The following is a 72,089-nucleotide window of genomic DNA, read 5'->3' as shown; positions in this document are numbered from 1 at the left end:
CCCACCCTCCAGACCCCCCCGAGACCTGATAACAATGTCAGTCAGTGGAGTGGGCGTTCATGAGCGGTCCGGGAGCGATGTATTGGCGTTGGTCCGTCAGCTGCGAGCACTGAAACGGGTTCCGACGGCCCTTTGCCTTTACTATGTCAGTGGGGTGGAGCAATGGCAGAGGTAGGTCCTCTGACATAGTAAGGTCAAAGGTCCACCAGCTGCCAGTCCTGAAAATGGCACCGAGGGGTCCTCGCCCTTACTATGTCACATGGGCTACTGCTGCCATTGGTGTCCCCGAGTGGCATAGTAAGGGAAAGGGCCGTCGGCGCCATGTTGATTGCTGGCAGCCGACGGCCGTAGTGCAGGAGATGTGTCCCGGACCGGTCCTGGCCCCCCCCGCTGGAGCCTCCCGGACTTCTGTCAGGTTTTGTGTGTGTTGTGAGGGCCTGGGAAGTTAATACATTTGGCATGTGTGTGGGGGGTGTGAGGAGGGTGGTTTTGTGTGTGTTGGGAGGCTGTGGGAAGTAAAACAATTTGGCATGTGTGTGGGGGGTGTGAGGAGCGTGGTGGGTGTATTTTATCTGTAAAGGAAATAGTTATCTTCCGGCTAAAAAAGTGCATGAATGTGTTAAAATGGAAGTGAAATGTGGACCTGGACTGGCGAAATGATTAGTGTAGCGTGTGCTAGTGTAAGGTGCAACAGATAGCGCTTACGTCCAGCAGATGTCGCTGTTTTCTCAAAAAAATTTTTTAACCTATTTTACCTGTCACAGGTGTGACATATCTGTAATGTAAGTACAGAAGAACCTTCTTGTATGCGAAATGAAGGTTGTGTCCAAATTTGAAAGCAATCTGTTCAGTGGTTTCTGAGATTAGCGATTTTGTCCAAACTATTTAACATTTTTATTTATATAGATAAAATCACAAAACACTTAATGGGACACAGCCAGCATGGATTTACCCAAGGGAAGTCTTGCCTCACAAATCTCCTACTTTTTTTGAAGGGCATGAATAAACATGTGGACAAAGGTGAACCAGTAGATGTGGTGTATTTGGATTTTCAGAAGGTGTTCGACAAAGTCCCACATGAGAGACTTCTAAGAAAACTAAAAAGTCATGGGATAGGAAGCAATGTCCTTTTGTGGATTGCAAGCTGGTTAAAAGACAGGAAACAGAAAGTAGGATTAAATGGTCTGTTTTCACAGCTCATAAAATGTAAACATTGGAGTTCCTCAGGGATCTATATTTGGACCAGTGCTTTTTAATATATTTATAAATGATCTGGAAAGGGGTATGACAAGTGAGGTGTTGCGACCGTCGGTCTTCAACAGCTTCGCCCGGCCTACCTCTCACTACTTGCGGCTCCTCCCGCTCACCTCAGACTACTGGCTACCGTGGCGTCTGTTTGCCGTCCTCTCCAGCGTCCCCGGACCGGCTTTGGTGCTGTCTCCTGCCATGCTCCTCCAAGGTACCTTAGGGCACGCGTGTGCACACCGCCCTCATCTTTATTTCTACGTTGGCACAAACCTCAGGGGCGTCCCCCTGATATGAAGTCATGCTGCCCGGATATTTAAGCCTACAGTATTTGCTAGCTCATCGAGTTAGCAACAGTAACACTACAGATGGGATTTGCTATTTGTACTAAAGCTGCTCTGCCATTCCAGCGCTATCTGGAACTCTTACACCCTTCGGGGTTGCTAACAGGGTACCTGATCCTTGGGGGTTTCTTCTGCTTCTTTCAGGTGCTATCAGGAAACCGGTACTTGCTCCTCGAGGGCCCATGTTCCCTGAGTCGCTGCCTGCATCTTCAAACCTTTCTACTTGGAGGACACACTAACAGTTTCCATCTGTGAGTACAACTACCATCTATTCCTCAGTACTGCTTCACTGGAACCAGGTACTCGCTCCTCGAGGGCCTGCCCTCTAGGGGTGTGCATTTATTTGAAATGGACGGCTGGCGCCATTTTGTGCTCCTACCATGTGACAGGGGCCGACCAATGGCACCGGTAGCTCCTGTGACATAGTAAGGGCAAAGGCTATCAGCACCATTTTGAATACCGGCAGCTGACAGCCCGAGTGCAGGAGATCACTCCAGGACCCCCGCTGGACCACCAGGGACTTTTGGCAAGTCTTGGGGGGGGGGGGAGTCAGGAGGGTGGGGGGGTTGTAGTTAATTAAATTTAAAGGGTTGGGATGGGGTTTTTTTGGGAAACAAATACATTTGTAACTCATGAACAGATCGGGGTCCCCCGAGAACGGATGCAACGGATTTGGGTGCCGACGAATACAAATACCGAATTGGATGAATCTGTCCTTGCTGCACATCCCTACTGCCCTCTTTTCCGGTGCCAGACCTCTCGTCTAGTGGAATCTCTGTTACTGCTATGTGAGTACAATACAACTCCCTGCTCTAAGGGATCAGGTACTCGCTCCTCAAGGGCCTGCTCTCCCTGTCTCGGAACCTCACCTAATTCAACCTGGGACTCTGAATGCTCTTTCCACTACAGCACAGCCTAGCAGAGGACTCGCTGTTCCAGCGTTCTGTTGGAGACCTGCCCAGCCGGGCTCAACATCCACTACTAACTACTGCCACCTCTGGTGGCTTCCAAAACTGTTTAATAAAAGATTTGAATCTGTGTTTGTGTGTCCAGAGAGTCTAGCCTGACACTGTGGTCCCTCACAGGACTGCCCCCGTGGGTGTGGTCAGCTGCCACAGTGTCCAAGGATCCACCCAATCATCAATAACCATAACATGAGGTGATCAAATTTGCAGATGACACAAAATTATGCAGAGTAGTTAAACCTCAAGCAGATTGTGATAAATTGCAGGAGGATTTTACAAGACTGGAAGATTGGGCTTCCAAATCGCAGATGAAATTTAACATGGACAAGTGCAGTTATTCATATACGGAAACTTAACCCTTGCTGTAGTTACATAATATTAGGTTCTATCTTAGGAGTTACCACCCAGGAAATATATCTAGGCATCATAATGGATATAATACGTTGAAATTGTCTGATCAGTGTGCTGGGCTAATCAAAAAAGAAAACAGAATGTTAGGAATTATTAAGAAGGGATTGGCAAATAAAACAATGATTGTCATAATGCCTCTGTATCGTGAGACTGCATCTTGAATACTGTGCACAATTCTGGTCACCATATCTAAAAAAAAAATATAGTTGCACTAGAGAAAATGCAGAGAAGGGTGACCAAAATGATAAGTGGCAAGGAATGGCTGCCCTATGAGGAAAGGCTAAAGAGCTTAGCGCTGTTCATTTTTGAGAAGAGACGACTGAGGGGGATATGAAACAAAATCATGAAAGGACTTGAAAAAGTTAATGTAAATTAGTTATTTACTCTCTCAGAAAATAAAAGGACTAAGGGGCACTACATGAAGTTAGTAAGTACTTATTTAAAACAAATTGAAGAAAATTCTTTTTCACTCAGCACATAGTTATGCTTTGGAATTCATTGCCTAAGGATATGGTTACAGCAGTTTGTTTAACTGGGTTTAGAAAAGGTTTGGAGAAGTTCCTAGAGGAAAAAAAAATCCATAAATTGCTATTAATTAATAAGGAGTAGTAGCTTGGGATTTATATAATGTTTGGGTACTTGCCAGGTACTTGTGACATTGATTGACCACTGTTCAAACAGTATACTGGACTTGATGGACCCTTGGTCTGACCCAGTATTGCAATTATTATGTTCTTATGCACTTACCAGTGCTGTAGTCACATGCAGGTGCAGCTAGCTAAGGTAGAAAGGAATATCATGCATTTCATCAATCATATCTGGACCAGTATGAATGGTATGCATGCTTACTCTTCATAATGGTACACTGGTGGCAGCTGGCTGAGGCAGGGGATGGCAGCAGCTCTAGCAGTGATAGAGCATCAGGGTGCAAGTGGGCTGTGCTGCATATCCAGTTGATGCATAGCCCCCATACCTTATTCAATATTCTATTAGCCAATAAGAAAGATGTTGGCGGGATGGCAGTTAGACTAGAGAGGCAGGATCATTCAGGCAGGTGTCTTTGTACAGGCTGAGGTACAAATATGGTAAATTGAACAGAAGATTCTGTTGATTTGTACACTTGCTGCACTAGCATTGAGGAATGCCCTTGGGCTAGGGACCAGCTGTGATGGTAATCCATTCCTGAAGGTCCTGATAAAGGTGCATTGAAATAGCAGGTCATTTCCATAGAAGCGTGAATGCAGTGCAACTTCTCCATGAGAAGAGGGAAGAATTCATGGTGTCTCACAAGCATCTGATGAAAGATGTTGGAACCTGCTGGAATTCCACATGTATGTTACTGCAGAGGTTAGTGGAGACGCAGACACCCTTTCATGATCTGTCTGATTGTGTAGTGATGAGGCAGCTGATATAAATCCTGAAGCTCTTCAAGGATTCATGGAGTATCTGAGTTCCAGATGCACCATTCTGGTTGAGGTCATCTGTAGAGTAAATATTCTACGGGAAAAGTTAGAGGGTTTCTATGATAAAGAGGGAACGGAAGCAGAGGTGTTGCAGTTTCTGTACTCCTTCCTTGCTTGCTACCCTTTGTGATCCATAGGTAAAAGGGAGATGCTGGCAAGTAACTAGGATCTGTGTAGAGGAGTAGCAGAAGAAGAGGCGCAGTGGGAATGCAGCACAGGAAAGAGTGGCCACCTCAAAGGGTAGTGCAAGCAGCAGCACCCAGTCAGTTACCACTTTCTCCCCCACCTTAATACAACAAAGGCACATTTCCTGCAAACAAGAAATTTCTACTGACACAGGTTTCTTTCCCATGAATTTCAGTTTGTGGAACGTTTTTTTCGTTTCATTCATGTAAAAATAATAAAATTAAATCAAACATTAAAAATAAGCAAAAAATGGACAAAAAAAGGGAAACTCAGCCTCCCATCCACCTGTAAAAATAGGGCCATGATCCCCCTGGACCATACTTACCAGTCTGGTGGGGATCCACAAGTGAGGCCTAGGTCCAGGCCGAAGCCTCATCCTGTATAGGCTGAGGCTGCGGTAGGTCACCCCAACCTTGGCCTATGCAAGGCCGAGGTTTCAGCTGAGGCTTAGGCTGGCGCACAGGCCCGGCATTGCTGTACAATCGCTGTACATCAAAATGGACCATCTGCTGGGGAGAATGCACTAGATTTAATTAAATCCAGTGTGATCCCAGTTCATGGCCCCAGAAAAAGAGGAAAGAAGATGAAAAATATGGTGACAGAGATGCGGTGAGGCCTGGGCTCCAGGCTTGGGCCTAACTGTAGGCTGAGGTCCAGGTATTGGGACCTGGCCTTCAGGCCAGGCCTTGGCGTCAGGTCTGGATCCAGGTTGAGGCCCCGGCATTGGGAACTGGTCTATGGGCCAGGCCACAGTGTTGACCCTAGGCCTGGACTCTGACCTAGGCCAAGGCCCAGGTGTCAGGACCCAGCCTGGCCATTGGATATCCAACAGATCAGGTAAGTACTTATTCGAGGGTTCAGGTCTTGGCCAAGGCCAAGGTTTGTTTCATTCAGGTGGCCCCCATATTAATTTGTGGCCTCCTGAATGAAACAAATTGCCCTTATTTGTCATGTTTTGAAATTTGTTTGAAATAAATACACATCCCTAATAGCTAAAGAAGCTGGCAAGAGAGTCTCTTGGTCCACCCCAGCAAAAGACCTCCCAGAAAAATTTCTGTGTGCACTCTCTCACAAACCCTATTGAGGACATGGACACAGATGCGTTGGCTTATGAGACATAGAAATTTGTAGTCTGGCCAGAACTAGCCAATGTGGCTCAGAATTATCTTTCCTGCTCACCAACCAGCATGCCTTGTGAGCATGTCTTCTCAATAGCAGGGGATATTGTAAGCCCTCATCATTCAAGAATGGTGCCAGAGTTGATGGAAAAGCTGGTCTTTTTGGAAATCAATTTACCTTGACTTGAGTTTCCAGAATTTCCATGCAAGTGACAAGATGACTGAAAGCACCTTGAAGGCTTTGCTGCCATTTTTCTTACCTGCCATGCCCTTAGAAGCAGGAAGACCTTAGATTCTTTCTGCTACCATTCTGCCTACCTGCCCTGCCCTTATATATCATTTAGGAGTCTTATCTCTAATCTGCCTACCTGTCATGCCCCTGATACACTACCTTAGGGATGTTACTGCCACATGCCTATCTGCCGTGCCCCAGATGTACCACCTTAGGCGTCTTAATGCTACTACTCTGCCTACCTTCCATGCCCCTGATAGGAAAATCTTAGGAGTCTTTCTGCCACTATGCTTACTTGCCGTGCCTCAGAAGACCTTTTGGGTCTTGCTGCTTTCACTCTACCTATGTGCTATGCTACTTATATACCACCTTAGGGATCTTGCTGCTACCACTCTGCCTATCTGTCATGCCTCAAATGTACTACCTTATGGGTTTTGCTGTCATATGCCTACCTGCCATGCCCCAGATGTATCATCTTATGGTTCTTGCTGCTACTTCTCTACCTACCTGTCTTTCCCTTCATATACCACCTGGGGGGGGGGGGGGTCTTGCTATTAATATGCCTACCCACCATGCTGATTATGTACCAGCATGGGAGATTTGTTCCCTCCATGTTCTTTGCTGTTTGTTTCTCAAACCATTTTTCCTACCTTGTTTGTTTCTTTGTTGGCTATACTAAGGTGAAAGAAAATAAACTATAAGTTTCTCCTACCACCCCATCTCTTTCACGGTTGTCTACCTTACTGTTGTGTGTACATCTCTATAATACCAGCCTAGTTCTCCCACCCTTTTCTTTCTTGGTTATATTGTTTTCTTCAGAAAATCCCCAATCAGAAGGAAGAAATGCTTGCAAAACATTAAAAATGTATAAGAGAGACCTTTTACATGTTCTGAATTGGGAAAGGTGTTAGTAAGAAGAGAGAACTAATGCAAGCAAAGAAAATCAACAAAGGGAAGGGATTGTGTTCAGCTATAGAATATGTGAAAAGCTTTCTTAATAAAGCAAACTTCACAAATTAACAGGAAAGCCACACTTATGAAAGAACATTTCACAAGAAACCCAAAATTCCACATGCAGCAAGATCAGTTTCAATTGAGGAATGTAATAAAAGCTTATGTCACAAAAATTATACTGATGACAGATCATTCTCTTGTACTAAATCTGACAAGTAGCAAGTGTTTTAACAGGAAGACAGACATATTCTATGCCACTCTGTCTTACTGCTATACCCCTTATCCTACAACTTAGGTGTTCTTCTTCCACTCAGCAATGCTGCCATACACAAGACTTTGCAGCTTGAGGGTTTTACTATCACACTGCCTTGCTATCCATACCCCAGACTCTATACCTTGGGGATGTTCATGCTACTTTGGGGACTTCTTTGTTCTCCTTTTATGGTGCCTTAGGATGTTGATGCCTCACTTGGTGCCACTTTGCCTCTTGTGCTATCTTCAAGGGTTCATGCCACGGTTGTTGGTGTCCTCTTTTGAAGCCTTGGGGTATTCTTTCCACTCGTCCTGCTTCTTTGATCCTTTCACAGTGGTTTGGAGAGCTTCTCCCTCTGCTAGTACCCCTTTGTTCCTTTATCGTGCCTTAGGCTATTCATGCAACTTTTGTTGCCACTTTGCCACAATCTAGGTACCTTGGAGATCTTTCCCTCATTTGATAATGTTTTCCCCAAAGTTTCATTAGAATTGATGAGAAAACCCCAATTTTGGATCCCAAAGTAGGTTGCAGTGCTTCTCTCTTTGACTTTAAAGGTAAACAAATGAAGAAATAAACAAATGAAAAATTGTTTGTTGGAAACCAATGAATGTAATGGATGTGTATTATGAAACGAATGAAAAAAACAAAACAAAAATGTTTCCTTTGCACATCCCTATTACAAGTGTTTAGTGGATTAGGAGGCTGGAGTGAGGTGTTAGCTGAGACCCTATGGCCTTGATGCTCCAAGCCTTAGATCTTTGGCCCAGGAGGGGCGGGGGGGGGGGGGGGTGGAGGGAGATTGTAGCAGATTCTCTTTAGCTAAGGGGTTCCTAGACAGAGGATCTCTGGCCTGAGAGTTCAAAGGCAGAGGCCCTCTGGCCTCAGGAGTGTTGGTTCTAGAACTCCCAGACCTTAGAACTCATTAACCAAGACATTCAGGCCTAGAAGTGCTAGAATGAATACCTCTGGGCAATGAACTGAACTGAAAATCAAGTCATTCCATATTTTCTTTTCCTTTTGTACTACATAAATATGCATTACCAATTTTATATATATAACCCCACCAAAATATAACTCCATTAAGGTTTTACGTTTGTCTGTCTAAAATGAAAATAAAAAAGGATGATTGATGTCAAGTAGCAACTAACTGTAAAATAAATTATCAGACCATTCCTGTCTGTAGCAAAATGGTATGCAAACTGTCTCCATCATTGGGAAGGCAATAATGGAAGTCAATTCAGTAGTTAAAATGCTGTTTTACTCCAGAAATGGGCTGTTTGATTATTGTCCACTTTCTGCACAGGTAAAACTACATGCCTACCTAAAGAGCAAGTGAACTTTTCGCCATGTATTTCTAAAGGCATTTCCAGAGCCATGTTGGAAGAGGTAACTATGCACGTGTTTTTGAATAATGAAAACTATACACATTTTTTTCCTTTAAAATATTCATGTACAAAAAGCAGATGCAAATTTGTGCAAAAGGGGCAACAATGAAAGTAAAACAACCCACATAGTTTTGCTTTGATTATTGCAGGAAACCTCATGGGTAAAAACTAAATAAAGGGTACAAATAGGCAGAGGGCACAAAATCACTACCTCTAATAGTCCCACCACCTCCACTGCCATCCCCTGGTCCGACCACCGACTCATCCAGACCACCCTCCACCTCTCAAATCTCCATCCCTCTGCAAACAACTCCAAAAAATACATCAGCTTCCAGAAGCCTTACCCCAGCGACATCATTGCCGAAGACCTCTCTAATGCTCTTACTACACTGGAACTCAGAGACCCAAACACGGCCATCAACTCCTGGATTGACATCAACTCTAAACTTGCCAAATCAAAATGCCCAACCATCACCAAAGCAATTCCCAGCAGCTACTCCCACTCCACCCCATGGTACACCCCCGATCTCAAAAACACCAAAAGACTACTACGTCAAGCCGAAAAATCATGGAGAAAACTACCCACCTCCTCACACCTTGATAGATACAGGACACTCCTATACATCTACAGAACCGACACCAACAATGCCAAAAGTGAATTCTATGGAAAAAATACATCAACATCAACATAACCCAAGAACCCTCTTCAACTTCGTCTCCAAATTGACGCAACCTCCCCCCCTCGCCACTTCCACCAACAACAACACAAAGACCTGTGAAGACCTGGCCCATTTCTTCTCTGACAAAGTCAACAATCTCATAAATCCCAATCTTTACTCATCAGAAGAAACGCCTTCTCCTAACAACAAAACACTATCTACCTGGTCCAACTTTGATCTCATCGCATCTACTGAAGTAAAAAAGACCATTCAGAAAATCAACCCAGCCATTCACCCCATCGACTCCATTCCAGTCAAATCACTCAAACTCATCCCAGACACCATCGCCAAACCCATTGCGGATATAATAAACACTTCACTTGAACAAGGCATCTTCCCAGAAGCCCTGAAATGTGCCATCATCAAACCCATCCTCAAAAAAACACATCTCGACCCCTCGGATCTCTCCAACTACAGACCGATCTCAAATCTCTCATTCATATCCAAGATCATAGAAAAATACGTCAATCTCCAACTCTCAGACCACCTTGAAACTCATGACATCCTATACCCCACCCAACACGGCTTCAGAAAATCCCTCAGCACCGAAACACTGCTTCTTACACTCACTGATACTGTCTTAAGAGGCTTTGATGCCGGTCAATCCTTCCTTCTCATCCTACTGGACATCTCTGCAGCCTTCAATACCGTAAATCACAACATTCTCATCACCCGCCTGATGGAGATTGGCCTCTCTGAAACAACACTCAATTGGTTTCCGATCTTACCTATCCAACAGATCCTTTAAAGTTCACTTCAATAACAGCGAATCTGAACAATTCCCCCTCCCCCACGGAATACCCCAAGGCTCCTCCCTCTCATCTACCCTATTCAACATATACATGCTCGCACTCTGTAAACTCCTCACCAGTATGGACCTCACCTTCTTCATCTACGCAGACAACGTCCAGATTCTCCTCCCAGTCAAAGAAAGCATAGCCAACACCATCTCCCTCTGGACCTCACTCTCCCTCCAAATAACAAACCTCCTTACGCAGATATCACTCACCCTCAACCACAAAAAAACCAAAATCCTCTTCTTCATGTTTAAATAACTTTTATTAACAGTTTTTTAGGTAGACAGAGCATAAAAATCATACATGACCTGATGAAAAACACCGTATGATAGGGTCAAAAATCAAATTGAAGAAACAATAACATCTGGTATACTAGTACAGCATTGACTCTGTAAGTGAACCATGAGTAAGAGAAAGAAACTTAGCAGAGGATAGAAGGGAATAGTAAGAAGAGAAAAGGAATAGAAGAGAAAGAGAAAGAGTGACATTCCATAAAAGCATTAGTAAAGGAAGCTGATGTAATGCCCAGCAGAAAAATGTAAAATTGCTAAAGGACTGTTAGGAACCCACATCATTTTTATGTGCCGCTAAATATTCATCTAACGGCTTCCAAACTTGGGACCAAGAGGACAGTCTGTGAAACTTAATTGCCATGGCCTTTTCGTATTTGGTGTACAAGCAAACAGAGTTCCACCATAGATGTTTGGAAAGCATATCACTTCTCTTCCAATTGACCATGATGTTATGAAGGGCCACAAGGATTAAGAAATCCAATAATTTCTGAGCGGAGTTAGGGAGGATGGTAAAGGAGGGATCTGAGCCTCTTAAGATAATAAAAGAATATGCAATAGGGATCGAGATATTGAGTATAGCGGAAATTACCTCCCATATTTGATCCCAGAAACGGGACACATAGGGGCAGTGGAAGAGAGCGTGAGATAAGGTGCCCTTTTCCGCGTTGCAGGACCAACAGTTATGGGTTTGAAGTAGTCCTGCACGATACATGGTCCAAGGAGTCCAGACTGCTCTATGTGAAATAAAGAAAGCGGTCTGAGTGAGACTGGAAGAAAGTGATATGCGAATCGAGGTTTTCCATACTCTGGTCCAATGGAGAGGTGAGAGTGTCAGCCCAATATCTCGGGCCCACAGGGTTTGGAGGGAGAGAACGGACTTGGAGGGACGAGATGTTTTAAAAAATTTATAGAGACGTGATGCCAAATGTCCCAATAGACCATACGTCTGAAAGAACGTGAGAGCATAAGGGTGTTCAGGAGAGTGTAATTCTGGTAAATTAGCAGTAGATAAGAAGTGACGAAGTTGCAGCCAGGCATAGAACTGAGTCGCAGGAAGGCTGTATTGAGCCTGCAGGTGATCGAAAGGGAGAAGTCTATTATTATGTAATACATTAGAAAGAAACCAAATCCCTGACTTCTTCCAAGGATACCAATGGAGAGATCGACCAGCTATTTGGATCTGAGGGTTGTCCCATAGTGGAGCCATACTGGATTTCATCCAAGTTGGGATATGTTGGGGACGATAGGTATCTAATATTTTCATTGCCTTGTGCATAGTAGCAATAATGGGATTGGACGCTATAGATTGAGGAAGAAGCGCACCCGGAAAGTACACCAAGGGGATAGGGGCAATCAGTCCTTTCTCGATTGGTAACCAGCGAGGGGAATCTAAGATAGTGGATTCCGGGTCTAAGTAATAACGCCCATGTTGCAATAGAAATGCTAGGTGGTAGAGGAAGAAGTCAGGGAAATTTACTCCGCCCATTTGATTGGGACATTTTAACTTGTGTAAGGCTATGCGCGGGGCCTTATTGCGCCATAGGAATCTAGTGAGCAAATTCTCAATTAGCTTATAGAAGTCTGTTGAGAAGAACACCGGAGTCATAGCTAATAAATACGTTATTTTGGGCGTCAATACCATTTTGATAGTATCAAGTCTCCCCCACCATGAAAGATGCAATGGAGACCATTTATAGGTCGTGTCTCTGATCATCTGCAATATGGATGATTCACAATAGCCCATAGTTGTGGGGATATCCAGGTAAAATCTAATACCTAAGTACTTGAGGCCATTGGTGACTTTTTGTATGGAGTACTGGGATAGGTTGGTCACAGTACCCGTAATATTGAGAGGGAGCAGCTCAGTTTTATGCCAGTTTATTTTATAGCCTGACGCAGAGGAGTAGGAGGAAATGAGATGTAATAAAGCTGGGAGAGATTGATCTGGATCAGTAAGAAACAGGAGGACATCATCTGCATAAGCAGATAGTTTGTATGTCTCTTCGCCTATAGAGAGCCCTGCGATGTTCTCCGATTGCCTTATTGCTAACAGTAAGGGTTCCAGAGCGATATTGAAAAGAAGGGGGGAAAGAGGACATCCCTGGCGTGTGCCTCTGTGCAGAGAGAAAGGTGCGGAGGAACGGTTATTAATGAAAAGGAAGGCTGAGGGAGATAGATAAAGGCTGTTGACCCATGAGAGGAAAGTAGGACCGATCCCAAACCAGCGAAGAGCGGCCAGTAGAAAAGGCCACTCGACTCTGTCGAAAGCCTTTTCGGCGTCTAATGATACGGCTACTGCAGGGGTTGTAAGAGAAGGAGCATGATGTAAAATATGGAAGAAAAGGCGGGTATTATTGGCAATTAATCTACCTTTGACAAAACCAGACTGATCTGGGTGTATGACTGAGCAAAGGACCTGTGACAGTCGGTTTGCTAGTACTTTAGTAAAGATTTTATAGTCAGCATTTAAGAGTGAGATAGGACGATAGTTGGAGATTGAGGTAGGATCCCTGCCTGGCTTCGGTAAAACTACTATACATGCCTCAGTAAAAGTGGAGAGGTTTGCAGTATGCGAGGTAAAAGAAGTAAAGTAGTCATGCAACCTAGACACAATATCATTTTTAAATGCAAGATAAAAGTCTGAGTTAAAGCCGTCAGGGCCTGGTGCTTTCCCCGCCGGAAGAGATGTTATCGCCAATGCTATTTCCAATTCGGTTATGGGATGATCCAAAAGAGCAGCCTGATCCGTTGTAAGAGTGGGATGTTGGATTGATTCCAAAAAATGGTGTATGCAATCCATATGTCGATGAATATCAACTTCCGAGTGATATAACTGTTCATAAAAAGAGCGGAAAGCTGTGAGAATATCAGAGTCCGATGTTAATGGCTGGTCCCGTGAGGACATTATCTTGGTGATCCTTTGTTTTTCCTGACGTTTTTTAAGATATGTAGCCAGTAGATGACCGCACTTATTATGTTCAGCATAATACAACGCCTTAGAGTGATGCAGACCCAGTACAACTTTAGCACTTAAAATTTGATTATACTGATACCGCGCTTTTAGCAAGGAAGTTAGCGAAGCTGGAGTAGGAGACGACATGTGCCGTTGTTCCAAATCAGTAACTTGTTGTTCCAATTGCACGAGAGTTGCCTTCTGTGATCTCCGAGATGCGATGGTGTAACTAATTATTTCGCCACGAATAGTGGCTTTGAAGGCATTCCAGATGGTGGAGGGAGAAACGTCCGATGAAGAGTTATGGGTAAAGTAGTCTTGAATTTTATGTTGGATAGTTTCAGTGAATGATGATTCAGATAATAGAGAAGAGTTGAAGCGCCAGCGGCGATCAGTTTGGAGGGGTAAAGGCAGGCGCAGGTTCAGTAGTACCGCAGCGTGATCCGATAGTAGGATGGGGGCAATAGTGGCTGATTGAATGAAAGGGACCATGGAACGTGATGTTAAAAAATAGTCTATACGGGAGTATGAGGTATGAGGCGCTGAGTAGAAAGTATAGTCCTTCGTTGTAGGATGGAGTAAGCGCCATGGATCAGTGAGGCCAAAGGAGTCCATAAGATGATTAAGCGCTATGCCAGCTCTGGGTTTCTGAGGACGGAGGGTGGTAGATTTGTCCAGAAATGGATCTAGAGGTTGATTGAAGTCACCTCCTACTATAATTGGACTGTCGCCTTGAGATAGCAATGTAGCGAAAGCAGAGTGAAAGAATTCTGGATCGTCCGAGTTAGGCGCATAGATGTTGAGAAGAGAGTAGGACTGACCTGCGATCTTTATCTGAGCAAGTATCCATCTGCCATCCGTGTCTGCAGTTTGAGAGAGAATTTCAGCATCCAATTTTTTATGGAGAAGGATAACGACCCCTCTCTTTTTATGTACAGCTGGGCTAAATAAAACTGAGCCGACCCATTGTTGCTTAAGCTTCAGCGATTCTGAGGGGGTGAGATGCGTTTCCTGTAGTAGTGCTATGTCCGTGTTTAGGGATTGCAGGTAGGTCAGAATTTTTTTTCGTTTAATTTGATTTGTGAAGCCGTTGACGTTGAGAGAAATAATGTTGATACTAGTAATGGTAGACGCCATTAAACGGCCGTGGAGAAGTGATGTGGAAGATGTGGGTGTCGGGTATGGCAAAAGCCGTTGCAGTGGTATAGGCAATCAAGTAGAGTATCTTTGCATAAAAGGAGATGTCACAGTTCAGAGAAGAAAAAAGGCAGGAGACGAGAGAACAAAACAGGCCATACGGCCAACATGTGAAGAATTGAAAAGCCATACGGCTGCTTGTAACAAAGTGGGCCTCCGAGAGCGCCAGAGGTCGCGGCAGGCCAGGTGCGCCCACCGGGTCATCATAAAAAAAGGTGAAAATCTTGAGGAACGTTAATGGGCTAAAACAATAAAGGCAGGCACTTTGCAAGCGAGCACCCGGTAAAAAGTAAATATTCAAGTGCCTGAATGAAAAGTAAGTCGCTGCTCAAGCGAGGTATCGCAGTCTACCTCTTAGTGAGCCATTGAGTAGAGAGATATAGTGCTACTTGTGCCTCGGCTGCTCAGGTGACCATATCAGTCGCAGGTTGCGATTTCAGGAATTCGTCCAGTGCCGCCGGGGTCTGAAAAATTCTGGTGCGGTTATGTAAAGTAATCCTCATTTGGGACGGATATAGCAATCCGTATTGTGCCCCAAGGGAACGCAGTTGTGGCCGCAGTGCCAAAAATTGTTTGCGCCGTGCCGCTGTAGCTTTAGCAAAGTCCTGAACAATTATGATGTTGTTCCCTTGGTATACTAGTGGAGCAGCGCTCTTGGCCGCCGCCAGAATTAGAAGAGCTTGAGGGTGGCGAAGAACCTTAAATATTATAGGTCGCGGGTATTTAGAGCCCTTAAGCAGCCTAGCGGGAATCCGGTGGGCCCTTTCCACTTCAAATGGCTGGTTGAACTTAATTTTGAGGAGGGATGGAATAAAGGTAGATATAAAGGATACAGAGTCCGTACCTTCTGCCCCCTCCGGTATTCCCAGCACTCTAAGATTGTTTCTTCTATTGTGGTTCGATAGGTCCTCTATATCCTTCTGTAGTTGTTCGACTTCCGAACTCAGGCAAGGGAGGGCCGCGGTAGTAACAAGCAGGGACGAGGCCTGTGCTTCGACATCGTCTAGACGAATCTGAAAAGTCGCTATTTGTTTGGTCACCGCCTGCAATTCTCCCCGGATAGCAGTTGTAGCGTCTATATTTACTTGCAGCATGTCCTTGAGTTGTTTAAGTTCCGAGAGAACTTGATCCGCGGACGCCATATTTTTGGAGGCCGCCGTTTTTTCCGGCGTGGGGGGATCCTGTTTCGCTCTCTTAGAGCCGGAAACCGCCGCAAAAGCTGCCTCAATCTTTCCAGACTTGGCAGTTGCCATTCCGTACAATAATGTGGATCAAGGAGCAGCGAAATTGAGCAAGTAGACTGGAATAAGCCCAAAAATTAGTATGAGACCCGGTGGAGCTTCAAGGCTAGGCAGCCATCTTGGTCGCTCGCTCAAGAGCGCCCCCCAAAATCCTCTTCTTAACAAACAAAAACACAGTCATCTCTAGCAAAGACTGCCCCCCCCAACCAGCCACCCTCCATTCTTTCCAACGAAGTCAGAGACCTAGGCTTCCACCTCGACTCATCCCTCAACTTGAAGAAACACATCAACCTTACAATCAAAGAAGGCTTCTACAAACTAAAAATCCTCAAGAAGCTCAAACCACTCCTATTCCACCACGACTACCGCACAGTACTCCAATCCCTCATACTATCGAAGCTTGACTACTGCAATTCACTCTTCCTCGGTCTTCCCACCTCCACCACTAAACCACTTCAGCTACTCCAAAACGCCACAGCCAGATCCCTCACAAACACCAACCGAACATCTCACATCACCCCTACTCTAAAAGCCTTACACTGGCTCCCCATATCACACAGATCTCAATACAAAACCCTCACTATATTACACAAAACCATCAACAACCAAAAAACCAAATGGACAAAAAACCCTCCACAACTAAATCATAGCCAGAAATGCCTACGTTCCCAAAACACAGGTCTCCTGGTCATTCCACGCACAAAACTTGCTCACCTGACCTCCACTAGACAACGCTCCTTCTCAGTAGCCAGTCCAACCCTTTGGAACCAACTACCCTCTCACCTCAGATTGGAACCCTCTCTCCAAACTTTCAAAAAACATCTGAAAACTTGGCTGTTGCAAAAAGCATACCAACTAGCGACCTAACACCTCTCCCCCCTCCCCTCCCCCCATAAACCTCGTAATTAAAGTCCTTTTCTCAAATTACCTATTAAAGGTTGCGATGTATATAACCAGGCACAATAAGCCACTATATATAAGTTCCTCTCAATTAACTCCTATTTACTATGTATTATCTCTGTCTCTGTGTTCCCCTGTATTCACTAATAAACTGTTCCTATGCATGTAATTATGTTACCACACATTAACGTTCTAATGTTCTAATGTTTCTATGTTCTTAATGTTACAATGTAAAAATAGCTTGACCCCATCTTGCTATTATCCTGTTATAATGTGAACCGATGTGATGTACCCCAACGAATGTTGGTATACAAAAGCAAATAAATAAATAAATAAATAAATAAATAAATAATCCCAGGGTTTCTTTCTCCACCACTGTAGTGATTACAAATGAGAGGCAAAAATATTGTGTCTGTACAGAATTATTATATGGATGGAAAAGCACTATGGAAGAACAAAGTAGCACCGTGGAAAAGCAAAACAATGACATGACAGGGATAAGAATTCATGGACATGCTGCACAGGAGAAGAATACATGTCACATGCAGCCAAGAAAAAAAAGATGGATTAGCGGTAGGAGAAGAGAGATCAGAAAAGGTTTTAAAATGTTACACAATGGTCCCACTACAATGAAAAATGGAGTTATTTTACTAGACAATTAACATAGTAAATGACAGCAAAGACAATTGACCCATCCATTAAAATAAAATAGTGGTTGAACTTAGAATAGTAAGTGACAGGAAAATGACAATGAAATATTTATTTTAGTAACTGCCTTCTGGACCGACTCAGTTCAGTTTATGTCTTATTGAAGATGCAGTCTACAGAACTGAACACAGTACTCCAAATGAAGTATTAACAAAGACCTGAACAGATGCAATATCACTTCTTCTTTACTGCTGGCTGTTCCTCTACCCATACATCCAGGCATCCTCTTGGCTTTTGCTATTCCCTTATTCATCTGTTTGACCACTTTAAGATTAACAGATATGATAACCCCCAGATCCCACTTCAGTTCTGTGCAGAGAAAAAACTTCACCTGCTATACCATACTGTTACCTTTGTTTATTTTTATTTTTTGTAAACCCAAATGCATAGTCCTGCATTTGCATTTTAGCATTAAATATTTGCTGACAGACTCTAGACCAGTCCTTAATTCCATTACATCCCTTTTCATGTTTACCACACCTTTCTGGGATGTCTACCCTGTGGCAGATTTTGGTATCATCTGCAAAATAGGCAAACCGTACACTGTAGTACACTGCTTATAAAAATGTTAAAAAGAACTAGACTGAGGATTGATCCCTGCTGCATACCAGTGGTAACCCTTCTTTCCTCAAAGTGAACTTCATTTACTACTACCCTTTGTCACTTCTAGCCTCAAACAGTTTCTAATGCAGTCAGTCAATCACTTTAGGGGCCCATATTTAGGGGTGCTCAGTTTATTTACATCTCATCTATGTGGAATCATGTAAAAGCCTTGCTGAAAGCCAAGTTAACAATATCTAGTGCTCTACCTTACTGATCACCCAGTCAAAGAAATTGGTTAAATTCATCTGACAAGACCTACCTCTGGTAAAAACCATGCTGCTCACATCCTGTAATCCACTGGACTGCAGAAACTGCACTATCCTTTGTTTTAGCAACAATTCCATTAATTTACCACTGAGGTCAGACTATCTGGCCTGCAGTTCCCAGTCTCCTGCTCACTTCCACTTGTGTGAAAAGGAATCACCTCTGCCTGTCCAGTCCTATTGAACCATTCCTGACTCTAAAGATTCATTGAACAGATTAGACAAGAGAGCTGCCAGAGCTTCCTAAATTCCCTTAACACATTCAGATGTCTGTCATAAGACCATATTGCTAAATCTACTTTTAGTTTTGCCTACGCTTCATGAACAAAGTTTTTGAAAAGTTTCAGCTTGAACACATTTCCATTCCTGTTTGTGGCAGTTTTCTACGGCCTATTCCAAGCCCTTCTTTAATAAACTTTGAACAGAAATATTAAGCAAATCTGCTTTTTCCTTTTCAGCCTCAATAAATTCCCTCCTTCTCCTTTGTATCTTAAAATCCCGGCATTTATGAACTTACTCTTGTCACTAACATATCTAAAAAAAATGTTTCACTCGTTGCCACACACATCCAGCATAAACAAAATGTTTGTGTTGCACCAGAGACTGACTTTGCCTCTAAAAGTTTGGTGATACTGAGATTTTGCCTCAGGAGTTTTTCCTTTTATATGCGTTTTTCACCTTTCCTCATTCTAAATGCTGAAGCTACCATTTTTGGACTCTACTGTTTCCTTTCCATTTGTATACTAGTCACACAGAGCTGAACCTGCTCTCACTGTCTGTCTCTCTGTCTCATAGATTACTGCTTTTGACTAAGCATTTTCTCACCACACTTACATTTACTTCATCAGAAAGTTCTCACAGGACTTTTCTATAAATGTTTAACTCTTACTCTGCCTTTACTCACAATCCCCTCTCCCAGTACTCTTCTTATTTTAGATTACATGGTTGTCTTCCTCAATTTTTTTTTACCTTTCTCTTGAGCTATCTACTCCCCTGTCTTCTCAAAGTGTTCTAACAGTATTTATTTATTTATTTGTACAGTTTTTATATACCGTTGCACAGAAACTAGTTCTTTCTCTCTAAGGTTTACATAAATCACATTTTAAGAACATTATAAAAGGAAGAAAATTAAAAATACAATATCAATTAAAAGCATTAAAATAGAAACAAAAATTAACATTAAAAAGGATAAGAACAGGTTAGAAACACAAACATTATCATATAAAAGGCATGGATGAAACTTCATTGACCATTTCAAAGGCTTGTCTAAAAAGTCATGTTTTAAGATCTTTTTTAAACCTCTTCAAATTTTCTTGTAACCAAAACTCTGAGGGTAATTTGTTCCAAAGAGTCGGCCCAGCAATAGAGATAGCCCGTGCTCTGACTTCGCTTAAATGTGCAGACCTGACTTGGGATTGACAGAAGTGCTTTATTTGTCGACCTTAGGTTGCGTTGAGGGACATGTAATTTTAGTGTAGAGTTTAACCAAGCACTCATGACACTATATAACATTTTGTGAATAATACATAAAGCTTTGTAAATTATCCTGCTTTCAACCAGTAACCAGTGTAAATCCTTTAAAACTGGCTTAATATGATCCATTTTTCTAGTGTTCAAAAGGATGCGAGCAGCCGTATTTTGAAGGATCTGTAAAGGACGGAGTGTTGCTTTTGGGAGTCCTAACAGGGTGGAATTACAATAATCAAGACTGGTCAATACTAAAGCTTGGAGTATTGTTCTAAAGTTTTCCTTAGAAAGATAAGGTTTCAACCGTTTTAGCATCATCAATTTGCTAAAACCTTCTTTAACTTTCTTCAAAATATGAGCCTTAAAATTCAATTCGTAATCTATGATTATTCCTAGATTCCTAGTCTTATCTACTAATTTATAACTGAAACTATCATTAAGTGTCACAGTTTTCCTTTCTGCGTTCACGTTTTTTCGGTCTAAAACCAAAAAAACAGTTTTCTCTAAATTTAAAACCAATTTCATTTGTGTTAAGTGCTGTTTAATAATATTAAGATACATGTCTGTCTACTAGTCTAAAAGTGGACTCTATCCCATTTTCAATAGGAAATAAAATTTGAATGTCGTCTGCATAGATAATATTTAGGCTAAGACCAGTTAAAAGATGGCACAATGGGAGTAAATAAATATTAAAAAGTGTTGCTGAGCGCAGATCCTTGAGGCACTCCTGTTTTTAACTCAATTTTCTCAGAAACAACATCTTTAATTTTTACTGTAAATGACCGAGTTTCTAAAAAGGAGGTGAAATATTTCAAAGTGGTGTCAGTTATCCCTATATCTTGTAGTCTATCAAGGAGAATTTGGTGATCCAGTGGTTCCAGTTTCTCTGTGAGACCCGTATTAGAGATGTGCAGGGGGAAACAAAATTTGTTTCATTTCAAAATGCTTTTTGTGGGCACCTTAATTCATTTCTTTCATTGCAAAATGAAAAAAATATATATATTTTTCATTTGATTCATTTTTCATTTGCCACTAGTCAATATGGGCAGCATTATATCCTATATTGGGCTTCAGAATTGGGGATTTCTAATCAATTGTCTTAGAATTGTGAGAAAAATCATCAAAAGTGGAAAAAAACTTTAATGTACCTAGAAAGACTGTTGAAAATGGCACCAAAAGGAGCATGAATATCCCAAGGCTCTGTAAAGGGGCAAAAGGGTACCAACATTGACAGAGCTCTCCAAATCTCTGTGAGAGGAGCAAAAAAGCAGCAAAAGTGGGAAAACACCCAAGGCTCTAAAAAAAGGGCCCCAACACTCTGCCCCTGAAGACTGGCAAGAACAATTCAAGGTGTAACGTCTGGGGTACAACATCAAAGCACAGTGGCAAAAAGAACTCCAGGGTGCTGGAAGAAATTTTGATTTCCTTGTAAACTGGGCATTCTAAATGAAATTATTACATTCAGAACATGCAAATAGTTTTACAAATGAGTGTGGTTACCTTGTATGGTTACCTTGTATAGTAAGATGTGAGGGTTGTTTATTTTTTAAGAAACTTTTTACCATATTCTGTAGATGAATTCTAACTCTTCCATTTCCTGATTTTCTGGTTTTGCATGAGTTCTCTCTTACTACTATGTTAGTATTTTCAGTAAATGGTTTCTTTTGAGCATCTTTTGACTTGTGCTAATATTTCTTTCCTCTGAATGAGAGCTTTTTTGGATAAACCACCCCAGTGTAATCAACCATTAAATAGTATGGAAGAACCTGGCTGAGATTGTGGAGAGTTTGGAGAAAAGGAAGAATATAGAACAGGTGCCATGGCTTGGTAGTGAAACTTGAGCCTTTTTTTCAATGTTTTGTTCTGGGAACAAAGCACCCCAATATAACAAATCAAGAAGAAAGTAAGCATGGAAAGAATACCACAAAGCTCCAAAAGAGGGTGCTAGCAACATTATGCAGTTTGGCAAATTGCAGCAAGTTCCCTATGGTGGTAGGGCAGATGGGCTGGTAAGTATGAGGAAGCAAGACCATGGAAGGTGAAACTTGCTTCTTTTGTCTTTTTTTCATATTTTTCTTATGTGGTCAAAACACTCCAGTGGAACCAACAAACAAACAGGGTGGGAGAACCAGGCTGGGATCATTGTAGCGGAGTTAAAACAAAACAAAGAACAACAAAATAGGGTGAAAGAGAGGACAAATATTATTTTTATTTTTTACTTTTTTTTTTCTTGGAAAAACAAACACCCCAAGTACAACCAAAGAATAAGCAACAGTAAACAACATGGAAGCATCAAAACTCCCATGCACATAATTAGACAACGACATAGCAGGTAGGTAGAACAGTAGCAATGGTGGTATTAGAGATATGGCAGGTAGGTATGTACCAGCAAGTCCCTAATTGTGCTTTTAGAATCATAGCAGATAAGCATGTGCCAGCAAGTCTCTTATGGTGGTACTAGTGTTGCGTGGGGATGCGTGGGGACGCGTGATGTTGCACCCTTTGGGCCTCAGCAAACCGGGCGGAGCTCCATGGAAGCACTGAGGCTAGTGAAACATGCCCCTTCTGGGCAGGCTGGAGGACTCCAGAGGCCCTGATCCACCGCCGGACCTGCATGCCTCTGGAGGCCACCAACACAATGGTGGTCTCTGAGTGGTCCTCTGACCACTCCAAGCCCCTTCGGACCTGCCGCTGGGTAATGGCAAAGGCGGCAGGCCAGACAGAGGTTGAGGGTGGATGAAGGCCAAAAGCACTGGAGCTTGGATTGTAGAACCCCAACAAGACAAGGAAGTAGAACTTGGAGTAGACAAGACAAAGCCTTGGAATCCGGAACCAGGAGAGAAGAGGCCTTGGAATCTGGAGCTCAGGAGCAGGGAAGAATCCTGGCAGTGCTGAATGACAGTCCTGCCGGAAGAAGGCTCCAGCCACCATGGGAATGGATACCGAATGGAATGGCTTTACTCCAGGAGCTAGTCAGCTGGAGCTGCGGTCCGGGGCGAGCGAGCTGAACCATTGAGAGGATGGACGGTACCTCAGGAACAGGAGAAGATGAAAGACCTCAAGCTGCTTCTTGGAACCCCAAGCCTGGAACATGGAACCTTAGGACTAGAATGGAACATCACGATTGGAACAGAACATCTGGAACAGAGACCAGGAGCATACAAGAAGGGATCCCATGACGAAGAGCAGAGATGCCGGGCAGGAGCTGGAGACAAGGAGTCCTAGGGAGGACTAGCCCCTTGCCTAGGCAAGGCCTGAATGAGCGAGAAGGCATTTTATAGGCCTGACGAAGGAGGCTCCTAGGTGAGTCATCAGGCAGAGCCAGGAGAACCACACCTATGCTGTCCCTTTAAAAGGGGAAGAGAGGCGTGGCCTCACCCCTTAGGAGACGGGGCAGAACCTTGGACAGCAGCGTCCCCGCTGCTGAGGAGCGCAGGAGGAAGCTGGGCCACAGGCAGGCCCCGACGTTGGAGGCGGCCTCCCTGCTGCTGAAGAGGAACAAGCCAATGTCTTCTGCCGCAGTGAAGAGGAGACAGGCACGGCCTCAGCCAGCCACAGGAGCGGCCAAGATGGTGGCCTCCAGGCCGCGAACAAAGAAGGCTGGCTTGCGGCAGCTAGGGATGTGCAGAGCAAAATTTTATGTTCATATTTTTTATGTCCGAAAGGGGGTCCCACTTGCGGCCAATATGGACATAAAAAAAATCCAATGAGTTGGGTATATGTATATATGTGCAAAAAAAAATTTAAACCCCCTCACCCTCCTTAATCCCCCCCCCAGACTTACCACAACTCCCTGGTGATCGAGCGAGGAGTGAGGACGTCATTTCTGCAATCCTTGGCGAGAAGCATGTGACGTCGGTGGCACGTCGAGTGACGCGGCGTCACGTGATTCCCGGCTCGTTCGCGCCGGACGGCTCGTTCGGCCCAAAAAGAACTTTTGGCCAGCTTGGGGGGGGCCTCCTGACCCCCCCAAGCTGGCCAAAAGTTCTTTTTGGGCCGAACGAGCCGTCCGGCGCGAACTTGCCGGGAATCACGTGACGCCGCGTCTGAGTGACGCGGCGCCACGTGATTCCCGGCTCGTTCGCGCCGGACGGCTCGTTCGGCCCAAAAAGAACTTTTGGCCAGCTTGGGGGGGTCAGGAGGCCCCCCCAAGCTGGCCAAAAGTTCTTTTTGGGCCGAACGAGCCGTCCGGCGCGAACGAGCCGGGAATCACGTGACGCCAGCGTCACTCGACGTGCCGCCGACGTCACATGCTTCTCGCCAAGGATTGCAGAAATGGCGTCCTCACTCCTCGCTCCATCACCAGGGAGTTGTGGTAAGTCGGGGGGGGGGATTAAGGAGGGTGAGGGGGTTTATATTTTTATTTTGGCTCAACAATCGCGATTTCCCACATATCGAACATATCTATGTTCGATATGTGGGAAATCCGATCGTTTATGTCGAATCAATTTTTTAAGTAAAAAAAAAATATGAGTTGCGTTTTACTAATGCGGTCAATCCGAATGCACACCCCTAGCGGCAGCTCCTGCTATGTTGGAAGGTCCGAGGGTGGCTCCAGGCTGCGGGAAAGGCCCCGGCTTCTGTGGCCTCCAGGCCACACACATGAAAACAGCAGTGGCACCTGCCACTTGAAGATGGCGATGAGGGCTGGCTGGAAGGTAAGAGGCCTCCCGTGGCTCCGGCCGCGGGAGGAATCTCAACAACTAGGGGCATGGCAGATGGGAATGTGCCAGCAAGTCCCATATTGTGGAATTAGGGTCATGACTGTTTTTATGCATTTGCTTATATTTATTTGTATTCCACTTAGAACAGAAGTCTGGTAATTAAGCAGAATATAAATTGTCAACTAAATAAATAAATAAGATTAATGGCATGATTTTGTGTATCATTTTCTGTACTGAGTTTAATTATAGAGAGTTGATATCACGCAAAAGAGTGCATGTGACTTGGATTTGAAGTATTAGTCGCACAGAGAAAAAGGTTGAGTGGTCCTGGAACTCTAGAGAAAACTATCTTTTTAAAATAAAGTTACTAGGTACTGCAATGTTGGGCACCAGGGTGAAATTAATATCCATGAATGTTATTGAGCTGAATGACTCTATTAAGAAAATGAAAATTCTTAATTATCTAATCTAGACATCACATTACTTTATGATACACAGCTATCTTTTATTGAATTCCTTATATTGAATGGCAGTTGTTTGAAGGCGTGTGCTTTTTCTCTGATATTTGGGAAGGAATAGAATGGCAATTCTGATCAAAAAAAATCAATGGAGTTTAAATTGGTTTCTCAGAAATCTGACAATGAAGGTCACTGGGTGCAGGTTATGATTAAAGTAAAAAATGATATGTTAAGAGAGAGTAATTTTTATGAGCTAACAGTGGACTGTGACCTGAGTTTTTCCACTCTGTAACAGAGAAAGCTGATGCAGTAGGGGATATGACAGATATTATTGGCAAAGACTTCAATCAAATGCTAGATATATTATTATGAACAGGAGCTCACAGGTTGAAGGCAAGCTATCTGAAGCTGATCAAGTCATAAAATGTATGTCTGATTTGGGATTAGCTGATCCCAGGAGATTATGTCATCCCGCTTTTTTTTTTTCTCTCCCCATTAAAGATTCTCAATGATCAACTATTTTTAGATTTCTAAATCACTTTTCCCTAAAGTAAATTGCGTTAAGATCCGTAACATATTCGTTTCAGATCGTGCAGCAAATGAATTGTTTTTATAATGGAGGGATTTTGAGTCTAAAAGCACAATTTGGCTCTTCAATTCAGGGCTATTAGAGGAGAAGGAAGTCAAAGATTTAATCATGGCAAACATGTTTTGATTACACGAAGGAGTAAGAAACGTCTATAGATATTAGGTGGGGTGAAATGAAAGCAACTCTATATGGTGAGATTATAAATTACTCAGTAAGAAGGAGTAAAGTTAGATGGTAGGAATGTGACAGCTTGGAAAGGGAAATTTGCCAGTTGGAAAAGCAGCATATTAGAGAAAGGAATAATGCCCTGCTGTTAATGTTGCAGGAATTGATGTGTGATTATAAATCAGTTCTCTTAGTAGAGATGCTGATAGTTCTATTTTTGCTCAGAAGTCATGTTACTATGCAGAAAATAATACAAGTGGGAGATTATTAACACAATACTTAAGGGTAAAAAGAATAAAAATAGACTAGATTTGATTAGAGATTAACAGGGGAATTTATTTTACTCTAATAAGGATATTTTTAAGCAATTTAAAGAATTCTCAGTACTATATAAATCTGAGGTGAAATATGATGAAAAGGCTGTTCAGGGCTTTTTGAGGAAACTAAAACATTATGAGTTGTCCCTGGAAGTTAAGCACAAGTTAGACAGGGATATCACACAGGATAAAATTGTAACTGCCGTGTAATCAAAAAATGCAAGGGAGTAGACAGGTTTGAAGAATTTTTTTTTTTCAGGTATACAAAGATCTGTGGGCACCCTCATTGATGCAGATTTTGCAGGGGTCCTTGAGTGCTGGTAGGGCAGAGGGTGCATTTTTGAAGGTCATGATTATTGCTCTTGAAAAGCCCCAGAAAGATCTTTTTTCCCCCAAAAAAACTGTAGAGCCAACTCCTTAATATGAACTACTGGAGCTTGCAGCAAGACTTCAAAGTTGTTTAGGTACAATTAAATATACAGGTCAAATGAGATTCATGAAAGGGCATTTTTCTGCAGACAGTACTATAATACTATGTAACCTGAAAGCACAAGGTAAACACATGGATCGGCCAGTGATTGCTTTCTCACTCAATGCCAAAAAGACCTTTGATAAAGTGGAATGGGATTATTTATTCACAGTTCTTAAATGAATGGGATTCAGGTAAAAATTCATTGTCAGATTAAATTATTGTATTAGCCCCCAAAGCATGATTATGGCTCAATAATTACTAGTAGGATGCTTTTATTTTAGGAAGGTACACTAGGCAAGGGTGTTGCTATCATCTCTGTTATTCAACATCACATTATAGCCTTTAGCCTGTTCCATTCATCAATTTAAACAGGTAAAGGGGATATGGTGGGTGACAGGTCATGCCAAGTGGATTATTTACTTATCTACCTATCAGATGTGAAAGCTTCTCTGACATCTTTTTCAATTTATTTGACACTTTTAGGGGGGGAAATTGTCATTCTTTCCATAAATACACATTGTTGGAAAGAACAATTGAGTTCTTTGCCATTGCAATAGGAAATATCATCCAAGAAATACCCGGCTATTCTTCTGAGTAATGACTTAGAAGACACACAGAAAAGATTTATGGAGATTACTGTTCAAAAAGTAAAACTGTTGAGTTTAGTGGTTGCCACTTTCCCTTTCTCAGAGGGGTAGACTAGAAGCCATTAATACTTACATAGTATCTGTGTTCACATGTTTTGGGTATGTACCTGGTTATTTTTTTGCTCAGTTTTTATAAACCTTTAGAAAGGCTGCTGACAACCCCACTCTGCCTAAATGTGAAGAGTGGGGAGTGATACATTTTCCTAATCTTAAAAGTAGGAACCTTTGTTTTCAATTTTTTATTTTATATTCCCTGGGAATTTATCAATGTTTATTACAACAAACAAAAGAAGAAAAATCAGTGCTCAAAATAAGTCATATTTTCCACTGATTTTTATTATGCTTATTTTATAATAAATGAAACACTGATTAATTCCCATGAAAAATAAAATAAAATTGGAAAATTAAGGTGCTTACATATAGAGGTTGTTGCGATCCTGCTCATGGCAGGACGGTGAGCAGGCTCTCACCTTTTCTTCGGCCAGTCTAGCCCAACCTCCGATGTTGTCATCGGGATGGCAGGAGCCGCACCGGGGCACTTCCTCGCGGCTGGAGCCACGCTGCGACTTCCTGCATGGCTCGGAGGCCGCCGAAGCCCTCTATCAGCGGCAGGAGCCACTGTCAGCATATCCTGTGGCCAGGAGGTTGCCGACACTTCCCCTGAGTGGCTGAAGCCGCGCTATTGTTCCCATGTGGCTTGGAGGCCACCAACCCTACCTTGGGGCCTCAGTAGAAGAGGGCCTCCAGCCCCAGTGTCTTCTCGTGGCTGGAGCCTCCCTCAGTCCTCCTTGCACAGCAGGGAAGCCGCCGTCCACCTTGGGGCCTGCCCAGAGGCCTAGTTCCTGCTCCAGTAACTCCCCTGCCTCAGCATCTTAGTTCCTCAGCAGGGCTCCTGTCCAGGGTCCTGCTGCTACTCTTGCTTTCTTTCCTTAGGCGTGGGACTGCGCCTTCTTCCTGGATTTCAAGGGCCAGTGTGGGAGTGGCCCTCCTGGCTCTACCTGCTGATGTCATCTGGGAGTCTTCCCTTCTGCCCTACAAAAGGGCTTCACCGTCATTCCACCTGTGCCTTTGCAAGGAGTAAGTCCTCCTTAGGACTCCATGTCTGCTTCTCCTCCTAGGCCCTCTGTTCCATGTGGGATCCTGTGTCTTCGTCATTGTTCCATGTTCCAGTCTCTGCTCCGTTGATTCAATGTTCCAAGATGTCCTTGATGTTTCCTTGATGTTCCATGATGTCCAGTTGTCCACCTGTTCCTGATGCCCATCTGTTTCCTGATGTCCTGATGCCCATCTGTTTCCTTATGTCTTCAGCTCCACTGACCCATCCCTCGTTGTCTGCGATCAGCCTGGATGGGTTGAGTAGGGCACATAGTGGCCCAGTGGTCCACGACCAGTCCGGCTGGACTGTGTAGGGCGCGGTGGGTTATTCCATCTGACGGTTCCATGGAGTCTTCTCACCTCTTGTCTGGCCTGCCTTGTTCTTGAATTTATCTTGATGTCCATAAGGCTAATGTCTGCCTTGCCTTGATGTTCTTGCCTGATGTCTTCCTTCCCTGGACAGGTCCTATCCTTCTGTGTGGTCCACGACCAGTCTGGCTGGACTGTGTAGGGCACCTGAGGGTTTTGGCCGCCTGCCTGTTCCTATCCTTGGATTTCTGTGGCTCTGAGGCCCTACTCAGCCCAGCTGGGCTGAGTAGGGTGCCAGTATGGACATTGTTTGCCTGGAGGTTCCGGACTTTTAACCATTGATTTTAGTCTTGCCTTGCCCTGCCTTGCCTTGCCTGTCTGTACTTTGCCATGCCTTGAGTCTTCGTCTATCCTGCAATGCACAATGTCTTCATCTGCCTTGTCACGCCTGATGTCTTCGCCTGCCTTGCCACATCTGATGTCTTCATCTGCCTTATCACGTCTTGTTCCATGTTTCCATCTGGCCTTGTCTTCTGTCTGGCCTGCTGCTTTCCGCCGCTCCCTAGTGGCAGTCCAAAAGGGCTTGCAACGGTCGGAGGACCATTCAGAGACCACTTTTGCATTTGTGGTCTCAAGGAAGCATGCAGGTCCAGTTGAGGCTCAGGGCAAGGACGTTTCACCGCAAGGGCACACATCTCTCCCGCGCTGGAGAGCACCCCCTGACGCTCCCTTCCATCAGCAGCGCAACAGAGGGGCTCATGTAATAAGGTGTGCTGAAGCTGCCGCAGGTTTGTGCACACATGTACGCATGTCTGTATGTGTGTTTTCCTGAGCAAAGCCCTATACAGTGAGGTAATAAGGGTTTGAGGTGCAGGAAAAAAGCACGTACAAACATGCTTACAGACCCGCATTGTTTCTTGCACGAATGCATGCTAACGGTATGCAAAGGAGATGATTAGCTAATCATAGGCAATGCAGGGAGCCGTGCTAATGCCGGTGAGGGTTTTCTAATGTGGGTTTTTTACTGCCACTGTCAGGACACGAGTTAAGTGTCAGTGCCGACTCAGGGACCTATTTTGGCATCTGAGCATCCTGAAAACCACTTAGCTGAGTGCCTATCTCTGCTTCTGAGTGGCCAGTAGGGATGTGAATCGTTTTTTGACGATTTAAAATATCGTCCGATATATTTTAAATCGTCAAAAATCGTTAGGGCCACGATACAATACCAATTCCCCCGATTTATCGTCAAAAAATCGTAAATCTGGGGAAGGGGGAGGGCAGGAAAACCGGCACACTAAAACCCCCTAAAACCCACCCCCGACCATTTAAATTAAATCTCCCACCCTCCCGAACCCCCCCCCAAATGCATTAAATTACCTGGGAGTCCTCCGTAGCGGCGGTCCGTGGCTAAATCGGGGGAAGGGGGAGAGCACGAAAACCGGCACACTAGATCGTGAGGTCTTCAGCCGGCGCCATTTTTCAAAATGGCCACCGCAAAATGGCGGCGGCCATAGACGAAAACGATTCGACGCAAGAGGTCGTTCCGGACCCCCGCTGGACTTTTGGCAAGTCTTGTGGGGGTCAGGAGGCCCCCCCAAGCTGGCCAAAAGTTCCTGGGGGTCCAGCAGGGGTCAAGGAGCGATTTCCTGCCGCAAATCGTTTTCCGTACGGAAAATGGCGCCGGCAGGAGATCGACTGCAGGAGGTCGTTCAGCGAGGTCCGGAACCCTCGCGAGATTTCCGGACCTCGCTGAACGACCTCCTGCAGTCGATCTCCTGCCGGCGCCATTTTCCGTACGGAAAACGATTCGCGGCAGGAAATCGCTCCTTGACCCCCTCTGGACCCCCAGGAACTTTTGGCCAGCTTGGGGGGGCCTCCTGACCCCCACAAGACTTGCCAAAAGTCCAGCGGGGGTCCGGAATGACCTCTTGCGTCGAATCGTTTTCGTCAATGGCCGCCGCCATTTTGCGGCGGCCATTTTGAAAAATGGCGCCGGCTGAAGACCTCACGATCTAGTGTGCCGGTTTTCGTGCTCTCCCCCTTCCCCCGATTTAGCCATGGACCGCCGCTACGGAGGACTCCCAGGTAATTTAATGCATTTGGGGTGGGGGATTTAATTTAAAGGGTCGGGGGTGGGTTTTAGGGGGTTTTAGTGTGCCGCTGGACCACCAGGTAATTTAAGGCATTTGGGGGGGGGGGTTCGGGAGGGGGGGGGATTTCATTTAAAGGGTCGGGGGTGGGTTTTAGGGGGGTTTTAGTGTGCCGGCTCACGATTTTAACGATTATGATGATACTTTACACACACAAACGGCAACAATACGATTCCCTCCCCCTCCCAGCCAAAATCGATCGTTAAAATGATCGAGGACACGATTCACATCTCTAGTGGCCAGCTTAGCTAGGTGCTTTTCTGGGCATCAGAACAGCCAGCTTAGGTAGGTGCTTCCCTAGGCGCTGAGCTGAGCACCTAGCTCAGTGCCTGAGTGGCCAGATACATGGCCAGAAGAGCACCTGAGCAGCAAGATTAGCTAGGCACCTTTCTGGGCACCCAATGGTATATATATTTATTTAATGTTTTTATATACCGTTTTACCAACATTAAATGCTGACCAAAGCGGTTTACAATGTACTTCAAATTAAAAGAAAAAGATTAAGTTCAAATAAAATAAAATCTAAATAGATTTTTCTGCCATGAACAGAGCACAAGCAGCCTGATAAGTGCCTAGCTCTGCTCCCAAATGGCAAGATTAGCTAGGCACCTTTCTGAGTACCCGATCATGCAGATTTTTCTGCCACAAATAGAAGAGCATGAGTGGCCTGATAAGTGCCTGGCTGAGTGCTTATCTTGGCTTCAGAGTGGCCATCTTAGCAAAGCGCTTTTCATGGCATCCAAGGTAGGCACTTCCCTGGGCAGACAGATACACGGCCAGAAGAGAGGCAACATTGTTGTGAATTAACATCCATGAAAATATTTGCTATGTTTTCTGCAGCACAGTTTCTGGAAATATTAAAAATACTTTCCAGAGTCATACTTTCACTTAACAGGGAGAACCATTCGCTCGCTCACTCACTTTTATGCACGGATTATCGGCTCGGGTTTTCAGCATGGATGCGGCCGCTTATTTCATAGGCCCTGTACCATGCTTAGCTAAGTGCATTTTTCCGTACGTGCGTGCAAATCATTTGCAATTTATTTTTTTTGTACATACTGCAGAAGCGACAGCTTCATCCATGCATGGTGATCAAAACCTGTGCATATAACAAGCGCCTGTTTTGCCGTGGGTCTTATTACATCGATCCCAGAGTATTCTCAGGACTATCTATTAAGGCAGGGTAGTTTATAGGTTGGTCATGATTTTGACAAGAAGAAGATCCTAGTTATTTAAGGTTACAGAAGGAAATTACAACTTCTTGTCCACTATCTTTGCTACCTGAAGTATATCCAACAATAATTATTAGAGAAGTTTGACAGTTGGGTCTACTTTTAAAGAGCCTGTAAGGATGCCCATTTGGTAAGTCCTCTCAAAAAATAGAGAGTTTCTATATCATTGTTACTATGGCAGAGGAAAGGGGTTTGAGAAAAGATCATATTGTTCATGGAAACAAATTCATAACCTTCGCGGATCTGCAGGGCAGACTACTTTTGGCATTCCATCTTTTCAACTTTTTAATAGGTACAGTTGAATAATTGTACTTCCAATAGCAGGATTCAATTAGAAAATCTTGTAGTGCAACCTGAGGGCAGATTTTAAAAGCCCTGTGTGCCGGGGCGTCTATGTTGTAGGGATGTGAATCGTTTTAGGACGATTAAAATTATCGTCCGATAATTTTAATATCGTCTTAAACCGTTATGGAACACAATACAATAGAGATTCTAACGATTTATCGTTATAAATCGTTAGAATCGTGAGCCGGCACACTAAAACCCGCTAAAACCCACCCCCGACCCTTTAAATTAAATCCCCCACCCTCCCGAACCCCCCCCAAATAACTTAAACATTTCCTTGCCAAATCCTACCTCCTTCAATCCCCCACCCTCCCGAACCCCCCCTCAAATGACTTAAATTACCTGGGGGTCCGGAACGGCAGCGGTCCGGAACGGGCTCCTGCTACTGAATCTTGTTGTCTTCGGCCGGCGCCATTTTCCAAAATGGCGCTGAAAAATTGCGGCGGCCATAGACCAACAGGATTCGACGGCAGGAGGTCCTTCCGGACCCCCGCTGGACTTTTGGCAAGTCTTGTGGGGGTCAGAAGGCCCCCCCCCAAGCTGGCCAAAAGTTCCTGGAGGTCCAGCGGGGGTCAGGGAGCGATTTCCCGCCGCAAATCGTTTTCCGTACGGAAAATGGCGCCGGCAGGAGATCGACAGGCGCCTCGCTGAACAACCTCCTGCAGTCGATCTCCTGCCGGCGCCATTTTCCATACGGAAAACGATTCGCGGCGGGAAATCGCTCCCTGACCCCCGCTGGACCTCCAGGAACTTTTGCCCAGCTTGGGGGGTCCTTCTGACCCCCACAAGACTTGCCAAAAGTCCAGCGGGGGTCCGGAAGGACCTCCTGCCGTCGAATCCTGTTGGTCTATGGCCGCCGCCATTTTTCGGCGCCATTTTGGAAAATGGCGCCGGCCGAAGACAAGATTCAGTAGCAGGAGCCCGTTCCGGACCGCTGCCGTTCCGGACCGCCGCTGGACCACCAGGTAATTTAAGTCATTTGGTGGGGGATTTAATTTAAAGGGTTGGGGGTGGGTTTTAGCGGGTTTTAACGATTTTAACGATATATCACGATATTTTACCCCCCCAAACGGCAACAATACGATTCCCTCCCCCTCCCAGCCGAAATCGATCGTTAAGACGATCGAGGACACGATTCACATCTCTACTATGTTGCATAATAAGTCCAGGGGCTTTGCTTGGGGGGCGTGTCGGGGTCACGGCATTCCGGGGGTGGAGCCGTGGGTGTGGTGCCAGCTGGGGGCATTCCGGGGGTGTGGCCGAGGCCTCTGAACCAGGCCCCGGGAATTTCACGCCGGCAGCCAGCCGGTGTGCGCAAGTTATGCCTGCCTTTCTGAACAAAGGTAGGGGGGGATTTTGTTAGGGTTGGGGGTGGGTTAGGTAGGGGAAGGGAGGGAAAGGTGGGGGGGCCAGGAAAAAAGTTCCCTCCGAGGCCACTCCAATTTCGGAGCGGCCTCGGAGGGAACGGAGGAAGGCTGCTCAGCTCGGCGCTTGCAGGTTGCACAATTGTGCAGCCCCCTGCGTGTGCCGACCCTGGATTTTATAACATGCGCGCGGCAGCGCACGCATGTTATAAATTGGGCATAGATTTGTTCGCGCTGGTTTGCGCAAACAAATCTACGCCCGCACATAACTTTAAAAATCTACCCTGAGTGTTTAGGAATGTTTAAAGTGATCCGAGTTGGAAGAAAAAAATAGTATCAATATTTTTTAAATGTATTAGTACAAGAGGCTGAGTTGAGCTAAAAGGCCATCAGAAGGTGTGGGCTATCATCTACAAGAAGAATTCTGGATATTGTGTTAGCCTTAATCCATGCAGGTATGATTCACAGCATCCCTCAGGCAGTCATTCTTTCTTGTAGCTCTCCCAGCAGTGTAGATCCCATCAAAGCTGCAAAAGTTAAAAACATATAAGTAATAATTACTGGTTCTGTAATGGATATCTGGGGCTGTATTATTGTCCTAATCTCCAGTGGTATTGGACTATAATGTGGAGGAAAATATCATCTATTGTTGAGTTGGAAGGCCCTATCTCTTTTGAATTGGTTGATTGGTATTTGTTGGGAGGGGCAGAACAAGATGGCTACCACACTGGAATTGTGCTTCTAGTTTCTTTACATTTCCTCTAAATATTTTCTGGTTATGGGCTATGGAAGGGTAAAGCACACTCCTTTGCCTCTGAATCACATCCTCCTTACCTACTGTAGCAATGGACCAATTTGTTGTGAGGGGAGAGACGACTTCTGTTTCCTCTGTGAATAAGCTGCTATTGGAGGCCATGGCAGTGGAAGAGGGTTTGCTGGCTTCCCGTTCAGTAGAAACATCTTTGAGTCTGGAGGAAAGAAGGATGTTCCTGATGTGGCTAAAGCCACACAAATGAAGAGAATGCAATTTCCTTACAAAGTCTGATTAATTATGTGAAATATACATTTTTTTGAGCAAGCACAATTGTCTTTTTTCCTAAGCGATAAGATTGCTCTTAGATCTGATGTAGCATTTACTCCAGGAGTGAGAATTTTTTAGGGCATTTTGCTTCTTTGGTATTGTTTTCTCTAGGGTTTCTCAGCTTTTTACCTTTATTTATGTATTTTTTTGTATATTTCTTTCTCTGCTAGTGATTTCTCCCTCTATTATGGTGGACTTCTGTAATGGGAGATTTTTTAACAAGATGTATTTCTTGGTCATGTTATTATAAAATTGCATTAAAAAATGTTGGAAGCTACTATGTACATTCTTGCAATCAGATGATAAATGATCTCTTGATTTTCTAGTGTAGTATTTGTTATTTAATTTGTGGTTTGTTGATTGACCTTTTATGTTTTTTGGGGGGTATACAATTTTGTATTCTTGTATGAGGACAGTAAACAATAATTTATTTTTTGTATTTTGTTAATGCAAATGAAAAATTGAAAAAAGAAGGAAAAATATAGTACTGAGGGGTATTGTTCAGTAGGGTGGGCAGTCCCCAATTTAGCTGGTGATATTCTAGCTGGACAATTTTGGACTATCTTTGCTAGGTTGTGGCTGAAAATTATTCCAAACATCCAGGGTCACTTATCAACTCACGTTATGGTGTTTTTGCATGCAAAAAATGCCTTAACGTATGTGAAAAGTACCAAGTGCATGGTGCGATGCTAATTTTTTTAAAGGGGTGGAGTTGGAGGTGGGCATTTTGTAAATATGGGATGGCTTTGCAAAGTGTGAAGCCATAATGCATGATATTGCTGAAAATATTTACACCTTTTTCATTAGTGTTAAGCTGTGCAATGTGCCCATAATACAAAGTGTGATCTTTTTGCAAATTTTGTTTTAGACATGTTTAGGCTAGGGAAAGGCCTGAGATGTGAGGGGAGAGGTAAGAGAAGGAAGGAGAGAGGGAGAGAGTGCCTCTGGGGGTCAGCACCATACTAAGTAACATCTAGCAGTTAGCTATTTATGCTATTATAAGTGGCCCACCAAGTAACTCGAGGTGAGGTTTAGGTAGTAGTAGTGTAGGGGTTAGGGGCCACGTTTACATGCAGAGTAAGACATACAAACAGAACAGTACACTCTTGTGATGATTTGATGTCCTTTGAAGTGAGGAAACTCACACAAAGATGAGATTTGTACAATGTACTTTCAGCCTAGCTTGATGGACGTTCTACCTGGGCACATCAAGCTAGGTTGAGAGACATTGTACAAATCTTATCTTTGTATGAGTTTCCTCACTCCAAAGGACATCAAATTTTCACAAGAGTGTACTGTTCTGTTCATACGTCTCACTCTGCATGTAAATGTGGCCCATAACCCCCTACATTACTACCTAAACCTCACCTCGAGTTACTAGTTGGGCCACCTATAATAGCATAAATAGCTAACTACTACACATGCATCATAGATTATCTCTCTCTAGTATGGCTAGTACCATAAAACACACCTTTTTTTAATTTACTGCTTTTTGATAAATCTAAGCCATTGCCAGCTAAGTTTAAGCTGGGTTTTTCCCCCTCCCTAGGCTAGAACCCAAACTCACATAGCAAACACTGAAACCATGATCTTATGTAACAAGCCTATCCCCCCAACAGCTGAACTCAACGTATTTTTTCCATTCCATGAATTGTTGACTCATGACAGTTGAAAACCAAACCGTTTGTGGCTCTTATTTTCCAAAGATATTGTTCCATACATATTGAAGGCTAAATTTTCAAAGACTTGCACAGACGTGAATATTTCTAAAATCTACACTTAGATGGTTAACAATATAGACTTAGATGGTTAATAATACAGACCAGCTCCCCCTGCTTAAGTATCCTTTCACCTCCGGAGGCAAGAAGAGGTATGCTTACCTTCTCCCTGTTCTAGCACTGAGGTCTGAATGCTACTGTAGGAGGAAGTGCCTGTGTGTGTGTGTGTCCTACTGGTGGCATTCATAACTTGGTGCTATAGCTGGGAGATGGTAAGCATAATTCTTCCTTCTACTTTGGATGGGAAGATGCACTGTGAGAAATCTAGTTAGATAATTCTGAAAATTGTCATCATAGTCTATATTATTAACCATCTAAGTGTAGATTTTAGAAATATTCACATCTGTGCAAGTCTTTGAAAATTTAGCCTTCAATATGTATTGAACAATATCTTTGGAAAATAGGACCCACAAACGGTTTGGTTTTCGTCATGAGTCAACAAATCTTGGAATGGAAAAAATATGTTGAGTTTTCAACAGGATTATAATGAGCTTTTTGAACTGTAGCACTGAAAACTGTCTTTTTCTTACCACTGCCAACAAAATGTCCTTTCAGTTGTGTTTCTGCAGAACATCCAGATGTCAGTTAGTTAAAAATCACAGTCATGAATACTTAGGGGATCCTGTGGGTTTGCTTCTATTTAAATGGTACAGCAGGTGGTTATCGGAATTCAGGTCAGGAGTTTAACTGCTGAAAAACTTTCATATATCTTTCTATCTGATGAGGCTTGCTTCAGGGCTAAAATTTATCAGAGCTCCTAAAATTTTCCTGTAGACTTTTCACTTTATAACTGTATCTTTATTTGCATTAACAATACATTCACAGACAGGGCAACACTCTTAATACTGTAGGCAGTTTAAAAAAAAAAATCATAGCATAATTCTCAGCTCTTTACTGCTTACCTTTGAGACTAAAAGTTTTTGTGGACTAAAAATGCTGTTCAATTTTCATTTTCTCACTGGTAAAAAAAAAAAATGAAACTATTCTCTTGCATTTTAATAGGCAATTTTAGCATTCTGAAGGATTTTTAAGCTAGATGTTCAAGGTTACTCCAATTTAAAGGCCAAAAAGAAGTGTGCTGCATGACTAAAAAAGTCTTCTTTTCAAATTTAAAAATATATACTTAAGTGTGACGAGACAGGAAAAGCAATTACTTTTCTCTTTATCTCATGGTGCCCTATACAGAAAGGGCACAATTTGTGCTATCAGAACAATTTTACAACATAGAAAGGGAGCAAACATTTCAGGAGTCAATCAGATTTTGTTCCATGCGAGGTAGATGGTAATTCTGTTCCAAACTAGGCTAATTCCAGGGACGGACAGCAGAGTATACTTATAGGATTTCAAAACTATGTAACAGTAACATTTCTAATTGATTTAGGAAAAGATGTATTGCTTACCATGTTTTCTTTTAAAACCTTTCACAGCACACAGCTGGACACCTCCTGTAAGTCTTTTTTTTTCATCAAATTTAGTGGAGAATTAAGTTTAAGTTAAGGTTCCGGCCTCTGAGGTCTGGATTTTTTAATTGAAAGGGAGGGGTAGGAGGTTGGGGTGTGGCACCAATTTAATATATTTATTTTTTGACAATGTGCTGCTTCAAGGGGCAGTGGGGGGGGGGGGGGGCAGGGGGGTTTATATGAACCAGGGTCTGTGGTTTTTGGCTACTTTAAAGGAGGGCTTGTTTTTTCCATCAGCTCCTTCAAGCAATGGTGGACCACAATCCCGGGGCAGCCACCATGCATTGTTTGGGATATTACTGCTGCAATATTTTTCCCATCTTATTTAACTGCAAGGAAAACTACCACAGGACTCACAAAGCTGTAGGCCAATTTCCACAGTTTTGTGACGTCTGTGGCATTTTTCACTCTTCTGTCAGAGGCATCCAGAGCAACCTGTGATAGAGGAGTGCTAGAAGTGCCAGGAGTGGGGAAACTGGAACCTAAAGGAGTACCTTGCTCCCAGCATGGGTATCTATGTGGGTCCAGGGTGGTCCAGAGGGGTCTGGGGACTGCAGGTGGATCTGTAGTTGGGTGGGGGTTAAGCCAAATTGGTATTTAAATGAACAAGGGGGGGGTCAAAACTGAGCCATGGGACATTTTTTAGGCATTTGTGTGGGTGGGGGATTGGGGGTGCAGAATGCTTGGCCTGATGGGTACAAGTGAAATGTTGTCAAGAAAGTTGGGGATCAGGCCACAAACCCAGTTGTAAACCTCCTTGTTCATTGTAACTACTATTTCTGCACCAGTTTAGTAGCTCGAGTTCTCTGTTCAATGCACGACTTGTTAAATGTAAACCGACTTGATGCGACCTCTGGTCGTGAAAATCGGTATAGAAAATAATAAAATAAAATAAATAAATACATTTATTTATTTTATAAAGCAGTGCTACTTACCCAGATATCTAGGTAAGTAACAAGTTATCCAGCCACTTAAGGTTAGATAACTTTAGGCCTGCTCTGAAGCGCACACATTTAAAAAAATGGACGTGTTTAGACAAATTTTGCAATTAATAGGTGGGCCCAGGCGGGATCGCCGAGCCCACGACAATAACGGACGCGCCACCCTGTGTCGGGCGGCGGTCCGGAGGAGCTGGGGGGCGGGTCAAGGGGAGAAATAATAGGGCGTCATCATCGGGCGCCCACGGCGCCAGATGATGACGCAACGACCGACTTAAAAGGGGATCGTGGAACGGCGATCACCCCTTTTCAGAAGAGAGCCGAGAGACGGGAGAAAGCCTTTCAGGGGAGAGTTGGGAGACAAGAATAAAGCGATCTCAGTGCACTAAGCACCGGGCAGCAGGCGTTAGCGAGACAGCAGGTGGTAGAGAAACAACGGTAAGCCAGATACGGACAAAAAAAAAAAAAAAGGGGGACCCACAGCGATAAGGCCACAAAACGGCGGAGTTCACCCCTCGGCCTCGAGCTCAGCTGCATGGGACTCCGGCTCACCTCCTCCTCTAAAAATCCCACCTCCGTTAGCCCGACAGCCGCCGTTTCCTCCGAGGCTAGTCCCTTCCCAGCCCAGCCGTATGCACACGCCCGAGCGCCTCGCCGGCGTCCGCCATACGCCCCTATCCTGCTTCCTCATATCCTGGCCCCCCCTTTCCGGCCTACTACCCCCTTACCTGTTCCAGTCCGTGTTTTACACTCGCGGCTGCTAGGCCGCTCCGGGCCCATGTGGCCGCCGAATACCCTGCCGGCCCATGCCGGTCCCAAGCATGGCAAACCGGCTCTGCCGCACCGAATAGCCAACATGGCGGCGGCCCGCATGCGCTCTGCCCTGCCGCCTCGTCGCCGTGGTCGAGTACCCGCCCCAGCTCGCCCCGTGCCGGCCGTGCACGGGGCGCGCAACCGCAGGGTTACAACCACCCCCCCCCCCCCCCGGGCCCAGCCGGCAGCAGGGCGGGCGTGCAGATCGCCCCCCCCCTCGCGTCGATCCGCCTTGCACTGCTCACACAGCGACGGCCTCCCCGTCCCAAAAAAATAAAAAAATAAGATTATTGCCTCCGCACGCCTCACAGGCTGTGCTCGGCCTAATCCCCCCCCCCCCACCTACCCAGCAGAGCTCCTGGGGATTCCCGGTGGGATATTCCACACAAGGGGCGACGGGCAGCAGGACCATGCGGGGGCAAGGGTGGGGCAAGGGGGGCTGGGCCCATGATATCGGGCCCACCCCCCCCCCCCCCCACACGCGCCTTAATAACAATAATAATAATATTTACGATGAGGGGGGGGGGTTTCTGGAAAATTGAGCAGACTTGCAGTAGAAAAGAAGAAGAGATAATCTGCTAATAAACGGATTAATTGTGTGTGAATTGTGTGTGAATATACATATAACTTTGCGAGGTCCCCGCATTGCATCGGATGCGAGACCCTGCCTGTCATGGCATTCCGTGGTGCCACATCACCCCCCCCCCCCCAAACCAGACGGAGGAGGATGACACGAGTGATGAGGGGAGGGGTGAAGGTAAGTGTTGCATGTGTGCAAAAAAAAAAAAAAAGGGAGGCTGGGAGACCAGGGGGCCCACAGTGTAGGAGTAGAGTAGGGCAGAGTGCGGCAAAGGATTCAAGAGAGCAAAAGAGTCAGCATTTAGGCCCAAAGGGTAACAGGGAGTGCTCCCAGAATACAGATGTCAGGAATACAGTGATCAGGTGGACAGGAACGCAACAGAAGTGCAATGAAGGACTCCGCAAAGGGGTGGATGCGACACGTAAGGGTCTTTAAACACGGGAGGGGCAAGAAGGAGTGCAGATCACCCTGGCAGTAGAGCGGAGGACAATGGAGGGGGGGTAGGAGGGGGGATTGTAATACATCAAGGAGAGCCGGGCGCAGGCATGAAGGGTTGCTAGATCAATACTAACACTGAGTAATTTCTTACAGCATTCATAGACAAAGAATGTCACCCCGCAAAATTACAGGTCGGCCATCGAGGCCTAAGAACGTGGAGCAGCCTCAAAGAGTGACGAGATCCAAGGCGGCAAATAAGGGAGACAACGCAGGAGGAACAAAGACCCCCCAGCCACCAAGGACACAAAAGACCCGGGGCAGGAAGAGAGCAAGAGGCGGGCGCGGAAGGAGCGGAAGAAGGGACGGCAGAGATCCAATCATTGAGACACCCCCAACGGGGGAACCAGATATAGACGTTAATACCGAAGAAGTACCCGTAGAGGCAGCGGGGAAAGAATAAGTAAACGACAAGGAGCAGGACGCGGCAAGACAGCCAGACATCACTCAACCACGTCATGGAGACCAATCTCCAAACTACGACGGTAGGACAGATGAAAACTGGCAGAATACCCGTTCCCCGAACTACAACAGATGGATTGGTGAAGACTGGCAGAGTACCACGCCACGGTATAACCAGTACCGGGAACGCGAGTCCCACAACCAACGCGCGTACAACTATCAGGAAGTTTATCCCCAGATGTTTCGAGGCAACGCAAGAGAGATCCACGGAGGAGCGTCAAATTGGAACGAAGGAGGAGGTTGGCGAACTGAAACAAATCAAATGAGCTACCCAAGTAGGAACCACACCACGAGACCTACCTACCAACACATTCCTGGAAACACCTACGAACAACAAGGTCACCACGACGAGTGGGATCGGGCACAAACACCCCGACGTTTACAACAGCATCAGGACTCAGAATGGGGCTGAAGCACATCGTGGCAGCGCACTCGACCTACTCCCCAGGACATGCGATCAGGCCCAAATACGTACAACACGGCACAGGAAGAGTCCGACAGGATCCAGAGGATCGTGACTCTCGCCAAAAGAAGAGGTACAACGTCATAAGGCGAACAAGGAGGATCCCACGGCAGTGAACGTGACCAGGAAGAACACCCATCCACAAGTCGAGCAAGGCAAGGAGCGGAGGGTGAGTGTTTGAGTAAAGATGGGGATATGGGGCTCAATGCTCCGCTGGACGGGGCAGAGCGTGCAGGGTCACGAAATAGCTCCAGTTCAGGGAAAAAGAGCCATAAAGTAAAGCGCAAGCGCAGGGACAGCACCAGCTCAAGCAACTCATCCAGCTCTTCTAGCTCCCTTAGTTCATCATCCTCCGAGTCTAGCAACGACCAGCAGGAACACAAGAAAGGGAGCAACAAAGACTCAAGAGGTCCTCCCGCTCTAACGACATTATCGGAACTATGGGAGGACGTGCCCAGGCGATTAAGAAAGAAGATACAGAAGAAGAAATACATCGATATATTTAGCATACTGTTAGGGAGAAGGAAAGCCGAGGGACGCAAAAAGTCGAAGACAGCGCACAACAAAGAAAAGGAGAGGAGAATACCGAAGACCATAGTTAACTGGATCACATCATTCCTATACATGGCCAGCGTAGTTGGTAAGAGAAAGAAAACCTAGATGATGAAGAAAGAGTACTGCTAATTCTATTTCACAGACCATGCCATGTAATCGCCTCCCTGATGTTGCCCAGGAATGCAGGAATTTGTTTCTGAATGACTGTTTGTCAAGCTTAGCTGCTACACCAGATTCACAGTTTTTTGGTTTTAAATAAAAAAGGTGATTTGTGAAATGAAGATGTGCAGAAAGGGGAGCACATCCGCATCATACATTTACTTCTTATTAATTTAATCAAAATTTACAAAATGTGAACACTTTGTACAGAAACCAAGAAACAAAATTATATGGAATTACACAGTTACTACTGTTCTAAAGAAAAATAATATTATAATACTTGACCCCAAATACTTCAGCAGGGGGCTTAACACTAGAAATACGAGGAGATAATCACATCTAGAAATTAAGAAAGAAGAATAAGCTTAGCATTGATAATTATTCTCTATGTAATGACTCATCAATAGTGCGTTCCTGGATTATGGGAATAGGGGTTAATCTATTTCTATTTTCAAGAAAAACCTTCAATTGTTCAGGTACAAAGAAAACATAAGTAACATTTTAATATACACCGACAGGGGTACCTGAGCATAAATGTGGCCTCTATAGAGCGGGCTTCCTGACTCATTGCCAGGAACCCCCTCCTCCTTTCATGGGTTGCCTTGGCCAAATCTGGGAAAACCTGCACAATTTTACCCATAAATTCTGCTCTCATATTTTGAAAATAACTCCTCATAGCAAGACTAAGATCCTGTGAGTAAATAAAGGAAACTAAGAGAGTTGACCTCTCAATTATCTCAGAAGTAGAAGTCTCTAAGAAGGCTGTTAAATTTGCCAAATCAATCACAGGAGCCACTTCTTCTTCTCTAGATCTTATATATGGCAGAAAAAACTAGGGATGTGCAGCAGGGACAGATTCATCCCATTCGGAATTTGTATTCGAGGGGAGCTAAATCCATTGCATCCTTCTCGGGGACCCCGATCCATTCATTAGTTATGTATATATTTGTTTCCCAAAAAAAAACCCCATCACAACCCTTTAAATTTAATTAACTACAACCCCCACCCTCCTGACTCCCCCAAGACTTACCAAAAGTCCCTGGTGGTCCAGCGGGGGTCCTGGCACGATCTCCTGCACATGGGCTGTCGGCTGCCAGTATTCAAAATGGCGCCAATAGCCTTTGCCCTCACTATGTCACAGGGGCTACTGGTGCCATTGGTCGGCCCCTGTCACATGGTAGGAGCAATGGACGGCCGGCACCATCTTGTGCTCCTACCACGTGACAGGGGCCGATCAATGGCACTGGTAGCCCCTGTGACATAGTGAGGGCAAAAGCTACCGGCGCATTTTGACTGGCAGCCGACAGCCCGAGTGCAGGAGATCGCTCCAGGACCCCCGCTGGACTACCAGGGACTTTTGGTAAGCCTTGGGGGGGGGGGTCAGGAGGGTGAGGGGTTTATTTGTTAGATACATTGTATTCGTGGGGGTTCGCCATACGTTTCGTGACCCCACGAATACAAGAAATAGGGACATATATGTTGCGGATTACCAATACGCCAAAAACAAATGCACACCCCTAGAAAATACACCTTATTCAAGGTGGGAATATTTTCTGGTGTTATCTTTAATATTTCCAACATGTATTTTCTCAGCGTTGTCCTTGGTTGCTCTCCCATAACCTTAGGAATATTTATGAATGTAAGGTTTAAGTATCTGGACTTATTTTCCAGTTGTTCCAATTTTCTATTGAGAGCAATACGATCCTGCACCAAAACTGCTTGAACATCTTGGGACTTCCTTTCTTGTTCCTCTAACTTCTGGATCTTTTGCTGATGTTCTTGATATTTAGCATTCAATGCATGGGTAAAAGTTTCAATTTTTAAAGAAACATTTCCTTGCCGTTGAGAATATTTATGTAGTGCAATCCCCACTTTGGTCATCAGCTCCCAAAGAGTGTCCATAGTAACTACTACAGGTTTGGGGAATAAAGCATTCCCTGCTTCAGGCTCAAAATTGAAGATATCTTCGCCATTTAAGGCTTTCAGAAAGGTAACAGAGTTCTGCTGTGAATTTGCTGTTAGCAGTCCTGCCATCCCTTCCCCTGCCCCTTCCAGGTCTTGTATATTACTCCCACTTCCCACGGAGGCTCTCGCATCTGCACTGCATAGCCTTATCAGGGCCAGCTCTGCACTCACTGGGCTCAAGAAGATTTGGGGAATCGGCCCTGGAGGAGTCCTTGAGTGCGGAGGGCTCAGACTGGTATCTCCAGGGTTGAGCATGGCTCCTACTGTGTTCACCTCCATGGAGCTCGGCTCCTCCATTCTGGAATAGTTGGCTGCCAACTCCATGATAGTTCGCTGTCCTGGTGGAAGGGATGGCGCTGCGGGATACACGCGAACCCATCCTTTTTTTTCGGGGGCATAATGAAAAAAGAAACAGACACAGTTCCTGATGAACATGGAAGCAAACGGAGCTGTGCAGCTAAACCACCGCCATCTTGGCTCCGACCCCTGAGTGTGGCCATTTCTGTGTCGGGAGGTAGACAGATGGTGGTTGTTACTGAGGAGGGGTAGGAAAAAGACAGGGTACTATTTCTGGGCAGGAAGGTGAAGCAAAGGAAGCTGTTGCTGAGCAGGGGATAGGGAAAGAGAGGAACTGTTTCTGGGCAGGGAATGGGGGAGAGGGAAGAGGGGTGCTTCTGCGCAGAAGACACAGAAAAAAGTGGCATTGCAGGGCAAGGGAGGGGAGATGTATCTTGGCAGGAGAGAGAGAGAAAGGGTGCTGGTTCTAAACAGGATAGTGTTGCGCTCTCTGGCCGTGGCAGGCCCGTGGCCGGGCTCACTCACCCCTGACGCTGGGTCCCCAGAGCTGGCCCAATCTCTGGCGGCAGTAGGAAGCCGCCTACGTGCTCACGTTCCTTCCATGTTCCCAGGACCCTCCTGTGCCACTGCTGCCTCCTCTGGGGCTGCCTGGACCTCCCCACGTGTGCCGCGGACAGACACTGCCACTTCCTCTTCCCTGGCCCATCAGCCTTAGGCGTGTGCCTCTCTGGACTTTAAAGGGGCCGCGGAGGGAAAGCCTCCCACGGCCCTGGATAATGCTGTCAATTAGTTCCACTACATAAGGCAGGCTCAGACTTCAGAGCCTGCCTTGGCAACAGGTCTCCATGCTTTCCTGTTGTGCGCTTTCTTGCTACTTCTGTTACAGTTCCTGTTCCAGTTCCTGATCCAGTACATGTTCCAGCTCCAGTTCCTGTTCCAGCTCCCGTCCTTGTTCCTGATTACCTTCTGACGGACCTCCTTGGCTTTGACCCTTTACTCGGACTTGACCTCACCTCCAGCTGCCTGCCACGACCCTCTGCTCAGACCTGATCTTGTCTCTAGCCGCCTGCCTCAACTCTCTGCTTGGACCTGTCCTTATCTCTTGCCACTTGCCCTGGCTCTCATCTGCACCCGATCTCAGGTCTTGTTTCTTCCTTCTGGAACCCACTGTCTCTGCTTCCACCTGGCACTCTGTCTCAGGACATCTTCTCCAGGATCAACCATGCAGAGGCCCACCTAAGTCCAGCCAATCCCGGTAGCCAAGGGCTCAACCTGCGAGGAATGAGGGCTGGTATTGGCAAAGTTCCAGGTGGCCTTCACTTCCCGCTTGGCCTCACCTCCGAACACCATCTCGGGCCAGGGGTCCACCTCCGCAACAGGTTGACAAGGCCATGGACCCAGCAAAGCCATCCGCTCTCTAGGCCATTCCGGGCCTGGCTATGAAGATCCAGGAACAGCAGCGGTTCCTTGTGGTGTTGGCTATATCCATCGAGCGCTTCAGTGCTCGTCTGGATTCTCATCCAGGCTCAGCGGCTTCCATGCCTGTCTCATCCAGTTCTCTGGCAACGGCCACTTCGCTTAGGGCTTTACTCTCCCTGCCTGCTGCGCCCCATTTTAATGGGGTCCCAAAGCTTTGTAGGAGCTTCATAAACCAGTGTTATATGCAGTTTGCCTTGCAACCATCCATCACGAAGGTGACATTCATCCTCTCTCGCCTACAAGGCAAGGCGCTGGCTTGGGCTTCTCCCATATGGGAGTGAGCAGACTTTCTTTTTCAAGAGTTACCATGTTTTGTCACCACCTTCCATCAGATGTTTGATGATCCAGGAAGGCACCTACACCTACGACAAGGCCATCGAGCACTCAACGAGTATACTATTGAATTTCGTACCCCAGCAACTGAGCTGGGCTGGCAAGAAGATTGCCTCTGATCCATTTACCTAGATGGCCTGTCACCGCAGCTCAAGGATGAGCTTGCAGCCTGTGAACTACCGACCTCTCTCAAGGGCCTCATCAACCTCACTGGTCGCATAGATCATCGCCTCCATGAGCGCCACCGGGAAGTCCAAGCCCCTTGTCACCCAACTATGGAACATTATCGTTCTCCTCCTGCTGAAGGTCTCACTGCCAGCGAAGCTTCATCTTCTAACAAGCTTGAGGAGCCCATGCAGCTAGAGCATGGATGTCTTACTCCAGAAGACCACTTCAGGAGGAGGTATTCAGGCCTGTGCCTGTATTGCGGGCCTGCAGGACATAGTCTGTCTTCTTGTCCCATTCATCCAGGGCTTCCTGGCCTGAGTTCTGTAGGAGTCCTGAATTTGGGCATCCCCCAATCCCCCCCCCTTTAAAAATTTGCATCACACCATGCTTTTCACATGCATTAAGGCATTTTTTGCATGCAAAAATGCCATAACGCGATTTGATAAATGACCCTGCAAGTCATTTCAAAGGGTATTGTTTTAGATGATACTTTTGTTTCTATTATGCCTTTGTCATCCCCTTTAGTTAGAGTTATTAATTTCAAATGTGCCATCTTTTTTGAGTAATGAACAATTAGCAAGAGACTTGGCCAGGTATGGGAAGCTAACAGGTCCTATTAAAAAGATTTCTTCAGGCTTTAAAACAGAGAAAGTAAAACATGTTACATCTTTTAGAAGGCAAGACTTTATGATTTTACATAGTGCTAACACAATTTTGAATGTTTCTTTGAAATATAGAATTGAGGACTCTGATTACATTGTGTTTGATAGCACAGACAATATGAAGTGTTTTCACTGTGGAAGTGTGACTCATTTAGTGAAGCAATGTCCAGACAAGAAAAGGCAGGAGGAAGCCAGAACAGAGTTGGGAGCTGAGAATGGTGAATCAGAGGTTGAGGCTAAAGGCAGTGAACTTGGGCCAGGCAATGAGCCTGGGGCTGATTTCGAAGCAGAAAGTTTAATGGAGGATGGGAATTCTGCAGGTGCTACTGTGTCATTGCCAGAAGCAGTGGGGGAGGGGATGGTAGCACAGGCTGTTACAAAAAAAGACCTCCGAAGCCAGAATTGCATCAAGCTACTGAGGTAAGTGCAGAAAGACCTAACTGAATTCCTGATAAAGGGGAAATATAGTACCCCAACCTCCCAGTACTGGTGAAGAGAAAATTATTATGTAATTAGAGAAATCAGGTGATTCTGCTGAGGAGACAAGCACCTCAAAGAGTAATACCTCTGAAAATGTGGATGGTGTGTTTAAAACTCTTGAGCTGCTGCCTCCTCAGACTCAACAAACTGCTACCCCAGCTCATGCTGTATCTTTGTCTTTAGCTCTGTCACAGAGACACAGACAGGCTGATGCAATACGGATGTGTTAAAACAGTGCATCAAAACGTGGTGCCCGCAGTTTCAACGGGCGCATAGACTCCTCTCCTGGATACTCGATGCTGTATTTAAATGAAACAGAAATGAAAATGGTGCCCAAAACGCGCATGGGAGGCCCAAAAGTGCTTCTTTAGTGCTACTTATTTTATAGCATAGGATGTCCATATAGCATTGTTCGTGCACTGAAATTCTGTTAAAGGGGCATATCTGTCAAAAGGGCATGCGGTTTATGGAACCTGAGAGATATGTTAATAGAAAATTCTATTATTAATATTATTATTTCAAAATTTTTCATTTTTCCCCCAATGTGTCATCACGATGTGAGTCATGATTTGCGCAAAAATCCTGGTTGGGAGAGTATATAAATTGCTGCAATGAGTCATATAATCCTTTTTGCTCAGTTCTTCGATTGGATCTCTACTTTGAGCTGGTGCATGGGGTTCATATTCAAATCCCTATCACTGGCAGATCTACTCAGCTTCAGTTTCAAGAGGTTTTCTTTTTTTCTTTTGGTGAACAGCAAGGACACTCAATTCCTAGATGCCCAGGCGAGGAGCATGAGCCGGGTGCCCGTCAAAGGTTGTCGCATGGACATGCAGGATTTAGGAGCCCTGGTATAGGCCTGTTGACAGCCTCCAGGTCATTCTCCTTACATGGACGCTCGAGTCCTAGATGTCCATGCAAGGAGAGGCCTGTACCAAGGCACCTGACGCCTGGACATCCATGCGAGGAGCATGACCTGGATGCTCTTAACGGGCCTGTATGATCTTGCTTCTTGCCTGAAAGTGCATGTACCTGTTATTATGTTATTTATCTTTATTTTGTAAACCATTGTGATTGACTTCGTAAGTATTAAATAAACACTACAAATAAATAAATAAATATCTCAGTTCTCCCCTATGTGCTCTGCTCCTGTTGTCCTTCCATTAACCGCCTGTTGTGCTATGTCTTAATGCTCCCCCATGTGCCCTGCTCCTGTTGCCCTTCCATTAACTGCCTGGACATCTTCATGCCTGTTACCTTTAATTGCAATAATTTGGAATTGACACAATTCTGACATATGCAATGCTTTTTTTCTTCCTTCACAGTTCAGATGGGTGGAGAGTTAATTTGTCATGACTGAAAAGCAACCTTTTATGCAAATGGAGAGGGATACTGAAGGTCAAGAGGCAATCACGTGATGCATGCTTTGCCAAGTGCCCAAGAGGCAATCACATGATGCATGCTTCTTGGACGCCAAGAAGGAACTGCTTTGTCAGGCAATATGTGATAATTATAAAGCGCTCTTCTAATCGAAGGCTTCCTCTTCTTCCAAGAAAAGGATCTGGGAGAAGATAGCTGTGGCTATGAGATCCTTGTCCGTAAAAACCAGGGATGTCAACAGATCCAGCACTGCTGGTGTTATACATGAAGGAACATGAAAGTAAAGGCTGCCAAAATAAAGGCATCGGCACACAGGACTGGTTGTGGCCACCATGCGATATCATTTTGACCCCCATCGAGGAGCTAGTCCTAAGCACTTTTCACCCAGAGGTCATGGATGGTGTGGATATACCATACGGGTGCGACACTGGGTGAGTAAAGGTATGATTTTTGAATGTGCTTCCATGTTTTCCTATGATGTCTTTCTATTGGGCGCTTGTGTAGTTTTAGCAGTTGAGAATTATAGTGAACTTCTAATTGTTTTAATCTGTCTTTTTCCACAGATCAAGGAGTCAATAGCATGGATGATGGCATGGAAGGAAATACACAGTCTCTCCTGCCACCGGACTTCATCTTTCCTATGTCAACAGAAGTGTCTCCCCACCAGCCAAGTCTGCTTGTCGAGGAGATCCAGCTTGAGGAACAAATCATGCTTCATCTGTCGCAGATTATCCCTGAAACACCAAGAGATGAGATAACAATGGTTCTGGATGCTTCGGGAGAGGCAGTCTTTTCCACGGAGGGGATAGGCACCGACTTCTGCACCGGCCTGATGTCAAGAGTCATGACAAGTCTGCCATCCAGGGTTGGGAGTCTGTGCACAAGGTACTCAATACTATTCACATAGAAAGCACTGAAGCAGTAGCAAAAGTGTCCAGCCTGCTAGACAAACTAATCAGTGCTGTAAATAATGTTGCCAGTGTGCTTTGGCCTCGCAAAGAATAAAGTTTCTTATGTTTGATTAATAAAAGTGTTTAGTTTTGTGTGAGCTATGCATTATGTCTCTTCTTTATGGGCTATGGTTTAGACAAAGGCCAGACATAGGCCTTGCTCTGTACGAGGGCAAGGTCATGATAGAGTTCCATGCTCAAGGCCTGGATCAAAGCCTCACTGATGCATACACATTGGAACAGGTAAATGAGGCCTAGGGGGATCACCTTGGCCAAGAGCAAAAATACTCTACAGCACTGCTTCACGTACGTTTAGATTTTGTGGCGCACCTGTAACAGGGCTCACTTCATGGTGGCAGAATACCAACTTCCCCAACAACACTTTCGCTTAGCTTCGCTATCCCACCTTCAATTGTAATATGCTTTTACTCACCCAAATACAATCATTATTGACTGACAATCAAAACCATTGAAAAATAAATCTACATTTTTTTAAGTGAAATAATTTACAATTTTTTCATTAACATAAAGGGGGGGGGGGGGCAGGATGAGGGTCCCTGGGGAACGAAGAGGAGTGTCATTGATGGGGTGATGGTGGCTGACTTGGTGAGGCCTTGGCCATAGCTACAAGCAATTGAGCTCCAGTGATAACTTGGAGCAACTCAATCACTTGCTCCTGGCCATGTCTCAGGTCCACTAAGTTAGCCACCATCTGCACCATGAGATCTTCCATGGAGTCCAGACTCTGGCTCAAACAAACCTGCAGAGCGAACACAGCATCCAAGTGTGCCATAATGAGAGAAGGCATGCCTTCCTCCTGTGGCCCTTCCTTGGGTGCTGAGTGTGGCTCCTGGAGCCTTTGAACGGCAGATGCTGCTTCTCCAGAGAGCCCATTGTCATCAATGATGACAACCTACTCAGCCTCCAGGGAGCAGTTGAAAGAGGAGTACCTTCTGCCTCCTGAGGTGCTAGAGGTGGTGGTGCTGGTGGTGGTGGTATGTCCACCGGCCATCCACCCTCCTCTTCATTTGTAGACATGCTGCTGGCATCTGAAATAATAAAAATCAAAGCATAACAAACATAACACAGAGAGTCAGTGGTAATAAAGGTAGGTCATTGGGGATTTAGTGGTAAAGATTTATCAATTCTGCATTATAGATACAAACAAACTCACTGTCTAACTAACCATTGTTTGCATGCACAATTAACATTGGTGTTCACTGCACTTTACATTAAAAACATAAGTTAAATAAAAGGAGTTGTCTCATGCGACATGTGATCATCAATTGCAATTTTGCCCTTTAACTTATTGGCATCCCTGTATAACTTGTTGCACATGTGTTGATTTTTCAGAGAAACTTATGCATCCAGTAAATTTAAACTTTTCAATGTACTCAAATGACACCTGATATTTGGGAACGAAGTCGTGTCAACACATAAGAATTGATATTGATTAGTTGAATGGACTATGCTTTTATTTTGGTTGAACATTGTATTCGCCTTGAATCCAAATACACTCACCATTCGGTGAGCCACACTTGGCGCAAAGGGCCCGGAGCCAATCCCACTCCTCACGCTTGAGCTTCCACGCCCTCTTCTTCAATGCTTCCACCTGGTGGATACAATTAGAAAAGAAACATTGGTACCTGAACTTTCAACTGTTGTTCAAAGGGTGCTGGATTGACACAGTATGGTATTTCGTATGTTTTTATGCCCAGGAAATCCAACAAGCACTATTGTAAAACAATGTTTTGAAGATTTCCTATTTTTTCTTTTCAGCCATTGCCATGTAGCGTTTACTAGACATGCTCCATCAAGAAATGTTCTACTGTATTGTATATAGTACATACAAAATGATCTAAATAAAAATATAAAATATTTATAACTAACATGGATACCCTTGTTTAATTGGGGAGCTGCCAAAAATAGTCATTGATGCTCATCTGCCTGGTCATGGATACAAAAATACTTCTAGTACTTCAGGTCCCATCCTTTGTACTAGGGATGTGAATTGTGTGATCGATCATCTTAACGATCGATTTTGGATGGGGGGGGGGGGAGGGAAATCTGATCGTCATGGTTTTTTGTTTTTTTTTTTTAAATCATAAAGAATCGTAAATCGGGGGAGGGCGGGAAAACTGGCACACCAAAACAACCCTAAAACCCACCCCCACCCTCCCGAAGCCCCCCAAAATGTTTTAAAATTACCTGGGGTCCAGTGGGGGGGGGTCCCGGCGCGATCTCCCACTCTCGGGCCACGGCTGCGTTAATAGAAATGGCGCCGGTGGCCCTTTGCCCTTACCATATGACAGGGCAAAGGTAGCGCCGGCGCCATTTTGGTTCCTGTCACCCGACGTCACAAGTGCAGGAGATCGCTCCTGGACCCCCGCTGGACCCCAGGGACTTTTGGCCAGCTTGGGGGGTCTCCTGACCCCCACAAGACTTGCCAAAATCCAGCAGGGGTCCAGGAGCGACCTCCTGCATGCGGGCCGTATTGCCAATATTCAAAATGGCACCGTCGCTACTTTTGCCCTCACTATGTCGACATAGTGAGGGCAAAAGTCAATTCTCATGGTTGAGCAATAGCACCAACCTACCATCCTTAGCAAGGCTTGACAGATTTTACATTTTGAGAAATCAATTAAATTTATTATCTGGCTGTACAATTGTTTCTATTGGGGTTTCTGACCATAGCATGGTTGCCATTCATGTTAATTTACCCTCCATACATTATCAAAGTTGCTACTGGCACTTTAAAACACATCTGCTACAAGATTTGCATTTTGTTGAATGCTTTACATTTTTTTGGAATGAGTGGTCAAAGATAAAAGAAACATTCCTATCTTTAAGACGATAGTGAGCTGTTTGTTTGGCTCCCTGCCCGCGGCCGTCCCGTGCATGGGCCTGCTCACCTTCATGTTTCCACAGCGTGTCCCACAGCGTGTCCCGGGAAGACCTCCCTCACGGTGGTTGCCAGGCGGTCACCACTGCACGCCAGGCCTCACGCCAAGGCTCAGCGTCCTCTGCCATGTTAGCCATGCCCCTACACATGCATGCGTGGACTGCCCGGACTCATGTAGGGCTAAGGGCAGGTCTTAGCTCCACGGCACGCCCTGATTGATCTCTCGATATAAGGAAGTTCCTGTCTATGTTTCCTTGCCTTGGTAATCAGGTCGGTTTGTTCTAAGATTGCCTCTGCGTTTGTTCCAGCTCTTGCCTGTTCCTAGTCTCGTTCCAGGATCCTTCTGTTCCAGTTCTGTTCCTGACTTGTCCCTGCATCCTAGTTCCTGCGTCCTGCTTGTTCCTGTGTTTGTCTGTCTGTCTACCCAGGTAGTACCCTCGGACTGTCTTATTGGTACTGACCTCAGCTTAATCCTGACCTGCCTGCCTGCCGCCTGCCTCAAAGACCTCAGCTTGCTCTTGACTTGCCTGCCTGCCGCCTGCCTCAAGACCTCTGCCTGCCTTTGACCTCATCTGACCTCTGGTACCTGACCCCTGCTTTACTGACCATTCCTTGGATTGACCTCTGGATCTTGACCTTTGCCTGCCTGACCTTGTCTCCAGATTCTGCCTTTGTTCCTCACCTTGTCATCACCAACTCTATTCTGGTTCTCTTGTTCCAACCAGCCTCTAACTTTGAACCCGATCACCCTCCCCCTGTGTACGTGGGCACACTGGACTTTCATTCTCTCAGGTGACCCTGCGAGGCCCACCTAAGTCCAAGCGGCCCGGGTCTCTAAGGGCTCCTCCCGGGGGGACCTCAGGCTTCCAATGGTGAAGCTCTTCACAGCATCTGTCTCCTCCAGTGCTCCGCCCCCTGGGGGCAGTTACCTCCTGTTCCCTTTCAGGAGGCGTTCCTTCACTGTCCCAGGACAAGGGTCCATCCCCGAGTGCAACAATGTTGGCAAAGCTCAAATTAGATTGTTTTGTCAACAATATATTGAGCAGGTGACAATGAGTCTACATGAAGGAGTTGAAGGAAGAAATAGATGGAATTCCAAACTCTCTTGAAAATAAGTATAATGTTAGGCTATATGAGAATTGTTAGATAGCAAGGTACAGGGTGCACTAGTGCGAACTCTTTTTCAAGGATTAAATGAAATGGATGATCTACTCAATTCTTTTTTGGGCTGGAAAAGAAAATTGCAGATCCTTATGAATTTGAAAACACCAATGGGACAAGAATTGTTGCAACCTGTGGAGATCCGGAAATATGCAACGGTTTTCTACTCAGAGCTGTATGCAGTGGAGGCTGTAAACACCTCTGAGACTTGGCAGTTTCTTCAGGATCTGCCAATGATTTTATCAGAAGAGGCAAAGGGACTTGAAGACTTCCTCATCCTCACTGAGCTGTCAGTTGCCATTCAAGAACTGAACAATAAAGCACCAGGCATTGATAGACTGCCTACAGTGTTTTTATAAGCACTTTTGGTCACTGCTGGGACAGGGCCTTTTTTGTGTGTTTGAGGAAAGCATCATGGAGAAATACATGATGCTTCTAAGTTGCAGAAGGGCTGTCATCACATTATTGCCCAATAAGGAGACCTTTGCAACATTAAGGCCGGTGTCTCTCCTTTGCTTTGATTATATAATATTTTCCAAAGCCCTGGCAAACAGACTAAAGAATTTTGGGCTCAGCTTTGTCTCTTGTATCACATTATTAAATTAAAAAATACACAGTCTGATTAAAGTAAATGGAGGTTTAAGTCCTCCTTTCCCAGTACAGAGGGGGATTTGGCAAGGCTGCCCTTCATCAGGGATGTCATATTCCCTATCCATTGAATCTTTACTTTGTAAGTTGAGGACATATCTTTCTGGAATCTCTTGGCCTTTTCCAGGGTGTGAGTCTTTGAAGGTGGCAGCATATGCTGATGATGTTACAGTTTTTGTTAAACACGAGAGGGAGGTGAAGATTCTAACAGAGTGTGAAAACACTTTGGAAAAAGAGTCCTCAGCTCATATCAACTGGGAGAAAAGTGAAACACTTTTATTGGGAGATTGGAAAAATGTACGGCCTCCTGGGCTACCAAGTGGGCTAGAATGGAATGCAGTAGGTTTTAAAATGCTCGGAGTCTATCTAGGGAGTGATGCTATTATCAAACAGAACTGGGAAGAAATCCTAGACAAAGTTAAAGGAAGGTTACAGAGATGGCAGTGGATTTGTATCCAATCTCTCTTTTAGGGTTCGAGTTCTAATAATAAATAATTTAGTCTCATCAATGTTGTGGCATAGAATTACTGTTTTAGACCCACCTCCTTTACTTCTTAGAGAGAATTCAGGGAATTGTACTGGATTTTTTTCTGGGATAGTAACCACTGGTTAAAACAGAGTATCCTGTATTTGCCTGTAGTGGAAAAGTGGTCAGGGGCTGATTGCCCCTGTGAGCAGAACCGAAGCTTTCAGACTTAAATCCCTGCAAAGATTATTGTTCTCTGAAGAGCCTCTGTCTCTTGGAGGCAGACAGCTTCTTGCAGAGAATAGGGAGACTAGCATGTGATCGAGAGCTGTTTTTGATTGATGTTCTTGAGGCTGCGCTACCTGTGTTTTACCAATCTGTTTTAAATGCATGGAAACTCCTGATGTTTAGGGATGAGGATAGAAATTTAAGATTAGCAGAACTCATAGAGGAGTCTCTTTTCCATAATGCTTTTCTGGGTATAGAAAGTTTCAGTTCTAGAAGCCTGGTATCATTGCTACAGGAATAACAAAAATTCATCATCTAGTAGATTATGATAATTTCAGGGAGATGTCAGAGGATTCATTATCTAATGTATTACACATTAAATATATTCATTATGGTAAAAATCTCTTGTTGGAAATAAAATCTGCTCTTTCAAAAGAATGTTTAGAGGAGTTAGAAACATGTTTTTCAGAGAAGCATCTTCCTGACTGATTCCCTGGTTTGCCTTCTCTGATAGTATCACCTAGAGTAGAACAGGCTGCTAATAAACCTGCCCATTTATTAGTTTTTAAAGATATGTATTAGCTCTTTTGATAAAGTAGGAAAAAAGAAGCTCTACATGTTTGCAGTAAAAGTGAAACACTATCAACGGCTCAAGAGCTCTCCAGATACCATTTGGCGAGATGAATTAAGGATGGATATGTTTATAAAGCTTGACTGGAGAGCCCTGTATAAGCCTCCAATCCAAAAAACACCATGGTGATCTCCAGTGGAGAGTCCTACATGGGATCAATGCTACCAATGCGTTTGTGAAGCGTCTAAACACTGTGGTGTCAGAGACTTGTCCTTTTTGATCAGATAAGGAAATAATTTTTCACATTCCTGCAGTGTCCTAGGTTAAAACCTCTTTTTGATTTTATGAAGAACATTTTTTCCTTGTTTGCTATTGATTTCTTCAATGTTTTTATATTTGGAATTAATTAGCATCAAAAGAGAGATTTGGTGTGTCTTGCTAATTTTCTGTTGGGACAATGCAAACTGGTTATTTTAAAAAGTAGAAAAAAATGAAATTGCTGGTTCAGACTGGAGAATGATCTTGTTGTTTTCCATTTCTTAATTGTTTCAAGAATTAAATTAGAATACAAATATTATAAAATGGTTCATAATACTCAAAAAATTAAATTTAGATGGGATGTTAATAATGTACTCTATTAAATTGTTGATGGGGATTTGATATTGAATTTGTAAATATTTATTTTGATGAATTTCTATATGTATTTTTAATTTTTATATTTCATAACTTTGGATTTTGTACTGAAAATAAAGCATTTTAAAAGTCTAAGTTCTTTCTCCCTCTCTCTCTCTCTCTCATAGTAATCAGCATGTAAAGCAAAAAATATTGCCTATGCAGGAGCAGGGTAATTAGCCTAACCATGACCTTTTTAATTGCAGGTGCTATTTCCTCAATATTTATAGCATTTCGATAAATCTAGGGGTCAGTCCTAAAACCACATATGGAAATAATGTAGAATTGTATCTCAAAAACAAATTTTACATAAAGCTCATAGTTATCAGCGAGTTACCATTATGGCACACTTGCACTACCTTGATGTATATTTCACTTGCTACTTCCTCAGGGAGGTAACATAGTCAGAGTATGTAGCTTGACAGTGAATTATGCAGAAAACTCATATCTGAAAGACTATATAATAGTTAATTGTATCCTGCCCAGCATGAAATAAAAGTATCCAAGTTGGCATATGAAACTTTATTATTACGATTTAAAAATTGTACTAGCAGGAGGCAGCCTCATTTGTATCAATGCAGGGGATACAACAAGCAATCTTGAGCAGAGCAGCAACTACCCATTTTCAATAAGAGGTCACTGTTGTACCTTTCCTGAGTTTATTCTACTTTAGTTTATAGTAAACAAGTTAAACTTCCATGAGTGCTTGGTCAAGCTGTGCTCTATTCTTTGTCTTTATTCTGTGGCAATGCAGTGACCAAAATTGAACACCAAATTCCTAGTGTGACTATAATAAGGACACAAGCAGTGACAAGATTGCCATGGTGTCCCTGAAAGTAATTGCCATTTTTATACAAGATGGAATGCCCAATGCCTTGCCAATTGCCTACTGACTAATGCAGTGCAGGTTTTTGGCTATTGTCAGTTATTATAGTCAAGCTCTTTTCTGAAAGAAAAGAAAAGGCTCAAATTCTTTTCTCTGGCTGATAAATTGCATTCCACTTTTGAGCTCTCAGTGCATTATTTTATAACTTTGTGCATTACATCAGAATTTCCAAGTTTAAAGCTAAACCTCTATTTCATCAAAGTTGCACTGAAATATATTAACATCTGTATGAATTTATAATGTCACAATCTGGAAAGTCATTTTCATAGATTGCTGGTGCTCTTCATTATCTTTATCTTTTTATTGATTTTGAAAAATTATAAATTAAGTGAAAACTTGACAGTAGAATCATACAGAGTGAGCAAGATAGCAAAGCAGTAAAGAAGGAAAACATAGGAAAAAGCAAATACTAGCCCCTCCATACATAGACCACACGGAGGGAGAAAGTACAATGATGGAACAACTGAAATAGGAAATAAAATTCCTAGTCCTTACTTATTTGGATAATATTTAAGCCAAAACCAACAATTGAAACCTGATTTTGGAAAAACTTTTCTAACTGCTCTGGGTCATAGAAAACATATTTAACATTCCCCAAGCTGACATTACATTTACAATGGAACTGCAAAAGGAAAGCAACTCCAATTACTGTAACCCACCGTGTGTTCTCCGAAAATTGTTTGCGCCTAATCAGTGTAGCTCTAGAAATGTTAAGAAAAACTTCAATCTTTTTACCAAGAAAAAGCTTCTCTTTTGAAAAACATTTGTAACATAGTGTTCTTATCAGACTCACAGACATAAACAACGAGCAAAGTAGCACTCAGAATATTACCTTTCTGAGATTTAGGTAATATAATACCTATCCCCCTACTCCCAATCAGTGAATCCTCCCAACTCCTCGTTACTTCTAGCTGGGAGCTAAAATACTTTAATATAGAGGGAACAAATTCAAAGGAAACATTCAAAATTCAGTATAAAATCTCCTTAGCATATCCATTGGCATAACAAAAGAACATTTAGGGAGATTTAGTACATTCGAATTGTTCTCCAACTTACGATATAAAATCTCATTATCTCTAATAAGAGAAAATGAAGAATTCTGCAATGCAGAATGAAGTAATCCCTTCCTTTTCTTCTTCATGGATAAAAAAAAAATCCCAAAAGAAAGCAAAATCTGGGTATAGGGGTGCATCTCTTTGGTGAAAAGCTTTGGCGCACACCGGGGGCTGTGCACCTCTGAGCATGGCTAATTTCTAGGCAATAGGATGCCATTGATGACTTCATCCAGTGATGATGATTCAGCAAGGAGATGGAAAAAGTCCAGTTTTGCAGCATACAAAAACCTATGCTTCAGCTTCTTTCTTGTCTTCCCCTTCATTATCTTATGCAGTTTGTTAATGAGCATGATAACATTTTGCAATATTATATGAGATGATGCTGTAAATGAAGAGAGAATTCTAATGTCTGGGTGTCAAAATACATTGCTTGTAAATTTTGAGTTGGGTACTAGAAGTGTTTGACAGGATACATAGAATTCTGTTACTCTGGCATCCTTCTGTGGCAGTAACCAGGGTGTCTCAGTAGTTAGAGGCTGCAACAGCATTCTCTCTACCCCAGGGAAGGTGGGGCATGGGGGCTAGATAAGCCTCAAGGCCCTATCTCTGGGACTCCGGCATTCCCATGTCCCTCTTGTAAACTCTAGCATTCTCTGTCAGCAAGCCTGGCTCCTCCTCAGTAAAGCAAATATCTGCACCTGAGTTTAGCTGTACAGGCAAAAGTAAATGTATTCAAAATTGATGTAGGATCAGTCCATAAAATTAAAAGATACCAGGAGTGTTGTGATCTTCCTCTACACAGTGCCCTAACCCTGACACCAGGGGTGTTGTGATATTCCTGCACACAGTGCCCTATCCCTATTAATACCAGGAGTGTTGTGATCTTCCTGCACACAGTGTCCTAACCCTGACACTAGGGGTGTTGTGATCTTCCTGCATGCAGTGCCCTGTCCCGCCTGCATTACTAGTGAGAGGCTGGCTTCACAGACAGGGGGGAGCTTCCTGACCCTCACTCCTCCCCTCCCCCATGTCCCAGCCAGTGAATGGTGTGTGGGTGAGGGGGGGGGAGGATGGTGAGGCTGAAACAGCTCCTTCCCTGCATTATTAGTGAGAGGCTGGCTTCACAGACAGGGGGGTGCTGCCTGACCCTCACTCCTCCCTCCCCCATGTCCCAGCCAGTGAATGGTGTGTGGGGGAGTGGGGGGGGGGGGGGAGGATGGTGAAGGCGGAGACAGCTCCCTCACTGCATTATTAGTGAGAGGCTGGCTTCACAGACAGGGGGGAGATGCCTCACCCTCACTCTTCCCTTCCCCCATGTCCCAGCCAGTGAATGGTGTGTGGGTGACTGGGGGGAGGATGGTGAAGGCTGAGAAAGCTCCCTCCCTGCATTACTAGTGAGAGGCTGGCTTCACAGACAGGGGGGAGCTGCCTGACCCTCACTCCTCCCTTCCCCCAAGTCCCAGCAAGTGAATGGTGTGTGGGTGACTGGGGGGAGGATGGTGAAGGCTGAGAAAGCTCCCTCCCTGCATTACTAGTGAGAGGCTGGCTTCACAGACAGAGGGGAGCTGCCTGACCCTCACTCCTCCGGGGTGTTGTGATCTTCCTGCACACAGTGCCCTATCCCTGATACCAGGGGTGTTGTGATCTTCCTTCATGCAGTGCCCTATCCCTATTAATACCAGGAGTGTTGTGATCTTCCTGCACACAGTGCCCTATCCCTAATACCAGGGGTGTTGTGATCTTCCTGCACACAGTGCCCTATTCCTGATACCGGGGGTGTTGTGATCTTCCTGCATGCAGTGCCATATCCCTGATACCAGGAGTGTTGGATCTTCCTGCACTCAGTGCCATATCCCTGATACTGGGGGTGTTGTGATCTTCCTGCATGCAGTGCCCTATCCCGGTTACCGGGGGTGTTGTGATCTTCCTGCATACAGTGCCCTATCCCTAATACCAGAGGTGTTGTGATCTTCTTGCACACATCCCGGTATCAGGGATAGGGCACTGCGTGCAGGAAGATCACAACACTCCTGGTATCAGGAATAGGGCACTGTGTGCAGGAAGATCACAACACTCCTGGTATTAATAGAGATAGGGCACTGCATGCAGGAAGATCAAAACACCCCTGGTATCAGGGATAGGGCACTGTGTGCAGGAAGATCACAACACCCCAGAGGAGTGAGGGTCAGGCAGCTCCCCCCTGTCTGTGAAGCCAGCCTCTCACTAGTAATGCAGGGAAGGAGCTGTTTCAGCCTCACCATCCTCCCCCCCCCCCCTCACCCACACACCATTCACTGGCTGGGACATGGGGGAGAGGAGGAGTGAGGGTCAGGAAGCTCCCCCTGTCTGTGAAGCCAGCCTCTCACTAGTAATGCAGGGAGGGAGCTGTCTAAGACTTCACCATCCTCCCCCCCCCTCACCCACACACCATCCACTGGCTGGGACATGGGGGAAGTCAGGAGTGAGGGTCAGGCAGCTCCCCCTTGTCTGTGAAGCCAGCCTCTCACTAGTAATGCAGGCGGGATAGGGCACTGCATGCAGGAAGATCACAACACCCCTGGTATCAGGGTTAGGGCACTGTGTGCAGGAAGATCACAACACCCCTCGTATCAGGGTTAGGGCACTGTGTGCAGGAAGATCACAACACTCCTGGTATTAATAGGGATAGGGCACTGTGTGCAGGAAGATCACAACACCCCTGGTGTCAGGGTTAGGGCACTGTGTGCAGGAAGATCACAACACCCCTGGTATCAGGGATAGGGCACTGAGTGCAGGAAGATCACAACACCCCTGTATCAGGAATAGGGCATAAGTTCTAGGCATATTAACTGATCACATTACTTTTTTTGTCAACTACCAACAGTTTCCATTTCCCATCCCCCCAAGCATCACCTCAGTTGGAACCTTGGTAACATCAATAGATAAGAGGGCAGCCAGCCAATAGGAATACATATTCATTCCTAACTGACCTGGAAAGTGTCAATAATTTGTATCATTTTCTGTTAGTGTTCCTGAGTTTCCATTTCCATTTCCCATCCCCCCAACCATCACCTCAGTGGGAACCTTGGTAACATCAATAGATAAGAGGGCAGCCAGCCAATAGGAATACATATTCATTCCTAACTGACCTTTACTGACCTGGAAAGTGTCAATTTGTATCATTTTCTGTTAGTGCGCACTAACACGATTTAACGATTTTTAACAATAAATCAGTAGAATTTCTATTGTATTGTGTTCTATAATGATTTAAGACGATATTAAAATTATCGGACGATAATTTTAATCGTTGAAAAACGATTCACATCCCTAATATATTATTGCATGGGGTTTTCAGCAGAATGCACTGTCAAGTTACATTGGAACAGAGTCAACCCTCTTAGAATTTTGGGTTTTGGATCATCTGGACTTCCGCAGTAGTTTATTGATGGGTTTACCTGAGAAACTGACACAAGTTCGGCAACTGGGTCAACATGCTGCTGCTCGGCCTTTGATCGGCTTATCACGTAGTGATCATATTACTCCATTATTAAAGAGTCAAATGAAAGGCTAAATTGGGACTATTCATCATTTTACATAAGCTTTTGACTGCTAAATCTTCTTGCTCTTTTTGAGATAATCTGATTGGTATATACTATGCAGGATTCTTTGCTGATCAGGAACCAGGTTATTGAAAGTGCCTAAATTTCAAGATTATAGAAATGAACAGACATGCATTAGAACCTTTTCTTTTGTTCCCTCAACATTGTGTAATATGCTGCCAGGACAATTGAAGAGCTTGATTTGAAGGCTTTCAAAAGACAGTTTAATTCTATATTTTTTATAGATGTATTTGAATGATTGTTTGCGCTGACTGTTGGTGTGTTTATTTTCATGCCGAATTATATGTCTTTGCTACATGTATTTTTATGTAATTTCATATGTAATGTTATGATTGTTGAATTGTATTAGCATTGTACAGAATAATTTTTGGAAGATGCAGAATATAAGATTTCAAACAAATAAGTAAATAAATAGATAGATAGATAGATAGATAGATAGATAGATAGATATGATAAATGGTGAGGCCACATTGTGTACTGTGTGCAGTTCTGGTTGCCAAAACTTGCCATATCTCAAATAGATATAGTTGTTTTGGAAAAGGTACAGAGAAAAGTAACCAAAATGATAAAGGAGATGGAATGGCTCCCCTATGAGAAAAGGCTAAAGAGGTTGTGTCTGTTCAGCTTGGAGAAGAGATGTCTGAGGGGGTTATGATAAGAGAGGTCTATAAAATCTTGAATGAATTAGAATGGGTAAATGTAAATTGGTTATTTAGTCTTTTCAAAATACAAAGACTAGGGGGCACTCCATGAAGTTAGTAAGTAGCACTTTAAAACAAAATCATAGAAAATTATTTTTCACTCAATGTACAATTAAGCTCTGGAATTCATTACTGGAGGATGTGGTTAAAACAATTAGTATAGCTGGGTTTAAAATAAGTTTGGACAAATTAATGGAGGATAAGTCAATAACAGCCCAATTTTAACTTGCCGGCGCATGTAAAAAACGGGGGTTACGCTCGCGGCCGGGCCTTGCTGGCACTGCACGCATTTTAGAAGGGGCTCGGCCTCTTGCATAGCCCTCGTTATGCACACAAGAGCCAAACTGAAAGGGGTGGTCCAGGGGCGGGGAGGGGTGGGGCTTGAGGCGCTTGTATAGCATTCATTTGTATAGCGGTCATTTGCCTCTGTGCCGGGGAAGCATGCCCCGGCAGGGTGCCAGTGCACGCAACTTGCTACTGCTCCTTTGGAGGAGCAACAGATAAGATTAAAAAAAACAAAGGTAGATAGGGTAGAGATAGGGGGAGGGGAGGAGAGGAAAAGAGGAAGGGAGATTAGGGTAGAGGGTAGGGAAGTTCCCTCCCAGTCCGCTCCTTAATTGCAGCAGATTGGGAGGGAACTGGGGAAGGCTGCACATGTATGTTTTTAAAATCTACCTCTAAACTGTTATTAACCAAGTAGACATAACAAATAGCCACTTCTTAACACTGCAAGATAGCAGCATGGGATCTATTTACTGTTTGGTATCTTGCCAGGTACGTGTGACCTGGGTTGACCACTATTGGAAACAGGATACTGGGCTTGATGGACCCTCAGTCTAACCCAGTATGGCAAGTTCTTATGATAGTTAATGGTAAAGTCTTGGACAGGACTACAGTGCTACTTATCTGTCCTTATTGGAAGGAAGGTGGATGTGTAATATACCCCTTTAAATAATATCCAAGATAAGAAATGTTTGCTTATCCTTTTATTTTGCTAGCTAGCAAACCAGTTTAATTAGTTTGTGGAAGATTATTGGGGCCAAGGAGTGCTATTTACTGCTTACTGGGTGCAAAGAAAGCCTTTTTTTTTTTTTTTGTAAGAGCATCAAATCTGTCAGGAATAATTACAGAGAGCAGTTTTATATAGTAAAAAGCTTTACAAATTCAAATTTAAAAATGCTCAATATTCATAATTCTGATTCATATTCTCATCCAAACTCTTTTACCTCTTTTTTTCCCAGAAAAAAACTGCAGATTTACAACTGCAATTTTCTTTTTTACCCATATCCGGTGATCTGTCACTTGACAATGTGAAAACCCTAGGTACTCTGTTTAATCCTATATCTGTTGAAAGTGTAGCTTATATTGTCAAAAAAATGAACCACTCTAACTGTCCTTTATACTCATTTAACATAAAAGTAATGCAGGCATTAATTGATGATCAGAGTGTTCCTCTTTCTAATTTGGTAAATATAGCTTTGTCTTTAGGTATAATCCCTTTTCCATTAAAAAAAAAAAAGTATCCATTTGTCCTTTGCTAAAAAAAAAAAAAAAAAAAAAAAAAAGACTTAGGCAGATATTAATGATCTTTCTAATTACAGAACCATCTTGTCAATTGCTTTCACTGCAAAGGTTATTGAAAATGGAGTTTTAAGCCAACTACAAGACTAACTGAACCAGCATGAAATATTAGGTCAACACCAGTTCGGTTTCAGATATAAACATAGCACTGAGCTATTGCTAAAATCTAGTTTATATACTAATTATTGCGGATTTGACAGACAAAAGTTTTATCTTGGTGTTTTTGCAACTAACCACTGCTTTTGACACTCTTGACCACATGATACTCACTGCTCATCTGGCCCTAATTGGGATTGCTGGTAATTGCTTGAAGTGGTTTCAGTAATATCTTTCAAATAGAATTTAACAGGTTAAATAAAACTCTCAGGTGTCATCATGGTTTCCACTAGATACTGGTATCCCTCAAGGCTCTTCATTGTCAGCTATGCTTTTAAACATATATTTACATCTTTTGGGTAAACATTTTTCTGGATTAGAACTTCATTTACGAATCTATGTGGATGACATTCATTTTTTTCCCAGCAGTATCAGATATAACCCACCACTTTAGATCTACTTTCCATTTCCCTCTCTGCAATCAACAGAGGTCTATCTCACAATAGGTTATCCTTAAACATCTCTACAACTGTGATAGTGTATTTGAGTAGGCTTTCACAAATCCCCTTCCTATCTTCATTTCATTTCGTGATCAGGCAATTCCCATTCTTAACCAAGCCGGAATGCATAATCAATTCCAAAGTATCATTTCAAGCTCACACCAAAAACATAATTGAAAAATCATTCTGGAAAGTATGGATGTTACATAGATTAAAACCTTAATTGGATTCCCCAGACTTAGTGATGCTCAGGTATGGCAGGTTTGCTCTATAAAGTCTGAGTGCATTGTTTGCAAAGTTTTGTATTACATCACAATGTGCATAATAACAGAGGGAGCTTGTGTTGTTGTTAATGAGCTGGCACAGAATTTGTATATTAATTGATAATTTTAAAATTTCAATGTGTGATGTCCATCAATGGAGAAATTACTTATCTGATAATTTTGTTTTCCTTAGTATAGACAGATGGACTCAGGACCAGTGGGTTTATGCTCCGCTGCCAGCAGATGGAGATGGAGCAAGCTGTCATCACAGTATATATAACCCTGCAGTCACCCCAGCCTCCCAGTATTCTCTGTCTCCAGCAGATGGTGGACGTGCATCTCCCTATAGGGATTGCTTCAAGCTTTGTGTAAGAAGAAATTTGAAATTCTAAATTAAGGAAAAGAAAGGCCCACTGTCCTAAACTGAATGGCGATGTAAGCTGGCCAGTTAAGTTATCCAGCTAACTTACAAGAGATATTTGGTAGCATGGCTATGCTGACAAATATCCCTGTAGAAATTGCCACTTAGCCAGATAATTCATATCAGGCTAAGTTTAGACCTAGTATTGAGCCAGTCTAACTTATGTGCCTACCACTGGTGGATAAGTCCAAATATTGGCACTTAGCTGACTATCAGGGTCATTTATCAAATCGCGTTATGGCATTTTCACATGCGATAAGTACCATGCAAAGTTTTGAAAGGGGAGAGACTTGGGAGGAGTCAGGGGCAGAATTTCAGAAAAAGTGGGTTGGCCTCACGAAGCCATAACCCCAAAAGAAACTATATATTTTTCAATTGCGTTAAGCTGTACAATATCATGCCCATAATGCAATTTTTTCACAAATTCCATTTTGGCATTTTTAGGCTGGCGGAAAGCGAGAGAGAGAGAAAGAGAGCATCTGGGAGTGGTGCCATAGTAAGCAGCTATTTATGCTACTGTAGGAGGCCCACCTAGTAACGAGGTGAGGTTTAGTAGTAGTGTAGAGGTTAGGGGTCACTTTTACATGCAGAGTGAGATGTATGAACAGAACAGTATACTCTTGTGAAGATTTGATGTCCTTTGGAGTGAGGAAACTCATACAGCGATGAGATGTGTACAATGTTCTCTCAATCTAGCTTGATGATACCCAGGTAGAGAGTCAGATATAACCCAGGTTGAGAGAACATTATACAAATCTCGTTGTCTGCGTTTTCTCACTTCAAAGGACATCAAATCTTCATAAGAGTGTACTGTTCTGTTCATATGTCTCATTCTGCATGTAAATTGGCCCCTAACCCCTACCTAAACATCACCTCGAGTTACTAAATGGGCCTCCTATAGAGATAATAGCTAACCACAAGGGCCTTGTAGATAGTCTCTCTTTCTCTCTCTCTCTCATTAATATACTTTGTGATAATTAGATTATTACCATAAAACACACCCCTTTTTCTATCACATACAATGTTTACAGTAGATTGATAAATCTAGGCCTATGACAGATGAATAAGTTGATCCGCCCATCAGATTTTTAGCTATCTACTTATTCGGATAAGTATGTATCCATGTAATTTGCTACCTATTTCAGCTAAGGAGCGCTAAATATTGGCCTCCTCAATTTTAATATATATAATACATGCAAATGTTCCTAAAAAATCTATCCACATACATTAAATATGTGTGGATACTTTTCTCAGGGTAATTTTCAAAACAAAACTATGCTTATACTTTTGCTTTAAAATTAGTATGAAGTCTGAAGGTTAAAAGCACCCTCAGACTTTTCACAAATTTGAAAATTAACCCCATATTGCATGACTGTACTGTGTTTAAGAAACACCTGAAAACTTAGCTGTTTCAATCAGTATTTATTGCCATTTAAGTTATGATGGTTTGCATATCTTTGTAATTCGTGAGCACCCTCCCAGTGTTTATTCTTTTGGCTTCATATAAACACTGATAGGAATGCTAGGGGTTAAATTTGACCCTTTTCTATTCAGTATCTTCCTGTCCTTTTGTTATTTTAAATTCTATTTTATTGTATTGAAATATGTATTTTATGATCTGCATGGTATGGTTATTGCATAAATACAGATTGTGATTATTTGTGTGATTTGTGTTGTTCATCACTGTGAAAAAGATATTGGAAATGATGGTTCATAAAATTAAGTTAATATTAAAAACAATAATAATAACACACTTGTACAAATATAAATCTGTTTTTGACAGACAATTCAAACATCCAAGTCTGTGAAAACTGGATTTCTTCTTTTGCAGAGCTATTGTAATGAGCAAAATTATTTCTTCAGACTTATAACCTATTAAACACATTGAAATTGTAGTTGAGTATTTTGTGTTATTGATTCTGCATAGTAGGGTTTTAAGATGACTTCTTCAAAGGATGCTAGAGCACAGGCCATGTTAGTGTAACACATTTTTCTTGGTTTGTAGTTGTATTTTGGACAGATATTGTTTGATTCCTCTTTTCATATAACACAGGGGTGGCTAACTCTGGTTCTCAAGAACCACGAACAGACTTGGTTTTCAGGCATCCACAATAAATATGCAAATATACCTCCATTATATGAAAATATATCTCATGCATATTCAGGTATTCAGAATATCCACAATGATCTGTTTATATTTTTTGAGGACTGGAGATGGCTACCTCTGACAGGGCATATGAAAGGCTATGATAGCATTTTTTTTTTAGTTTTTAAAAAGTTTTTATATCAGGCTGCATAGTTTTCAAAATTTGCAATAGCTTTTAAAGCTTAGTTCTTCCATTATAAATGTAGAGAAATGTAAAAGCCCAATATGAACACCAATTGGTAAAACTTTAAAAGCTGCTATTACAGATTTGAAACGTTGTTCAGTACTATGGCATTCTTTTCCAGAATCATCAATTACACAAATCTGCTTTGAACTAGAATTTTTTTTTTATATATAGTAAATATATACAATATGTTCATATTACTTTACACTGAGTGCATTATGTTCCCTTTGATGCAGACTAATTTACAGTTGAAATATGTATGTGTTTTACTAATTGTGGCTGTGTTCTTTATGTAAGACAAATGCTCATTGACCACGAAGTGAGTATAAGCCTTTTAGTGCACATGCTCGCAGCAAATCATTTAGTATGTTTTCTCCTGAGCTAACTGGCCAAAAGAAAGTATTAGTGGGGGAAGGGCAACTTCCCCAGCCTGCTTAGAAATGCACAATGTCTCTGATCCTTGTACCTCCTCTTTTGATTCCTCCCACCCCACACACACACACGCAAAAAGATCCTAATCATCAGATTATCAATACAACCCCCTTTTCCAACCCTGATCCTAAAACGTGAAGACCTCCTTTACAGAGTTCCCCCAATCCCTTCAGATCCTACTGAGGCCTTCCACAATCTACCCTTCCCTTGGGAAGGTGAATACCCTCTCATCAACTGGGCTGAATTAAAAATGGTGTATATATATATACAGTAAATCAATACAGAGGGTAAATCATTAACTAAACTCTCTGATTATCCTTGTAAACATATCACACCACAGAGAGATCACATCATATATAATGTGTAACCATTTATTAAAGTTCACAGCACATACCTACATAAACATATTAAAAGCTAAACTAGCCCATTCATTCCATACACACATCCATCCCATTATTTAAAAACATTTTTACACAAAAAACACTCTATGTGAATTTTCAATTAATACATTCAATATCTTAATATGTATACAACAACATCAGTATCAATACAATATTCAAATGTATTCACTCTCATTGGACTAAAACTCTTTTTAACATATTTGTCCAAATATGTTAAATATTTGTCCAAATAATCTTACTTTAGTTGCAACTATTGTATATAGATCCTTCTGTAAATAAGTTCCTTCTATCTTAACGGTTGTTCTCTTATTCTCTATTTCATTCTACCTATCTTTTCCCTCACTTCTCCTGTCTCCCTCACCCCCCTCCTCTTTCTGGTCTGCTCCCATCCCCTGCCCCCTGTTCATTGTAATTTCCTCCTTATTTTGAGTTACTTGTAAACCGGCGTGTTGTGCCATACGAACGTCGGTATATTAAAAGTTGTTAAATAAATAAATAAATAAATAAATATGTTAAAAAGAGTTTTAGTCCAATGAGAGTGAATACATTTGAATATTGTATTGATACTGATGTTGTTGTATACATATTAAGATATTGAATGTATTAATTGAAAATTCACATAGAGTGTTTTTTGTGTAAAAATGTTTTTAAATAATGGGATGGATGTGTGTATGGAATGAATGGGCTAGTTTAGCTTTTATATGTTTATGTAGGTATGTGCTGTGAACTTTAATAAATGGTTACACATTATATATGATGTGATCTCTCTGTGGTGTGATATGTATATATATATACAGCATGGCCACCTATCAGCACCATATTCTACATGTAGGTCATAGTGTTCAGTATCAAATTGAAAATGGTGCTGGTAGAATTTGATACTGTATGTTATCACCCTATTTCACCCTCCGATCAGCAACAATACTATCTCAGTAGGCCATTGGCCCTGTAAAAAATGTATATTATGTGATCAAGCAATCACAGGCAATTGTTGGTTTGATGTTCATGGAAAAGAATACACAGCTCACCACTATACTGATTGCATTTCCTCCAATGTCATTTATCCGATTAAATGTCCATGCAAATTATTCTACATGAGTAGGACCAAGAGACCTATTCAGACACACTTGATTGAACATCGAAGTTGCTTAGTGACATAGAAGCTACAAGCACCGATTGTATCTCACTGCAATGAACATCAGCATTCATTTCATGAATTGAAATGGAGAGTTATTGAACAAGTACAGAATAATCCACGAGGATGTGATCCAAAAATGGTTCTTAATTATAAAAAAACAACAATGGATTCATGGGCTTAATTCTGAATACCCTGGAGGTTTAAATGCCGCAGTGGAATGATATTCTTTGATTTAAATGGTCCTATTGAGGATACTGAAGGATTTAAATGAGGTGTCAAGGTCCACCAATCGCATGGAGAAATTGAATGATGTCATGCAGTATGACTGACAGCAGTGCAAGCTAAACAGCGGAGGAGTAAGGACTTCCAGGCTAACAGCTGGAAAAAGAATGCTAAGCCACCATTATGAGTGTCAGGAGAGTCGACAAAACAAGCTTATAAATGTTTAATAATTCTGGTTGCTAAAGTATAAAGTTTAAGTATGGGTCCATTTATTTCTTGTATCAATAATGCTTTGTAAAATTATTTAATAGAATTTCTGTGTTCTATGGACCCTGATTTTGAGCCCTTGAGAAAGAATGACGGTTCGAAACATGGTTCCTTGTCAGGCTTTTTTCACTTGATGGCTTCAGTATTTAAAGGCAACATGGAACATTAACATTGCCAGATAAGTGCAAAAGCATTTTGAGAATTCATAATATTATAGCACTGAAAAATTTCTTTAAAAAAAGTTGAACTATTTTATAAATGTGACCGATGATTATATACAAGGCAGAGTCCTAAAGTTTTACTACTACATGATGAAGCCTATTATGAACGTCATTATATTCATGGCATCTTGTTGATTGTAGGAAAGTGGAGAGGACATTTTGGTAACTTTTATGCTTGAACTTTGTCAATTAATTGGAATATTTGAAAGCCAGACCTGTTTGTGAAGCTAAATTTAAGAATTCCTTAACACGGGTATGTTTGTAAGTTTTTTTTCCCCAAAGACACAATTTAGAAGAAAAGCCATAGCAAATCAGGCCCTTAATGTATAATTTTCAGCAGAGAAGTTCAAAGATGTTATTTATTAATGTTATTTTGATTAATATATAATAGGAATTAACCTAAAAATGTGTTGATGTATTATGTTATCATGTGATATGTTGCACAAAAACTAATAATCTCAGCTATAATTGTAGTGACATGTCATAGTACATCATGCATGCTTTTAAATTGCTGGAATTCATATCTCTTATTCTATGTTTGAAAAGATGACAACTCACAATTTATCTTTACTTGAAACAGAACATAAGCAACTATTCTCTATAGCTCTATTATAAAGACTATGCTTTTCCATTTTAAAAGCCATAACTATAAAATTAACTGTAATTCTATTATATAAATCATTTAAACTAATTATAACCAGGTGGCATGGCTCCATTCATTGCCTTATGTCATTCTTGTGCCAAAACTTCAGTCACATCAGTATGCAGATAAGAATGTTTAAATTAATCACCAATACAGTATCTTTTGCTGACCTCTTACAAATATTAAATCCAGGCAAAAAAAAAAAATCTAGATAGATAGATAGGCAGGTAGATAGATAGAAGCTTTAAATATAGCAAAATTAGCACCTATAATAAAAAAGGGGGCATGCAAATTCTGAATCCTGTAGTTATTTTGACTCAATGTGCATTATATTTATTGCACCTGTGTTATTTTTACATTGCAAGCTGAGAAGTCCATTGCATGCTGTTACTGACCAGACAGGCTTTTGTGAGCGAGCAAGAGAGAGAGAGAGAGAACCTCTGTATAGGGTCAAAAAAAGGTTAACTATTTATATCACTGTGAGGGCATTAGTAACTCAGGATATGGTTTGGTGAGGAGTTGGGTTTGTGAGGCATTTTATATGCACAGTCATATGTACGAACAGCACAGTTACCATCAATGAGGAATTAATGTGATTTGGAGGGATGAAAGGTGAAAGTAGAGTTGATTTGTTCCATGTTATCTCTACCTAGCTTGATTGCAGCTAGGTAGAGAGTGCATCA

Source organism: Rhinatrema bivittatum, chromosome 6, assembly GCF_901001135.1.
Source record: "Rhinatrema bivittatum chromosome 6, aRhiBiv1.1, whole genome shotgun sequence".
Taxonomy (NCBI): Eukaryota; Metazoa; Chordata; class Amphibia; order Gymnophiona; family Rhinatrematidae; genus Rhinatrema; species Rhinatrema bivittatum.
The sequence above is the reverse complement of the archived record's forward strand: the minus strand, read 5'-3'. Positions refer to the sequence as shown.